Here is a 67101-nt window from a genome sequence, read left to right on the forward strand (position 1 = left end):
AGTCCTGGGAGGAGAGAAGAGAAATACTGGGTCATAAGCCAAGAATTTTCAAAATCCAATGAAGACATCAACCCACAGATTAAAGAAGCTCTCAGCAAATCTCAAGTAAAACAAATAAAAAGAAAGCCACACCCACAAACATCATAGTTAAACTACTAAAAACTAAGGATAAAAGGAAACCTTAAAAATAGTCAGAATTAAAAGACACATTACTTGAAGGAGAACAATAATAAGAATTATGATTGACTTCTCAACAAAAACTATGGAAGCAAGAGACAGCTGAGCGGCTCAGTTGGTTAAGAGTTCAACTTTTGATTTCAGCTTAGGTCATGATCTCAGGGCCACTAGGTTGAGCCCCTCTTTGGACTCTGCACTGAGTGTGGAGCCTGCTTGAGATTCCCTCTCTCTACTTCTAGCCCCCCTCTCCCCACTCCTCTGTGTGTGTGTGTGCACACGCATGCTCTCTCTCCCTCACACATATACACAAAAAATATAGAAGACAGAAAAATATGGAATAACATCCTTAAAATATTGGAAGAAAGGAACCTGCCAAACTAGAATTCTATGTCCTTCCAAAATGAGCCCCTCCCCCAAAAAAGATATTTTTGGACAAATAAATGTTGAGAGAATTTACTTCCAGTAGTACTGTATTACAAGAAATTATAACTGAAATTTTCCAGATTAAAGGAGAATGATTCCAGATGGGAATATGGAACTGCACAATGAAAGAAAAAGTAGCCAAGTAGATTAATATAACACAGTTTTTAACAGAAAAAGACTATCAACTGTTTAAAACAATAACTATGTACTGTAGGAATTATAACAAATATATATGTAAACTGTATGTCAACAATAGCATAAAGGACAGGAGGAAGGTAAATAGATTTATACAATAAAGTTCTTACATTATTCGTGAAATGGTAAAACACTAAGTCGAGGTAGGCTGTGATACATTAAAAATCCATATTGTAATCCCTAAAGTACCACCTTAAACAATGTAAACTTTTCCAGGGTGAAGATAATGTATATTTAAGTTGTATCAGGGCATTCATTTGTTGAAACTCACCACGTGAAACATTTTAGTTTATTCATTTCATTGTATGTAGAGATTATCTCAAAAGAAAATAAAAGCATTGAACAATCAGTATAATTTAAAAGCCAATAATAGGTGGGGTGCCTGGGTAGCTTAGTCCATTAGACAGCTGCCTTTGGCTCAGGTCGTGATCCCAGGGTCCTGAGATTGAGCCCCGCACTGGGCTCCCTGCTCATTGGGGAGCCTGCTTCTTCCTCTCTCTCTGCTGCTCCTCCTGCTGGTGCTCTCTCACTCACTATCTCAAATAAATATATAAAATATTTTTTAAAAAATTAAATAAAAGGCAATAGATAAAATAAGATGAAATTATACTACTACTTTGATTAATCCAAAAGAAGTCAGGATAACAGAAATAAAGAAAAATGACAGGACAATTAAAAACAAAGCATTAAGGGGATCCCTGGGTGGCGCAGCGGTTTGGCGCCTGCCTTTGGCCCAGGGAGCGATCCTGGAGACCCCGGATCGAATCCCACATCGGGCTCCCGGTGCATGGAGCCTGCTTCTTCCTCCGCCTGTGTCTCTGCCTCTCTCTCTCTCTCTCTCTCTCTGTGACTATCATAAATTAAAAAGAAAAAAAACAAAAAACAAAAAAAACAAAGCATTAAGAGGATAGGATTAAACCCACCCATAACAGTATTACACTGTAAATAGAATAAATACTCCATTTAGAAAACAGAAGTTATCAGACAACATAAAACAAGACAAAATAAGATCCGACTAAATGCTGTTCACAAGAAACACACTTTTAAAAAAAGATTTTATTTATTTTTTCATGAGAGACACAGAGAGAGGCAGAGACATAGGCAGAGGGAGAAGCAGGCTCCCCATGGGGAACCTGACGCTGGACTCGATCCCAGGACCCAGGGATCACAACCTGACCCAAAGACAGACACTCAACCACTGAGCCATCCAAATGACACACTTTAAATATAAGGGTACAGATTGTTGAAAATAAAAGGACAGAAAATAATATAACGTGAGAACATTAACCATAAAACCGCTGATGCAAATATCTTAGTATCAAACAAGGTAGACATAAATAAACAAAACAAAAAGCCTCTGGCAAAATTGATCATCAAAAAAGAGAGAAGGCTTAGGATAACATAATGGATGAAAATGTGAACATAACTTGAAATACACTAGAGATTACTTTAAATAATGAGAGAACATTAGTTAAAACTTCATGTCGCAAGGATAGACATATAGATCAATAGAATAGAATTGAGAGTCCAGGGACGCCTGGGTGGCTCGGTGGTTGAGCATCTGCCTTTGGCTCAGGGTATGATCCTGTGGTCCTGGGATCGAGTCCCACAACTGGCTCTCAGCATGGAGCCTGCTCCTCCCTCTACCTACGTCTCTGCCTCTCTCTCTGTCTTTCATGAATGAATAAATAAATAAAAATTTTTAAAAAGAATTGAGAAATAGACCCATACATTTATAGTCAATTGAGTGCCAGGAACCTTCAATGTGGAAAGAACAGTCAACAAATGGTACTGGGATTCAACAATGGATAGCCAAATGCAGAAGAATAAGTTGGTCCCCTCCCTCACACCATATACAAATATTAACTCAAAATGTGTGAAACCTAAGTGTAAAAACTAAAACTATAAAACTCAGAGAAGAAAACATAGGGGTAATTCTTGACCTTGTACTAGGCAGACGTTTTCTAAATATAACACCAACAGAACAAACAATGAAAAAATAAATTGGGCTTTATGAAAAGTGTAACTTGTAGGCTCCAAAGGATACTATCAAGGAAATGAGAAGACAAACCACCAAAATGGGAGAAATTGTTTGTAAATCATGTATCTGGAAGGGTCTAGTATCCAGAATATATAAAGAACACTTAAAACTCAAAAAGGAAAAGAAAAAGAACCAACTTTTAATATGGCCTAAGGATTTCAATAGACATCTCTCTAAAGAGGATATACAAATGACCAATAAGCATGTAAGAAGATCCTCAATGCCGATAGTCACCAGGGAAATGCAAATCTACACCACAGTGAGATACTACTTCATAACAACTGGGATGACTGTAATTAAAAAGACTGCCAATAATAAGTGTTGATGAGGATGTGGTGGTATAATGCTCCACTACACACACACACACACACACACACACACACACACACACACACACATTTCTGTGGTGGGAATGTAAATAATGCAGCCACTTTGGGAAATAATTTCAGAGTTCCTCAACAAGTTAAAGCATAGCATTACTATATGGTCCAGCAATTCCATTCCTAGACATATATCCAAGAGAATTAAAATCATATAATCACTCAGAAACTTGTTCACAAACGTTCACAGCAGCGTTACTCATAATATCTAAATGCAGAAACAACCAAATATCCATCAGCTTATAAATGGATAAACAAAATGCAGTATATCCATACAATGGAATTTCACTTGGCATTTAACAGAAGTTAAGTTTTGACATATGGTATAACACAAAGGAAGCTTGAAAACATTAAGCCAGGGGATCCCTCGGTGGCTCAGCGATTTGGCGCCTGCCTTTGGCTCAGGGCACGATCCTGCAGTCCCGTGATCAAGTCCCGCATCAGGCTCCTTGCACGGAGCCTGCTTCTCCCTCTGCCTGTGTCTCTGCCTCTCTCCCTATGTCTATCATGAATAAATAAAACCTTTAAATAAATAAAGTATTAATACTTTACTCTTAAAAAAAAAAAAAGAAAACATTAAGCCAGAGACTCCAGACACAGAAGGGAACATATGGTATGATTCCTTCTTATGAACTGTTCAGAACAGCAGTGTCCATAAGGACAGAAAACTGATTAGTGTTTGCCTGGGCTAGGACCCAGGAGGAAGACAGAGTGGCTACTAATGGGTATGGAGTTTCTTTTGGGGCTGCGAAATGTTCTGGGATTAAATGGTAGTGATGCTTGCACAGCTTGTTAATATTTTAAAGAATGCTGGTTTTTACACTTTAAAAAAGATGTTATGTTGTTTGAATTATATCCAAATCAAAAAACTTATGTCATTATATTTGAAAAATAAGACAAAGTTGATAAACTCGTGGAAAAATATAACCTACCACCAACCTGATTGAACAAAAAAATGGAAAGCCTGGATAATCTGATTATTTAAAAAATTGAAGCAGTTGTTAAAATCTTAACCCAAAGAAAATGTAAGTCTCAAATGGCTTTTGAAGTGGATTCTACAAAACTTTCAATGAACTCTTTCAGAGAATAAAATTTCATTCTAAGAGGCTAGTATACCAGTCCAAAAACAAGACAATGACAGTATGAAAAAGAAAAAATTATAAGCTTATTTCACTCATAAGTATAGATGCAAAAATTCTAAATAAAATATAAATAAATAAAATATAACAGTTATAAAAATGATAATAAACCATAACCAAGATAGGTTAGATTTCATTCTCTTTTGTAAGCAAATGAAAAAAAAATGTACACTACATCCATAGTGTACTAAAATAATTTGATAAAATTCAATACCTGTTTGTGGGAAAATGAAAAGTTTTAGTACACTATGACTAAAAGAGAACTTTTTAAAAAAATGAACAGTTCTGAATGTAATAATTAATTATAGGAGTCATCAGGTTGTTGCTATTTTTTTTAAGATTTTATTTTTTTATTCATGAGAGACACAGCAAGAGAGAGGCAGAGACACAGGCAGAAGGAGAAGCAGGCTCCATGCAGGAGCCCAATATGGGACTCGAGCCCGGGGTCTCCAGGATCACACCTTGGGCTAAAGGCAGACACTTAACTGCCAAGCCACCCAGATGTCCCAAAGAGACTTTATTTAAGCTGATAAAAGGTACTCCTAAAAACACATAAAAATCATTCTAGGTGGATGGAGCAGAGGCATTGCCTCATGGTGGGCTTGCATCGGCTCAGCCTTCAAGATCCACAGATGGGGGTTGCCCCTGAGTGTGGGGGGGGGAGCCCCTCTTTTCCTAGTCTTTTTCAGACTCAGTCCAGCAGCTGGCAGGGCCTGTGGAAATCAACAAGAACTTGCCATCAGGAAAACATGAAGAAATCCCAGAAAATTAGCAAGGGAAAAAGAAAAGAGTATACCTTAACTACCTTTCAGAGAAAGCAGAGGGACTCCTAGATCACACAGCAAAAGCAGAAGGCAGCTAATGAGAAGTCTGTGCAGATAAGAGAAAAATGCTGAGTTACTGTCTGGAAAACCTGGTGCTATTGCCAACGAGGTGTATCCTATGCTCTGTGATCAAGATTTTGTATAGTCATTACATATGTTGTAACAGATCCTTATAAAACTATTTTAAACTTTACTGCACAGCTTGTGTTGGTGTGATGTTTCAGACTCATTCTTCAAAAATAAATCACTAACCATGCATATGAAAAAAAAATCATTCTAAATGAAGAAATGTGTAGTTATACCCCTTAAAATCAGGAATAAGGTAAACATCCTCACCACCACTACTTCACCTCAACATTGTACTGCATGGTTTAGGTGATATAGACAAGAAACAAAATTAAAAGTGTAGAAAGAAAAACATAAAACTGATAAAATTGGTGGATTATACATCTATACATCAAATCCAAACTCAGCTAAATAACTAGAAATAAGAGATGATTCCTAAATTTGATAATTTCCCTGTGGTTGTATAAGAGATTGTCCTTGTTCTCAATAGATATGTGATGAATTATTTAGAGGTAAAGTTTCATTATCTTTGCAATTTGCTTTTTTTTTTTAAAAAAAGATCTTATTTATTTATTCATGAGAGACACAGAAAGAGAGGCAGATACATAGGAAGAGGGAGGAAAAGCAGGCTCCACGCAGAGAGCCTTATCCCAGGACCCCGGGATCATGCCCTGAGCCAAAGGCAGACGCTCAAACACTGAGCCACCCAGGCGTCCCCGCAATCCACTTTTGAATGATTTTGCAAAACTAGAATATATGAGTAGTAAGTAATCCCTATTATATTACATTATGTATATAAACAGAGAGGAAGAGTGTTTGCTTTAGAAGCACATATACTAAAATACACAGAGAGGAAGATAAAACAAATCTGGCAAATATCAACTAATGGGTTTAGGTGAAGGATAAATGGAAGTTCATTGTAACATTCTTGCCAGTTTTCTATAGATTTCAGGCTTTTTCAAACCAACAAGATTAATAAAAGTAACAGAAAAGTCTAGTGAGGTGATTGGATATAAGATTAATAATAAAAGTCAATTGCATTTCTTTGTATCAGCAACCAGTTAGGAACTAAAGTTTTTTTTTTTTTAATTCTAGAGTTTTAACACAAAACTGTATCACAAAACTATAAACTACTTAAGAATAAATCTAAGAACAAAAGAGTGTAAGACCTATGTAGGAAATTACAAAGCTTTTTGGAAAACATTAAAGATGACATAAATCTCAATGGAGAGACAATCCATGTTAATGGCTAGGAAGAATTAATATCTTAAAATTTTTTTTAAAAGATTTTATTTGTTTATTCACAAGAGACACAGAGAGGAAAAGACACAGTCAGAGGGAGAAGCAGGCTCCATGCAGGGAGCCCGATGTGGGACTTGAACCCAAGTCTCCAGGATCAGGCCCTGGGCTGAAGGCGGAGCTAAACCGCTGGGCCACCCGGGACTGCCCGGAAGAATTAATATCTTAAAGAGAACATTCTCCCCAAATTGATCTACAAACACAATGTAACATCAATACAATTGCCAAAAGAATTTTTTGAATTTTGGTTTTTGTGGAATTTAACAAGCTGGTATGTCATGTCAGTGGTGAAGGAGAGACTATTTAAGAAACAGAGTTTATAAAACTAGTTACCTAAATGAAGGGAAAAGAAAATTGGTTTATAACTTATCCATACATAAAAGTCATCTCCACTTGTATTAAGAAGAAACGTCAAAAGCAAAATTTATCATTTTATATTTTTTAGATAATACCTATGCCCAATATGGGGCTCAAACCCACAACCCTGAGATCAAGAGTCACATGCTCCACCAACTGAGCCAGTCATGCACTCCTCAAAAGCAAAGCTTTAAATGTTTTTATTTTTTTTTAAGATTTTATTTATTTATTCATGAGAGACACAGAGAGACAGAGACATAGACAGAGGGAGAAGCAGGCTCCCCGCAAGGAGCCCGATGTGATACTCGATCCCAGAACTCCGGGAACATGCCCTGAGCTGAATGCAGATGCTCAACCACTGAGCCACCCAGGCGTCCCTTTAAATGTTTTTAGAAGACAGTACTGTTGAAATCCTTCTGAGCTTGAAGGTAAGGAAAGATTGGTTAAGAAACAAAAAATGTTAACTTTTTAAAAAAATTTTAATTTATTTTTTTTAATTTTTTTTTATTTATTTATGATAGTCACAGAGAGAGAAAGAGAGAGAGGCAGAGACACAGGCAGAGGGAGAAGCAGGCTCCATGCACTGGGAGCCCGATGTGGGATTCGATCCCGGGTCTCCAGGATCGCGCCCTGGGCCAAAGGCAGGCGCCAAACTGCTGCGCCACCCAGGGATCCCAATTTTTTAATTTATTTAATAGAGAGAGAGCAGGGATAGGAGCAGGAACAAGCAGACTGAGCATATGGCATTGAGATCATGACCTGAGCTGAAATCAAGAGTTGGATGCTTAACTGACTGAGCCACCCAGGTGTGCTGCAAAATGCTAACTTTTTTAAAAAGATTAAGAATTTTGATAATATTAAATTAAGAACTATATTTGTCAAAACCTTAAAGAAAAAGAAAAGATGAGAATATATTTGGATTGCCTAAAACTGACAAAGACTAGATCCATGATATATAAAGAAATCCTACAAATCAATAAAAAGGAAGAAATAGCTCAATTTAAAAATAGCCAAAAGCCATGAATAAAACAGTTCATAAAAAACAAAAAACATGTGGTCCATAAATATATGAAGAAATGTTAAATATCATGGAAATACAAAGTATATATTTGTGTATATATATATATTGTATATATATAGTATATATTATATATATTGTATATATATAAAACACAATTATATATTACTATATACCTATTAGAATGTCTAAAATTAAAAAGACCGACCAATCCAAGTGTTGACAAAGATGTAGAAAAACTCAAATTTTCATATACTGCTTTGGAAAAGTATAAAATGGTTCAACTACTTTGGAAAATAGTTTGGCTTCTGCCTAAAAATGTAATCCAATGACCTAGCTATTCCATTCCTTGGTATTTACCCAAGAGAAATGAAGGTATATGTCTATACAAAGATGTGTATACAATGTTCATAGCTGCCTTATTTCTAATGGCCCCAAACGGAAAACAACCCTAATACTCATGAACAGATGAATGGATAAACAAACTGTGGTATATCCATACAATCAAATAGTCAGCAATAAAAGGAATGAACTGGATACTTCCATTAACATGAATGAGTCTCAAGTATACTGAGGGAAGAAAGCCAGATTTTAAAAGTATACCAACTATATGCTTCCACTTACATAAAATTCTAAAAAACGCAAACTAAATTATATAGAAACAGAAAGCAGCTCAGTACTTAACTGAGTATAGGGAAAGAGGAGCAGGACAGACAGGAAATATTACGAAGGGTCACAAGGAAACTTTTGGTGGTGATAGATACATTTATTATCTTCATTATGGTAATGATGTTATCACTTGAAATATGGGCAGTTTGCTGGATGTCAAGGAAAAAAGCTTGCTGTAGCTTGACTGTCAGAGAACAGAGTAATTCCTTTTAGAGAGAAAATCCCTTTTTTTTTTTTTTAAATTTTTATTTATTTATGATAGTCACACAGAGAGAGAGAGAGAGGCAGAGACACAGGCAGAGGGAGAAGCAGGCTCCATGCACCGGGAGCCCGACGTGGGATTCGATCCCGGGTCTCCAGGATCGCGCCCTGGGCCAAAGGCAGGCGCCAAACCGCTGCGCCACCCAGGGATCCCAGAAAATCCCTTTTTTAATTCAAATACCTCAAGGGGAACTTTTTTGGCTGGGAGAGATGAGCTCCCTTGGGTGGGCCTAGGGGTGGGTTAAGACTATAGAAGAGTGATTAGCTCTATGAAACAGAACAAGAGGAAATGTTCATTTTATATAAAGAGTCCAGCATTCAGAGAAGAGAAGGATATGAGAAAGAAGCCTGCAGAGGAATTGGGGAGAATCCATAACCCATGTCGTCAGCAGAGCCTATGGAGAATGACAGCCAGTGAAAAATTCTCTAGGGTGGAGACAGTCCTAGAACTTTAATATCTAATATTCATATTTAAGTTGTTTCCTATTCTCCATAATCCCCGAGCCTTTAGCTCAGTCTGCTCTAGACACTGGAGCTCATGGTATTTGGGGAATCCAATAGGAAGGGACAGTTCTGTAATCAGACAAAACAGAGACAGAGACACAGAGAAAGGCAGTAGCTACAGGAATTGTGACATCAACGAAGATGAGTAGAAGCAAACCGGAGGCAGGAATAAGAGGTGTAACTGGAAGATATAAGCCTTCCATTCAGGAATGTTGAAATTTTAGTGCAAGAGAGAGGCCTCTCTGCAGTATGTGGGATGGGGAACTGAATCGTTTTTATCTGAGTATTAAAGGAAAGAATGACTCCAGCCCGGTCGACTCTATGAAAGGCCACTCTAGACCATGCGAGCTGTCACAGAGGTGACTCAGGAGGAACCGCGCTATGGACAGTGATGTGAATGGCACCCCCTGGAAGAGCCCCTGTGCTGTTCATGTATCCTTATATTTTAGGTCAATCCCCAAACCATTCTGACGTCCTAAATTATCAATAGCCTACCTTCTCACTATTTTTCTTTCATATATATATATATATAAAACTGGAAGATTTTTAGCTTCATTTTCTCCCCAGCATCATGCCTTCCCTGGCTGGGAAGAAAGGAAGTCAGAAAGGAAGTCAACTCTTCTCCTAATCCTAACTGTCCCTCTTAGTTCACCCCAGAAAGGAGATACCAGATCCCTCTGTAGTTCCTGACGTGGCCCGAGTCCCACCCTTCCTCTGATAAAACATGGTCCACGAGGAGTTTCAACTGTGAAACAGCAAGAGAGAGAGAATACATCAAGATAGTGGAAGTGGAAGGAAGGGATTGTGAGAAATGCATTTCCCCCAGTTGCCATTCTTCACCCACCCACATGTCTGCACAGTCGGCTTGGGAGGACTTACAGGTTGATGTTCAAGGTGATCATATCAATAAGACAGGCCCCCTGGGACACCTTAGTGGCTCAGTGGTTGAGCATCTGTCTTGGGCTCAGGGCATGATCCTGGAGTCCTGGGATCAAGTCCACCATCAGGCTCCCCACAAAGAGCCTGCTTCTCCCTCTGCCTGCGTCTCTGCCTCTCTCTGTCTCTCTCATGAATAAATAAGTAAAATCTTTTAAAATATTAAAATTAAAAATAAGACAGGCTGCCTAACAGTAGCACCAATCATAATACAACTACTCACACATGTACAAGTGGCTCATAGCTTATCCCTGTGTCCACATATTTAGGTTGTGCAGTTTGCATAACCTTGTTAGGCTGTTATACTAGATCCTCCATTCTTACATGAGAGAATTGAAGTTCAGAAAGATGGAATACCACACCTGATTCTTCTGAGTCCAAACCATACTGTCTCTCTGCCATCTAAGATGCTAGCCCTAATTAAGTGCCACACATAGTAGGACATTTCGATCGTTATTAACCTAGACCCTGAGGGGGAGACTCCCAATGTGGGGAGTCCATGAACTTCTTTGGGACTTATTTTCAATCACCTCTAATTTAAATTTAGCATTTCCTTCCATTTTGAATGTGGGCAACAAACCATAGTAGTGGCAGCAGCACCTGGGATTTTGTTTTCAGGAGAAACCATGGACATCTTCATATCTGTGTTATATTATTGCAAATGTCTCAAAATACTGTTTATACTCATCAGGATTTCAGAATTACAATTGTTATTAGGTTCCTGGTGCATCTCATTACAGTGCATTAAAAAAATAAGTACACATGTTAATCACCACTTTAATAATTGTAATTCAATACCATTGATTTCCTTTGTACTCCTATGTATTTTTAGGCATTTAGAAGCATCATGAGGGGCACCTGGGTGGCAGAGTTGGTTGGGCGGCTGACTTCAGTTTTGGCTCAGGTCATGATCTTGGGGTTGTGAGATTGAGCCCCACATCAGGCTCCACACTCAGCATGGCGTCTGCTCAAGATTCTCTCTCCCTCTCCCTCTGCCCACCCTTCCACCATGCACGGTCTCTCTCTCTCTCTCTCTCTCTCTCTCTCATAAATAAATAAGTAAAGTAAATAAATAAATAAATAAATCTCTTTTAAAAAGCGGCATTATAAGAAAGAATCTATAGGTTCTGCACGATTACCAAAGGGGTTTATGGTGCATGTGTACATATATGTGCATGTATACACATGCACACACTCACTCCCACACAAGAGTTCCTGACCTAAAGGATGGTCAGGAATTGTGTTCTCCTCTTGTTCTTGTTCACCATATTGTATTGCAGGTATTTATGTGTGTTTCCTTCCTTGTTAGCATGTGAATTCTAATAAAGCAGGAGTGGTATCTTCTATTCCTTTGGATCCTCAGCCCCTAGAACAGAGCTTGGCATTCACTGAGCAATCATTTACAGAATGTCTAATGTGTATAAGGCTCAGGTCCCATTGGGGAAAGCTAAAAAATGAAAAGACTCAAAGGAGAGTAATAAATTCATTCACATACTTGTTTGAGGATTCATTCATTTATCCATTTAGAGAATTATCTAATGGCTATTCAATGCCAGCCACTGGGGTAGCCTCTGGGGAAAACAGGAAAGATAAGATCCAAGTCCTTATTCTCATAGAGCACCCATTCCAGCTAATGAGAAGAAAACAAGATTTCTGAAGACAGACAAATGGGAATGAGGTCATGTGTTCTGGAGAGTCAGAGTCATGGGGAAAATCTAGTTCTTAAATCTATCAGCTCTTTTTAACTAAGAGGTGACTGAGAGAAACTAACCACAGGGTAGAAAATATCAACTAAGATGCCCTTCCTAAGGGGAAAAGTCTGAGGTTCAGAGGAGGACAGTTTACCTTGTCGGTGTGATTGCTGGTGTTGCCTAGTAAACTATGAAGTTAGCCTTCCATGGCCCCTGGTGTTTCAGGGGCTGGCCTGTCCAAAGACAGCAAGATGGATGTATGCTCCCTCTGCAGTTCTGTTCTGATTCAAAGATTCTATGATGCTATCAATTAGTCAGAATGTGCAAGGTTGCTTAGATACCTTGGAGGTTCTTTTTCTTGTAAAAGATCAGAGCTGGGTGAACTCCTCAAACCTGCCAAACACGTGGTAAAAGACCAGGTGTGGGACAATGTGGTGGCACGACTGCCTGCATCTCTGGACCAAATCACCCATCCAGGCAGAAGGGCAAAGAGAGAGACTTCCAGCAGAACCAGGAGGAACAGGGACTGGGGGCTGGGCATGTCTTCCTGAGGAGAGATAAGGACAATAAGGTTTGGGACTAAGACAAAATCTGATAAGGGAAAATATTTCCCTGAAGAAATATAACTTCAATATAAAAAAGATAAATTTAATAAATCCATACAACATCTCCCCAGAGAAGTATAACCTTAAAATTAAAAAAAAAAAATCATTTTGCTAAATCTAGGACCCATCCACAACAGTATCTCTCTACATGCTTACAGAATGTACAAAAAACTATTTCCTAGGGAACCTCAGCTCTTCATCTGCCCCCAGCCCCAGCCAGTCCCTCTCTTAGGCTCCCTGAGCCTCCTCCATTCTGTCTGTCTAAACATCCTGCTTCAACAAATGGTGACAATTATCACAAGGAATTAAGTACATAAATCAAAATAAAATTAATCTGGGTGATCTGGGATATTATTCTTTTCACTCTGTAGCCCATGATAATGGCCTCTACTTTTTTCCAAAGAAAATTTCTTGGAACACTTCATTTTTCAATCATGCCTCCATCCAGTAAGTGTTTAATAAGAAACAGCATAGTCCTGGGTTCACTGGAGCAACACAAAAATGCATTTAACAAAGGGCTTTCAGTCTATTAGGCCAGAGGAGAAACACAGGTAAACTCTGTGACAAGGTCGGAAGTCACAGGTGGTTTGGGTTAATGGGATGGGTGGATAGAGAAAAAGAGAGGACATTCACTGGGGAAATGGTCGGGGACAGCCCAATTCCACTTAGTTCTGGAGGGGTAGAAGGCAGGCTAATGGGCATGTGGGGAGGGCTGAGTTCCAGCGACATAGAAGTCAGCTTGGAAGTCAAAAGGACCTCCAGTCAACTTTAGCTGTTCAAAAGCAAGAGCTATAGGATCATGAGGTAAATGCCTAGTCATGGAGAGTATTTGCTCAAATGAGATTTGGATAAACTGGTAAGGTATTAGAGAAGATACTCCACATATTTCCCCTTGCTGTTGGGAAGAACTTTGGCTAGAGTGATCCCTCAGAAACTTCTGTGTCCCTTAATCCACTAGCAGAGCATGAAGTCAGCAAGCAAGCCTCCCAAATGAAATATTGATACCTCATGCAAAGATTCTTAGGAAATCAAATATTTTTTATTCAATTACTGGATTTCGTATACCTAACAGTCCTTAAAACAACTATCCACAGCAGCCACACGAACCACGTGTAAAATGAAAGCAGGTGCCCCAAACAGCACCCCTCCCCATCACACACACATACTGAAAAACAAAATCTCACAGGTGCTTACATAACTCACTTTAAGCATGAAAAGATTCTTGCAGGGCTGCCTGGCAACCAACCCTTCTTCATCTTGGGGCCGATAGTCCAAAGTCTTTGTTGTCTTTTCATGTTCTAAGTCAGGGTGATGTGGTATGGACAAGTTAGAGTAGATCTCCAGTTTATTACATGAGTCTCTATCTTTCTCAAATGTGGAGTCACAAGAGAGGACCCAACCTACTACAAGCAATGGCTAAAGCATCCCAGTGGGGAGCTCAGCCAGCCAGGCCACGTGGGCAGATTGTGTATATGTTTCCAAGTCCAACAGCCACAGGACCAAAAGCCATAGAGAATGAACAGCCCAGGCCTCAACCGAACAATTTGCTAAAAGCGGAATCTCTCGGGTCCAATTGCTTTGATTTTACAAATTAGCCCATCTTTGGCCCAAATATGCCAACCAGAGATGTCATTTAATGCCCCTGAAAACCACATTGAGTAACAAAATGCTAAGAGTACCCAAGAACACGGGGTTTTCTTTCGGCCATTCAGAATGTGAAGTCAGCTAGAAGCTTGCCTGTTGGTCCCTGACCAACTCATCTGCCGGAGGAAAGGCTGGTTGGTATCCAAGGCACGTCCGGCCCAACCCCAAGGGAGTTCCTAGTTCTCCTTCTGTGCCTGCTGTAACCTCTTGGCCACAGCAGTGATCAGAGCGGCTCCCTTTCCACTCCCATCTTCTGACAGCATGAGCGTCACATCACATCGAGGTGCTAGTTCTTTCACGGTTCCCTGCAATATCCGAGAAAAGCTATAAAGAGAGAGAGAGAGAAGCATCATCACCATTTACATATGGGACTAACATATTTCTGAATGATTCCAATCTGGTTTGCTCCTTCCGGCTTGCTTCTTAAGACTCTAGAAGAGCTTCCTAAACTGCTTCCTAAATAGCTGTTTTAATTGTACCTTTTATTGAGCAACTACAAATGCCAGAGACTATACTAGGTGTTTTACATACATAATATACATACAGTCAAAGTGTAATAAACAACAGCTTAAAAACAATTATTAGTGAATCCCTTGGGTGGCTCAGTTGGCTCAGGTCATGGTCTCAAGGTCATGAGATCAAGCCCCCATCAGGCTCTGCACTCAGTACAGAGTCTGTTTGTCCCTCTCGCTCCCCCTTGGCTCATCCCCCTACTGGCTTGCTCTCTCGCTCACTCTTAAATAAATAAAATATTTTTAAAAACAAAAAAGAAATGATCATGTGGCTTTTGTGCCTTGGTCAAGTCTTGGTTTAAGAAGAAGCTTATAGGAACCACATCAAAAATAAGTTATTCCAAAGGGAAAAACAAGAAAAGACACAGTCCATTCTTTTGGATAGTCATCTGCACAAGAGCTAACGATTAAGGATTACAATAACAGGATGTTCATGTATGTGTTTCAGTATGACTGAAATTTTTATAAGCTTGTTAATATTTTTCCTCTTCACCAAAACAAAATGTTAAATATTAAATAAAAATAATAGCTTTCAAAAAATAACAATAGCTTTAATCATTGACTTTTTTGTGATGTGCCATGCACTCTATAGATACTGTTTAACTGAATCCTCATGACAACTTCTGAGGTAGGTAAGATCTTTGTCATCATTTTATAGATTTCGAACTGAGGCTCAAAGAAGGTAAGAAACTAGCCCTAGGTCTCACAGCTTCTAAGTGGTGGAGCCAGAATTCAAAGTCACATTAATCCTTCTGTCTACTGACTCTGAGCTAAGAAAGTTATAACCAGTTCATACTTGACAAATGCTCTGTGCTGTGCAAAATATTCAGTTCGCATTACTTCCCCGTGAGGTCAGGTGTGAATACATTACTAATAATCACTTGTATTCATTGCCCTGTGAGGCAGAGATTATTACTGCCTAGAGAAACATGGCTTTCAGAGAGGACGGCCAACACTCCTACATGCTGACCACTCAGAAACAGAGCCCCAAGGGCTCACATCTTATCTGTTAGATTCAATGGGATCCATATTTGGCCTTGGAGCCCTCCCATTCCCACCTCTCTGGGGCACTCACTGTGGGTGCAGCTTGTACAGGGTGCCATCCACTCCCACAGTGATCTTCAGGTATTCAAGCCCCTGGTCTTCCCTCTTCTTCTCCACGACAGCAGCCAGGCCTGCACCGTAGAGCTGGGCCGCCCGCCGGGACACAGCTCCGCACACCTCCTTCACCACAATGCTGTCCTCACATGTGCTGTCTAGGCCAAGCTGTTGCAGGATACTCCTGACCTGGAGGAGGGCTAGCCGATCGCTGCAGGCAAGCAGAGCGGGACATCAGAACCTGGGGCCCTGGAACCTGCTCAGCATGGCTCACAGTACCCCCTATCCTCAGAAGCCTTAGGAGGAAGGAGGAAAAGATGATCCAGGCAACAAGTTAGAGCAGAATGCCAAAGAAGCCAGGACTCAAGAAAGCCTGACACCCACCCCTGGAAGTCCCACCATCTTTAAAAATGAAAGTATGAGGACCGTTAGTGTTAGGCATGTACAAATTTATTATCTCACTAGAAACTATTATTAGATTTGGCAACCAACACATCAGGTGTGCATTTTCAGGAGAGGAATCTGAGGTTCAGAATGCTAGAGACTTACCCACAGACAGCAGAGAGCAGGGACCCAAGCACACGCCTTCTTACACCAAGTACCTCCACCTCCCCCACTGAGCAGGCCAGCTCTCCCTGCTCTGGCCCCATTCAACTAGAAGCCAACTTTCCTTCTATTTAGCTTCTTCTGATTTTCTGCTTTCTCTTCCCAGCTAGACTACATGCTCTTTGAGAGTAAGGCTGTATTCTCAACAGTAGCCAACATAGGGCTGTGTGCACTCAATGGGGAAGTGAATATAACAATGTACAATCAGCCCCTTAGTGAGCAGGAACCAGCCCCTGGAACCACAAGCACATGAGCACATGGCAGAGGAGCACCGGTCATGGATACAGGCTGGCCTCGAGTCTAGACACTCATCTCATGGTGAACTCTCAGGCTCTGACTCCTAAGTGAAACAATGTAAAATTATATCCCTGGCTGTCTCAGGGAATATTTAGGGAAGAAGAATGTTATCAGGGAGAAAAACTGTGGGATGTCTCTGTGGCTTAGCGGTTGGGCATCTGCCTTTGGCCCAAGGCGTGATCCCGGGTACAGGGATCAAGTCCCACATTGGGCTCCCTGCGGGGAGCCTGCTTCTCCCTCTGCCTGTGTCTCTGCCTCTCTCTGTGTGTCTCTCATGAATAAATAAAATCTTAAAAAAAAAAAAAAAGGGAGAAAAACTGAGAAATAACCTGTTGGCTAGATAGAGGATTCATCAGGTAAGTAAACAGTGGTGTAGTCAGATAATGGAATCCTTTATAGACCCTAAGATGAGTTTGCATGAGAATATTTAATGCTATGGCAAATATTCATTATGTAGTAAGTGAAAAAATAGATTATAAAACAATATGTGCCATATGATCTTGGTTTTTATTTTTGTTTTGGGGTTTTTTTTGTATTTTTTTATTGGAGTTCTATTGGTTTTTATTTTTGAATGTTTGTCTTTGTTAAGAAAAAAAATCAGAACAGAAGGAAATCTATTCAGATACTGGTAGGATTACCAGTAGTTACTACTTTCTTCTTTTTGCTTGTTTTGTTTTGTTTTGTTTTAATTTAATTCATCTCTACACCCAACATGGGGCTCAAACTCATGACCTGGAGATCAAGAGTCACATGCTCTTTGACTGAGCCAGCCTTGTGCCCCTTCCTTTTGCTTATGAATGAGTAATATTTGTATAGGACGAAAAAAAAAGTGGATTTTTTTTCAGTGTGTAAGATAATAAAACCTGAAATTCCTTCCACAGTCTATCCTGTCACAGTTTACCTAGTTCTTACACATACATTGCCTTAGTTGACCCTGGGGTTGATCACTAGGGTTAAGCAGTAGACCATTTATCTTCTATAAGGAAAGAAATTGTTGTCCATAGAGGTAAAGCAACTTGCCTCAAGCATAAGCCATCTTAAACTCAAGCTCGGAGACTGTAAATCCAGTATTCCCCCCGGCAATCCCTGTTGAATCCATTGGACAATGTGCTTTGAAATGGGACACAGTCAGCATAGCACTTACCATTCCCAACTGGCACTACATTGGATATGATTTTCTTTTTATTCCATAAAGTTTAAAAATAAATAAGATACCTAGAAACAGGAAATCAAAGCATCCAAAGCAGATATCTTTTGTGTAGCAGAAGTAAAGACTTCTGGAGGCATATAGGTTCTGCTAACTTTCTCTTGTCCAAAAACATCCTCCTTTGTATTCAGCGGGGAAAAAAAGCAAGGCAAACATGGTCAATCTGCTCATCTCTCATACATGAGGAAGAAACCATTTGCTTTGCCCCCACAGCAAAAGAGGATCCCTCTGGTCATCAAATGTGATGATTATTAAATTACACTTTTGAATCCAATGGGTTGAAGCCAGACAAAAAAAAAGGATGCTGGATATTTGCTTATCAACCCTTCAAAAACACAAAATTGCTGCTGCTGCTACTGAATCTATCACCATCTCCTTAGACAGCAAGATCTACTCTGCAAAAGTCCATCTGATTTCTCTCATTAAATACACTGCTTTCGGTTTTAAAGAGTTTTCCTTTTTTCTCAAAGTGATTTCTGGCTCCTGGCATCAAGCCATAGAGACCAGTAAAATTAAATGAATGAATGCAAATTGACAGAAATTCCAAATACAAAGTCTCTGATAGGAACCAGTGCTGGTAGGAAAAGCAGTGAAACTGACACATTTGTGGTGATGGAAACTGGAACTATCTTTTTAAAAGAGTGTCCATAGGGAAATGCTTCTACTTCTAAGGAAATAATTTGTGAGATGCAAAGGAAAACACAAAAAGAATAATTATGGTGTTACTGAGAATTGCAGAAATTCATAAATTATAAGCTAGACATCTTATACTAACGGGAAAGTTTAGCAAATTACAGTATAGCAATATAACATAACATTACACAGCCATTTAAAATGATAATGCTACCAAAGAGTCGAGATGGGTAAATTTCTCTTTCTAGAAGTATTCCAGCTAAAAAATGCAGGAGTGTTAGCATTAACCTGGCATTGTTTTACAATCACAGATGGAGGCAATGAGCATCAATGACTGCTAACATCATAAAAGACAGACAGTTCAATGCCACCTATGAAATATTCTTGTCCAAACTTCAACACTGAATCTAACCAGGCATCTGGGTCTTCCTCTGAGTTTGCAAGAAATACAAGGGAGAGGAAAATGCTAAATGCTATAACCAGCAAAATCTAGAACACAGGAAACTTCTAGGATAAAATGACAGTTTCTTCATCAAATGTATCCCAAAGGGCAACAAGAGGAGAAGTCTATACATTAAAAGAGATTTTTAAAAGACATATCACCAAATGCGTGGAATGGACCTTGTTTGGATATTGTTACAAACAAATGAACTGTAAAAAACATATTTTTAGGCAATCTGGAAAATAGAAACACTGGCAGGATATTTTGAGATTAAGGTTTATCATTAACTATTTTAGGTGTGGTGATGAAAATATGTTCATTTTTTATTGTTTTTGAGGATTTTTTGGGGTTTTTTTTCAAATTTTTATTTAAATTCTAGTTAACATATAGTGTAATAATATTGGTTTCAGGAGTAGAGGGTTATTTTTTTTAAAGAAATAATACTTTAGCAATACAACTTAAAATATTTATAGATACACTGACACAAAATGTGAGATTTGTTTCAAATTAATCCAATTTGGGGGTGGGGAAAGCAGGAGTATATTGACGGACCGAGTTTGGCCACAAGTTGACCATTGTTGAAGGTGGTGATGCAAACGTTAGATTCATTTTACCATTCCCTCTACTCCTATATATGCTTAAGAAAAAAAAAAAACCTCGGAATTGTAACTGAAAATTATCATGTTCAAACACTAAATAAACAATATGCAGAATGATATGTGTGGTATGATTGCAATTATGAAAATATGTTTACACACATTTAAAAACTTGAAAGGGAATATACAAAAATCGAAACAACTATATTTAATCCTGAGCTTATGGGTTATTTTTTAAGAGAGTTTTCTTTCATATTACGGACACATCATCTTTTTAGGAACAAAGAAGGATCATTTTTTAGCCTCAGCTAACTGCTTTGTAACACTTTAGGCACCTGAGGGCCCAGGAACACAGCTGGCCCTTTGGCTGTGTGCTGTGGTCCTGATGCAGCTAGAGAGACAGAGCAACTCTAGGAGGAAACCCTTTACCCAGTCAGGTCCTTTACTGGTTTTATTTCTAAATCTCAAGTCTGCTGCTGGACCCCCACTTTACAGCAGCACATCCCAATCAGGGCCTCCCACACTGAGCTGGTGAACTTGATCACACATCACCTTTCAATCTGAGACAGGAATTTGGTTTCAAAGATGCCCCTGGTCCGGAGACGCTCTGAAATCTGCCCACGGAAGAGAAGACCCTGCTTGGTCAGGTCAATCAGGATCTGCCGCACAATTTCCCCCAGATACATCCCGCTGGTCATCTTCTCATATCTGTTTAGAGAACAGAGATAAGATCGGTAACAGTAGGAAAATCAACACTGGTAAGTGGTTTACCAAAGGACCATGGGTCTGGGTATGGAAGGTATGCCACCGGCATCCAACAACAACCTGGTTTGGAGTGGTTCAGAGTGGGCAGTAGACCTAGAGAAATGCAATGCAGAGGTCTACATGAAGTGAGAAAGCCAGTCTTTGGAGCCCTGTTGACCAGGAAGAAGCTAGGTCCCAGAAATGCCCCATACTAGCTGTAGGAACAAACATTGTAAGCCATCATCTATAAAACAGGGAGCAAAATCCTGACCCCACAAAAGTATTGGGATGCCAGCATCTAGTACACAGCAGGCACTAAGTGAAATCAAGTCCCTTTCTAGGTTCCAAAGCCAGTTCTCCTTGTCTTTGTGTTATAAATCTCGTTGACTAGATTCTCCTTGGCTTTGTATTTGAAGAAATCTGTTCCATTTGAGATTCTGCTCCATGAAATAATATACTTACACTGCACACACCAGGGGTTCTTTAAAAATTTGGAAGGAAGCCAAGCCACCCTTTCTACCAGGTTATGAGCTCTATGAGGGAAGGATCAAGAGGAAAAGGGGCTTTGTAACCAACAGGTACTGACCAGGCACTCTGCATAGGCCTGTATGACAGTGTCAGTAACAATGACAAGTTGGACTGCCACTGCCTTCAGGGTCAAGTGGAAGCTGTGCCTGAGACTTGTGTACTGGACTTTTATTTGCTTCACTGCTCAGGACCTCCTCAGTCTAAGGAACCAACACTCAGGCAATGGTGACAGCAAAGCAGATTCAAATGGGCTGCCCCCATTAAACTCTCACTCTAAAAATGTGAGCCTCCAGTGGATTCAGATACAAAAGTAAGTCAGAAGACACTTGCCCTTGGAGAAGAGCCATGATTACTTGAATGTCCCAACTTGGGATTCAGAGATAAGGTTCCTTCTTTTTGGAGCAACCCCTGGTTCAGCTGGGCTTCCCACAACTCACCTTCCTGCCATCCACAAAGACTAGTGCCAGGGCAGCCCAGATCCTGGAGACTCAGGATCGAGTCCCACGTCAGGCTCCCTGCATGGAACCTGCTTCTCCCTCTGTCTGTGTGTCTCTGCGCCTCTCTCTCTCTCTCTCTCTCTCTCTCTCTGTGTGTGTGTGTGTGTGTGTGTGTGTCTCATGAATAAATAAGTAAAATCTTAAAAAAAAAAAAAAAGACTAGTGCCAAAGGAAGACCAAGGACTATTAAGGCTGGTCCTGGCCTTGCCCGAGTATCTTCCTGAACAGGGTACTCGGGTTCAGTTATCAAGCATCTGTGGCCTACATATCTCATTACATTTCCTATCTGTTTAACTTCTGCACTGGGATGTCATCATCATGATAAATCTATGTTTTCATTTTATTTTATGTATTGAGACATTGAGTTTCATTGTGACAAAGTCCATATACCCTGAGACTAAAACATTTATAATCTAGTCCTTTATAGAAAAAGTTTGACAACACCTGCTGTCACAGATGGGCCTGGTTTCATTATCAATTCCTAGCATGCTATCCCTTTCTCTTTTACTCAAGAAGCTAGATGAGAACACAAGTGAAAATGTACTCAATTTTTTAAAAAAGAATCATTCATTGTTTTCACTATTTTTAATATGGCTAGACATTGGAATCTACCTCCCAAGTGATTGTAACCCATGGTGGGATATGACATCATGATTGAGAACCAGTACTCCCATCCATCACCTGCTGCCAGTTCCCCACCCCCTGGTAGCTAGCTTTGGAAAGGCTGAGGATCTTGATTTCTAAACTGGATCTAGCAGAAGCCCATCATGAGAGGACTCACTAAGTCAGTGTGCCCCTGTTCTGTGACACTTGGCCCACAGTGAATGGACTTTGGGACAGTCTCTGAATCACTTCCAAAGCCACCAGTAGATCTTATGGTACCTTATGGTAATCAGAAAAAAGCACCCCTTCTTTCTCCTTGCTGGAAACTTGTCCTATATTTTGCTTTTGTTCCAATAAGACACTTCACTGACCTCCGATGAAGAGTTGTAATAAAAATACAAAGCTATAGCATCTTTGAGGCAAATATAGTATCCCCCACCCCGGTCTGATAAAGTCATACACTGCACAATCTACATTAATATACACATCCACCCTCCTCACCTCTGTTTGCCAGGGTTCAAGGACCCCTCATCCACCTTCTCATCATATTGGGTCCGGATGTCATCTATGCAGCCATTATCTCCAAATCCTCCCCACTCGGTGTTAATGCACATCTTCCCTTCGTCCCCTTCCACCAGTTCGATGTTCCTCATCTCTTCCATATAGCACATGTTGCTGCCTGTTCCTAAAAGAAATCATAAAAGGACTTTAGTCTTCAAAAGATATCACCAGGTCCTAAAGAGGCAGAGTAGTGCTGGAGAGGAACTTAGGCTTGGAGTCAGATACGACTGGCTGTAAATTCCAGCTTTAACTAGGTGACTATAGAGACAAGTATCTCATCTTTAACTAGGTGACTATAAAGACAAGTATCTCATCTTTAACTAGGTGACTGACTATAGAGACAAGTATCTCATCTTTAGAGGTCCAATTTCTTCATCTGTAAAAAGGAAATAATACCTGCCTTATAGATTTGTTAAAAAGAAAACAATGATATGATGTTCACAAGATCCCTCCACCTAGCAAATGGTGCCTGAGAAAACACCATTCTCCTCCTCCTCACCACCATCGCATTACATCATCATCACATCATCATCCTCATCATTTACTATTAGGCTATAGGTACACAAAGTGAGCTCCCAAGTAGTCACAGCAGCCCGAGCTAAAAGGGATCATGAGGAATTATCCAGCCTCGGGAGAAGTAAACATTGGCGTCCATAGGCCACCTACTTTGTCCTTTGCCCCGACCTTATCTCAGAACTATCCTTGGTACAGCAGTGCAGACACCTATTATATTCAAACAAGTCTCACCCCCTTGCCTTCCTAATTCTCGCCTGACCTCTCCCACAGATGAGGAAACTCAAATCTAGACAAAGTAACCTGTCCATAGTCATAAAATGGGTAAGACTTACAGTGAGATGAAACTTCTTAGCTGGCATTGGAGGCATCTCACTATATCCCCATCTCCTTGTTCTACCCACTGCTCACCTTCAGGAAGCCTAGACAGACAGCTAGAACAATTTTTCCAGGTTCTGTCATTACTAACTTGTGCCGGTCACTTGGAATGCCTATTGTCTCCATCTTTACCTGTTCAAATCCCATCCATCCCCTCATCAATGAGAGAGTCAACTCCCTGAAATCCACTCTTGCCCTTAATCACTGCCAGACTTCTCCCAAAGCCCCCTCAAATGGCTAAATCATGTGTCAGGCCACTCCCTTCTCTTCTAGGTTCTTTCCAACTCTTCCCCATCATGTGCACCCATGGCCAGAAGAGGTCTGCTAACAGAGGAGGTATACACTGGAGCTGCATGAAAATCAGACCCAAGCCAACAGTGGTCTCTTTCTACCCTGGATAATCTGCCCCTAATTTGGAAATCTCCTCTTTCTATGTCATTCTCCTTCCTCAACAAAAGGACAACATTGGCTTAGGACCCTTAAGGAGAAAGATATTAAGTAAACATTTAGAAATTAGGAGACCTGAAATCCTAATCTTTTTTTTTTTTTCTGAAATCATAATCTTAACTTCAATCTCTGTCTTGGATAAAGTTGGCTTTAGAGCCTCTGTGTAATGGAAAAATGTTCCACCCAACCCCTCCCCCACCCCCAGTCCTGCACTATGTTAAAAGGAAACCACCAAAAGATCAGATGAGAGCAGTCTAATGGGACATGCCTGACCTCTTACCTGCAATCAGGCCTATCTCACAATTAGGATCTTCATGGCCACAGGTCATCATGGTCCCCACTGTATCATTCACAACTGCAACTATGTCTAAGTCAAACTCCTGCAAAGGAAGCAGCCATGCCAAATAGGCTCAGGAGGGGCATATCAACCCAAAGTGCATGGAGGCCAGAGTCATGGGGCTGGGCACAGGATGTCAGAGCAAAGGGGCCTGGGAGAAGGGGCAAGGTCAGGCATGAGCCTCAACACCATAACATACATTTCTCCTCTTGATGGCTTCCCTGAGCATGTCCACCACATCTTCCCCTTCACAATCAGTGGCCTTGAAGCCTTTGGTCCACTCAATGAGTGTTCCCTGCAAGAAAGAAGGAGAAATTCATTTGAGCAATAATTTGCCAGGACCACTACCCAACCTCATCATCAAATAGTCTGTGTCAGTAGCTAGTCAAATGTATGTGCTTTCGACTGCTCCATCTCTGCAGCCCTAACACTGGGCCCAGAGGTATCACAGAGCATGATGCCCAGACAAGGTCTGTTGCTGAGTGGAATAACTATAGCAATTCATATTCATCAAGGGTCAGCTTGTGTTCCCTGGCCATGACTGCACAGAACAAAAGCCTGGATCACAGTCAATCTATGTCTAATTCAGCCAAGGACAGATTAAGATGTGATTAAAGATAAGAGCTACAAAATGTTCATCAAAGCATGGTTCCACAGTGAAAAACTAGAGGCATCCTATCGTTCCAATATCATAGATCTATTATCTTGTGTATCAATATAGGTAATGTTAAACAGTCATAAAAAATCATGCTGTAAGAGAACATTGAATATTAGAGAAAGATGTTCACCATACACTGTAAAGTGAACATATATTAAACAAATGTAGATGGCGAATTACACTATTATTCTTTTAAAAACACGCACGCATGTACATGCACATATACATACTCATATCTAGAAAAGGTCTGGAACAATGCCCGCACCAAGAAGTTGGCAGTGGTCCTCTCTAGGTACAAGATTAAGGGTGCCTTCTGGTCTTTTCTTTTTGTGTGCCCATATTTTCTAGTTTTCCTAAAGTTAGCATGTATAATTTTTATATCAAGAAAAAGTATTTTTCATTTTTAAAAGAAAGACCAAGATGACACTATTGGCCAGATAGAGGAGTTAATCCAGTCTCAGACTCCACAGTCTAGAGCTGGGGTGAGGGGAGGGCAGGTCAAGCTGGTGCATGTAGGCCAGGAGAGCTCCTGGGATAGGTAGGAAAGGGGGCTAGCGGCTCCGGCAGCAGTGCCTCCACCCCCGTGGGCTAGATGGCCATCTCACCCTGAGGCCCTCAGCCCTGGTCTGCCTCTTTCTCTCCACAGTCCTTGGGAAGTTCAGGTCCCTTGTTCTTTCCCTGGTGGATAGATGTAGAACACTAGAGATTCTCCCCTAGTTGAAAAGTCTTTTCTTCTTAGTTGCAATTACACAAAAATCATATTTTTTAAGTCTTTTTTCTCCCTAGCCCTCAATGGCTTTGCTCCCAGCTGTCCACTTGTCTCCCCATCCCTCTCAACTGTGTATCCATGAACCTGTCAGAACTTCTGGGAGAGGTCTAGAGACCCAGTGTCCTGGGTCAGGAAGAGCAGCTGTGCCTTGGTGCTCATTGATCATTGGGGACTGTGGACAGCTGTATGTGGCTGCCTTCCCAAATGGTGTATTAATTTTTAATGGCAGCACTCATATAATGTGTAGCCCTTATAAAAAATTAAACTGTTACTGATAAGGGCCAAGTGCCTTTTAACTTCCCATTCCCCCAACTTGAGAGGTAACCTCTACTATCAGGCTAATATGATTCCCTCCAGACCTTTGTCTCTCCATTTACATATATTTTTAAATAAATAAATTTACACAGTGTATAGATGACTGTGATTTGGTTTCCCCACTTAATAACATATTTTCTAGACCTTTCCAGGTCAGTTAATACGGATCTGCCACAATCTTCCCCTGAGCAGAATAGTCCTCAAATATAATTGCATAGAAATAAAAAATACCTATGAAATATAAGTACTATTTTTATCCTCATTTTTCAAATGAGGAGACCAAGGTCCAGAGCTGTTAAATAATTTGTCCACGATCACCAAGTGAGTAAGTGGAGAAGCCAAGATTCAGTGTGCTTCGAACCCATGCTCTTAACTACTGTGCTCACTCTGTGGCCTCCCAATCAACTAGGCAATGTCTGTGAAGCACTTGGAATAGTGTCCAGCACCAAGCAAGCATGTGCCTGGTAAACGCAAATCAAGTAATTAATTCCACATGATTTCTATGCCAGAGTTTCTTTAGTCATCCTCCACTGCCATGTGAATGATTTTTAATGTTTCATTATTAAAAAGGGCTGCCATAGTGAACATATTTTTCACTCCTGCTTGGCACATGTTTGAGAAATGGAATCTTGAGAAATGGATCTTCTGGCTCTTAGCATTCTGACACATTTAATTTTAAGAGAGCTAGCCGTATTACCAGACTTGTGATCCCCTCTCTCCCCATTCTCTGAATAATTAGGGTGGGGAAGGACTGCTGTCATGTATGTTTCCATGGTGTTCTCAGAGCCCTGAAGAAATCTGTTCCAGTTCTGTACCAACCCATCAGATGAGACTCATGTGGCTCAATTTTCTCATAGGAAAAATGAAATGGGATAGAAAAGAGTGTGTTACATATAATAAGAATATTATTTATTGATTTTTTTGTTTTAATTATATATGTAGGTGTACTGTGTATTTTAGCCAAAATGGTTCAATGACACAGGTTCTGGGTCCTGGTCTCCCCAAGGGCAAAGTGAAAGAGCCTGCGCTCTCAGGCCTGTGTCCTACACTAGAACCCTCCAATGCTATTTATAGATGTGGCATCGTGGACAACTAACTTAACTTCTCTGTGCCTCTGTTTTTCTTAACTACAATGTGGCAATTAAAAATAGTGTACACACATACAATGAGCTATTATTCAGTCTTTAAAAGGAAGGAAATTCTGACACGTGTTACAATATGGACGAACCTTAAGGACATTATGCTAAGTGGAATAAGCCAGTCACAAATGGACAAATACTGTATGATTCCGGTTAGGTAGGGGAACCCAAAATAGTAAAATTCATAGAGCTGGAAAGTAGATGTTGGGGGGGATATCAGGGGTAGGGAGATGGGCAAATGCAAGTTACTATTCATGGGTATAGAGTTTCAGTTTGGGAAGATAAAAATGTTTGGAAGATGGATAGTGGTGATGGTTTCATGATGATGAGAGTGTACTTAGTGTCATAGAACTGTACACTTAAAAATGGTTAAAGTAATAGCCAATTTATGTTCTTTCTATTTTACCATAATTTTAAAAATGGTTAAAAGTAAAACAATACAAAAATAGTATGTACATCATGGGGACATCAAGTGGATTAGAAGAAATCTTAACAAATCTTTGGTGCCGTTCTTATTATCGTTAGCTCTCTGGTTGACTTTTTGTGTTGACCATAGTTTTCCCTATAAATTAAAAAGTGGTGTTCTGGGGGCCCTTGGGTGGCTCAGTTGGTGAAGCATCTGCCTTCAGCTCAGGTCATGATCACAGGGTCCTGGGATGGAGCCCTGCATTGGGCTCCCTGCTCAGCCAGAAACCCCCTCTCCCTCTGCCTGCCACTCCCCCTGCTCATGCTCTCTCTCGCTCTCGCTCTCTCACTCTCACTCTCTCTCTAAAAATAAATAAAATATATTTTTAAAAAGTGGTGTTTTGCTTTTAGTGATGTTCTGTTCCCGCCCTGTAAACCTGATTGTCAGAGAGAGTGTGTGTGCTCCATTCTCCACAAGCTGGTGAATGGTCTTTTTATCCAAGAATTCCAAGGAAGACTTTGTGATATGTGTTTCTAAATTATTATGAAGGGCTTATTCAAATTATTATCCATGATGGTCTTCAATGTCAACTAAGTAAGTGTTCATTTGTTCATGTGATATATTTGTTGTCTGATTCCTTCTGACGCACCAGTAAGCTTTCTCTCAAGAGTAACAGCCTGCCACCTATTGTGTTTCCCTGTTTGCACTGGCCCCATGGGAAGACACAGGCATTACTGCTGCCTAAGAGCTTTAACTGGCTTTTCTGGTCGTTACCTCTTTATATGTCTCCATAACGTGATTGAATCTCTCGTTTAACAGGACTCTTGTGCACGTGTCCCTTTATTATATACGGCTCAAAATCTTTTGTGAATCCAAAAAATAACAATGAAAATGGAACATAATAAATAGATAATATTAAATGGTTCAAATTCTTGATTACATTTTCCCAACTGCCCTGAACCTGAGACCCATAAATAAGGAAATAAACAGTGACCCAGAGGTACCATGAGATTCCTCTGCTGGAGGAAGGAAGCACATCAGGCTTTCTGGAAGCCTGCTGGGCTGTCTTACCTTGTCAATGCTCGTCTGCCTGCAGGGAAATGAGAATGTGAAGCCCAAAGGCAGTTGGACTCCCTTGAGGCCCATGTAGTCCAGGAAGTCAGCGATGCACTGCACGATGTGGTCAAATAGCTGCGGGGAAACAGTGGTAGTCATACCTGGCCAGCAGTGATACAGGGTGGCAGGCTGGCTCCCCCAGGCACAGAACTCCCCAGCCCACCATGTACCTCCTCACCGGTGCCCTGCATGATCTCCAAGGGGATGGCAAAGATCTTGTTGTACATTCGCACCGACCTCCGTCCACTTCTGATCTTTACCAGGAGGACCCGGAAGTTGGTTCCCCCCAGATCCAGGGCAAGGAACTTTCCTTTCTCTGTGGTGGAGAAAGTGGGAGCTGCGTTCCACCAGCATGCACAGAACAGGGACTCATATGGAAGAATTGATAGGAAAGAGGAGCACAGAGGGTTGGGAGAAGAATCAAGGCTCAGAAATGTCAGGGGCAGAAAGCAAGAGCCAAGCCCCAGGAGAAGAGAGGCAGGGAAGTAGACAGGAGACAAGCAGACAAGTCCAAGTATCCAGATGGCAGCTCCAGGGGACAAACCCGGGTCTTCTGTCTGCCAATAGTGTGAGGTACATGCCATGTTCTCAACCACACAGACACACACGGGTGACATCACTTAGGTATTCTTCTACTGCCTGGGATCAACCAAGATGAATAGAATTCATCTTCTACCCCACGCCCCCTCCCTCCATTATAGACATGAATCCAGGGCTTTTAAAACTAAAACCCTAACTTATTGGAGGTGTCTTGGTGGGAGCTCTGTGTACGGCCCACCTGTGCCATCTGGCATCCCGCAGACGTAGGTGGGCAGCATCTTGACTGTGGCCATGAGGTGGGTGTCCCTTTTTAGTCCATACTCGAACTCCCTCCGCATCTTGCCCTGCACATCCGTAAGCTGTTCTCGAGTCAGCTGGAACAAAGCCAGCACCTTGTCAATCTGCTTCCTTTGGGCTTGTACCCGGGAGGCCACCGCTGTCACCATGGCAGCTCCCTTGGTGCTGCCACTCTCTGACAAGAGGAAGCGGACGTCACAGTTCGGAACCAGCCTCCTTACCACCTTGTGCAGGCGTTTGGGATATCTGAAGGCAGGGGCAATGGCAAAATAGATAACAGTCATAAAGGCCCAGGCCTGGCTAACGGAAACAGACACAGGGGTAACAGTGGGATGGGGGTTCTGGGGAACCTTGCTGGGCTGGGTTCACCCTTCTGGTTGCTGGATGGTGGGAGGGCAGGGGGGTGACTGAGGGTAGGGACTAGGGCAGTGAGGGTAGCAGAAAGGACTCTTGGAGGCTCAAAGAGGTAGCTATTTGATCACTAATATTTCACTCAGTAGGGCATGTCCATTCATAATGTATTGGCTGAGCATCGTCTGCATCCAAAGGGGAAGGGTCCTTTCTACAGCTCTTTCCAGTGTGTACCTCCCTGGCTTAAAATACCACCTCTATTAGCCAGAGGGGCTCTCACACTCCGTCCTTCTGGGAAATCTTCATTTCCTTGTATTTTCCTACCAGTATCCTTCCTGAGAACTTGGCAACCTCTGCCATTTGGATTTTTCCCCATGTAACTAAATGTATTTTACTTTCCCATCTTACCACATAGTAGGTAATAATAAACAGATAGATGGATGGGTAGATGGACAGGTGGCTAAATATGTGGATGGATGCCCTTCTAGTCAGGCAACTGGGTTTAGCAGAATATTTCTTTAAGAATGATCCCCCCAAAGCAACCTAGCCAGCTAGATGAATACAATCTCTCTTTCCCCTATAAGCTCAGAACTAAGAGGAGATGGTTGGTCCCAGCAACACAGAGAAAGCAGCATAGCTTGGAGAGATGACTGGGTCTCTGTTCCAGAAAGCCTTATTAGTGGGGGGTGTGGGCTGGCAGGCAGCACTCACTGAGGGTGTATCTTGTAGAGTGTGCCGTCCATGCCCACTGTGGTCCGGAGCCGCTCCAGCTTCTTGTTCTCCCGGAGGCGTGTCAGGATGGCTGCCAGGGCTGCTGCACAGAGATTGGCTGAACGGAAAGAGACGATGGTGCAGACATGCTGGACCGCAATGCAGTCAGCCTCCGAAGGCTCCAAGCCCAGGTCTGTCAGGATCTCTCTTGTATTGGCAAGGCCTTCTTTATACCTGGCCAGGGGACAGGAATGAGAGGACCACATTTCTCCATCCCATGGAAGTCCCCTCAGAGAACCATTTTCTCACCTCTCAGGATTGTGAAAATAAATAAACTGGCACATAGTAATATAATAATGATAACCATATCAACAATGATCATAGCAGCCACCATTTATCAAGCACTCACTATGTGCCAGGCACTTGTCTAAAGCTTTGAGAGGCATAGAGAGGGCTACTTGTCCACAGTCACATAGCTAGTAATTACAAGGGTCAGGATTTGAATTTAGGCAGTTAGATCACAAAACCCATCCTTTTAACCACCCTGTTCTCTTCTGCCTTTCAAAGAAACTCAGTCCCTGCCATGCTCTGCACAAACAGACTCTAGGAGTCTGATGCCACTCTGTAAAGCTCAGAATCTAAACTGATTACAAAGCTCAGGGCAACACCTGGGTTTCTAAGCCAGAGGAATAGGACCCCAAGTAGACTGGAGCCAGCTGCCTTTACCAGCCATCTCTCCACTGCAGAGACCTCTGTGTGGGGCCTCAATCACTAAAGCCAAGGCCAATTCCCAACAATACCAGATAGAGAAGGCTCTTGCTATAGTAGGAATTCTTAACTTAGATTCCATGCATGGGTTTAATGGGTCTGAGGATGCCCTAATATTGTAAGCAAAATGGAGTACAAATGTGCATTTTTGTAGTAAAAGGTCCAGAACTTGATTGAATTTGATCCTCAAAGAAGTTTGTGACTCTAAAAAAAAGTTTTAAGTTACCATTTTGGGGGAGGAGGAATACAGCAAAATAGAAGAAAGGAACAGACCACCAACCGCAGATTCCCTGGCTGATGAAACCGACAAGAAGCCACATCTGAGTTACAGTAGGCATTGCTAACTCACCTAAAGCTAGGCCCAGGTCTGAAGCTGTCTTGGTGAATATCTGGATGGACCTGCCCTTTTGCCGTGCAACTACCATGAGCATACCACGCCTTGGCTACCCACCCTAACCCTCTGCAGAGTCAAGGGGAAAGGCACCCAGCCAGCAGCTTACTTTTCCATGGCAGCCACATGCCGTGTTTCAATCTTGCCCTTAGTGTGGAGAGCAGAGGATTTCTTGCCACCAAACAGGAGACCTGCCTTGGCCATCTTCAGCAATACAATCCTGACAAGTTCACCCAGGTACAGGCCACTGATCATCTTCTCAAACCTATGATTTGGTGAATAGATCAGTAGTAGTTATGGTCTTGGTTATGTAGCACCCTTTCTCAATACCCATGAACCACAGCCCATAGTCAGGACCATCAGTAATGGAAGGGCCACTCCATGGGTCAGATGGTCTCAGTCCCCATCCCAGCTTTTGGATAGGATACCTTTGGGAGCTCACTTATCCTCTCTGGGCTGCACTCCCCTCACCTATAAAAGGAGTGAACTACACTAGAGGGAGACCTAAGATTCTTTCCTGCTCATAAAGTGATTTAGTCCAAGAATCTTTATCGCAAATCACCGCTGGCCGTGGGAGGGGTACCATTCTCATATTAGGCATAAGGAATCTCGACTTCAGTGACTTCAGGTGATCCCAAGATTACCAACCACGGCATGACAAATCCAAATTTCAGATGCTTCAACTCTCACACAATGCTTCTGTCCAAGAGAGAAGGATGCTGTGTCTGGGCAATGGGCTTGGATAGTCCCAGAGAGGTTCGATAATAGTATAAATGAAATATCCCACCAGGCTACCTACACCTTGACTTATAATCTGCATCTGACAAGCACCTACTAATTGTTTCCCAGGTAAATAAGTAAATATGATTTTTATTCTCCAAATATAATAAGGCACAAAATCAAGGATAGCCTGTTTTCTAATTAGCTTTATCTGTTCCATTATAAAATGTCATAGAATGCTGCAGAAACAGAAGACAGCCAAAAGAAATCCAGGTTGGATTTGGAGGAATGTAATTCATTTTTTAAGTGAAATGGAGAGAATGAGGGTGAAAAAGTCCAAAAAAATGGTCTTTCTTGGGCCATGACTGCTCTGTGTCACCTGCCTGGTGAGCAGGTATATCCAAAGCAGAAATTTGCTTTCCGGGTATGCAGTGCTAATGTTTGAATGGTTTCTAGGAGGTATTTTAAATATTTACTCACCAGAGTTTCTTGGAAAAATGGCCAGGACTAGAAAAATGCATGATGAGCCTGAAACATCTTAGTGTGCCAGAAAATAAGAAAGTACTGAGAGTGATTGGAACACATCGAAAAGACACAGGGACCAGCTCAAAGGGGCTTCCATTGGCCAAATGTGAAAATATTTGAGCATCAAAATAAATAACGATAGGAATAAATGATACCCATTAAATAACAGAAAGAATCCATGAGTTCATATTAGGATAAAGAGATAAATGGAGGAGATAGAAAAGCCGAGATTTAGAGTAGAATTACAAAACTAATAAACATGATGGATTTAGAATTCCATCAAGGATGCTAAAAATAGAGTGAAAGTTTAATGAGAAAGGGGATATTTACATAGTCTCAAAGTATCTCTTTACCAGATACATATTCATTATAGAAAGAATAATAACAACCTTCTGGGAGAGAAGCCTGTTGTACAGCCCCTTAGCCAAGAGATCTGAGATAGCTTCACAAGGAATGGAACAAACATTGAGTGCTTCCAGATATGATGCACTGAAAAGGACACACATCCCTTCTGTGATAGTCCTGTCAAAAACGCACACCAGAATCTAATCATGAGGAAACATCAGACAATTGAGGGACATTCTGTGAAATAAATGGCTTGTATCTTCAAGCTCATGAAAAACAAACAGATATTTCAGAGGATATCCAAGTTAAAAGAGGCTAAAGAGAAAGGCCACAAAATATAATGTATGATCCTGAACTGGAACCTAGACCAGGACCATTGTTTTTTCTCTTTTTATAAAGGACATTAATGGGGCAGCTAATGAATCTTGAATAAGTTCTGTAAATTAAATATTGGAACTGATTAAGTGTTAATTTCCTAATTTTGATAATTATCCTTTGGTTTTGTAATAGAATATACTCTCTTGATTGCAGATAATACACTTTCAAGTATTTAGGAGTGAAAGGATATTATAATTGCAATTGCAGTCTCAAATGATTCAGAAAAGTTACTTCATTCAGATATTTTGTGTATATGTGCATATATATATATATTATACACACAAAAACAGAGAGAGAGTATTAGTAATCTGAGTTAGGGAATCTGGGTGAAGGGGGAATTTATGCCATTTTTGTAACTTTTCTGTAAGCCTGAAATTATTTAATTTTTTTAAATGCCTTTTCATTCAACAAACACTTAATGAGCTGCAAAAATGTGTAAGATACTATGCACAGAAAGGAAAGAAAAAATCCGACTTGTGCTCTGGGAGCTCAGCACGTAGGCAGAGCTGAGGCACTCTCAACAGTTACTCTATTGTGGAATGAGTGTGAATGTGGAATGAGAGCCAAGAAAGACTCCCTAAGACCTAAGCTGGGAAGGCATGGCCCCAGGTGTTGTAATTAGACCTCCAAGAAAGCAGGGTGTCAGGGGAGCACTGAAAACACAAAAGAGGGACTTGCCTGAGTCCTGCTCCCTTGGGCTGCACTGGTTTAGTTCTATGGTCACTCGTCCGAATGCACCAAGAGGGCAGGACCGGAGCCACCTGGTTCACAGCTGTATGTCCCCTACCTCTGGACATGTTCCAGAAATATGGACTGAACTGGAATAGTTAGGGTTATGACTTAGGGGAGATCACTCCATGTTCTTGCCTTCACTTTTGCTGGGGTCCTCAGAAATTCCTTGTGATGAGTAACTAGTCACAACTAGAAAGTCTCCCAGGTTCAAAGTGTACCTAAGTGACTGGGTATTTACTGATGCCGATGCCCAGGTTACAGCACAAGGGGACTCACAGTTGCTTCCCAGGGTTGAGAGAGCCGAGGTCTATCTCCCGGTCGAACTCGGTACGGATATCTTCCAGAGTCCCATCATCCCCAAAGGCCCCCCACTCCGTGTTGATGCACATTCTCCCCTCGTCACCTTCCACCAGGTCAACGTTGCTCATGTCCTCCATGTAACACGCATTGGTGCCAGTACCTGAACAGGGGATCAGAGCAAATAGGCACAGACTGAAAGGCTCCCAGCTGGGCAAAGACAGAGAGAACTCTTAACTGCCTGAGAGTCCTCTGAATGTACCACAAAGTGCTTTTGATCCACTTCCTGGGCCTGGTTCTCACTGAGGGAAGCAGCTTTGGCAAGCCTGGGAGTTCATGAGGAATAAAGCTGACATATCGAGTCTACACTTCTCAGATGTTAATGGTTTGCTGTCATGAATGAGGTGGATTGTGAAGAAGTCCCTCATGAATATGCATGAAAGCTGACAAAGCACATTTACAAAGAGGATGAGTTAACCTAATCTTGTAAATTTAAAAAAAAAAATTACCAACCCACAATATTTTTTTAATCCTTTCCCTAAGCAACTTAGCCTCTTCTCTACTTGATACTAAAAATATTCTTTATTCATGGCCTGCCACAAATTATTCCTAGCATAAGCTACATCCTTATCTTTGACAATGATTAGCTATCACATAAGAAACATTCCATTATTCAAACAAAGAATCACCCCAAGGAAATGCCTCAAACACTAGAATATTAGGGGAGTGGCTATAAAAGGGCACAGTATGTTTGGGATCTACCAGGATGATGGAAATGTTCTACCATTGGATTGTGGTTATGGTTAGGAAACTCTACATTTACTAAAAATCATTGGATTGTACACCTTAAATAACAGGGTTTTTATGGCTCAAAGCTGCTTAAAAATTATTTTTGTAAAGTATCTTCCCCTGTCTAACACTCTGGTCAACAGGATTTTAAAGTCAACACGAGAAATAAAAAATAAGAGAAGCAGAATATAATGCAATACCTGGAAAAAGCTTTTCTGAGAAAAGTATGGACACAATTTAGGTGTGGCAGCCAATCTGTAGTTTACCAGACACAGCTGCTGATACACAGTGGACGGTGGCTAGAAACCAAGACTGGCAAGCACCTATCCCATTCTGAGCCGTGGAGCTCCAGAAATGGGGAGGCAGATCAAACCCCTCAGGTGTAAAGATCCTGCCCTTTGGGAAAGTCCAGCTGAGGAGAAGCATTGGAAATTACAAAAAAAGGCAATTCAGAAAGCTCTCCCCAATTGGGGGAAGGGAATGGGAAGGTGGTAGGATCTATTCAAGAACAACCAACAAATCCAATCCACTAGGCTTTATCATCCCCCACACTGCCTTCTCAGGACACCTCTGGCCAACCCCCCTCCCAGCTCAGGTGTTAAGAACCACCCACCAGACACTGCCCCTGTGCAGCAACATCCCTGATCTAGGCTCCCACCATGTCCTTCCTGCACAGGGCAATGGCCTCTTGGCTGGTCACCTTGCTTCTATTCTTGCCCCCAGTAGTCAATTCTCTTTGTCTGACACAGCCGCCAAAATGAGTTGCTTAAAAATGCACACCCCATTTATCCATCCCCCACCCAAAGTCCTCAAAGGCCTTCCTGCCTGCCTCCCCTCGGGATAAAAGCCAAAGACCTTACAATGACTGTGTCCTGTGTCCTACACAAGCTGCCCAGTCCTGTCCATCCTCTCTGACCTGAATAGCCCACTCCTCTAACCTGAATAGCTCACTTTGGCTCAGCCACCGTTCAGATTCTTAGGGCTCCTCAAGCATCCCAGACTCAATCCCACCTTAGAGGCCATAGGTCCCCTCTTTCCTTTGCCAGGGCTTTTCTTCCTCTCCATCTCCCTTTTGCTCCCTCCTCCTCCTCCCTTAGATCTTTGCTCAGATGTCACCATCAGAGACCTGCCGCCACCACCCCACCACTCTCACTCTCAGTCACATCACCCTGCTTCACTCTTGCCATCACACCAACCATGACCTAGAGTTAAGATTACTCATTTGGACCTTCCAGGCCTTTCATCTACCTACCCACCAAAAGCTGCATGAATACAGGAACCTCTAGGTATTGACTCCACTGAAAACCCAATGCAGAGCAAAGGCCCAGCACACAAGAGGCATGCAGTAAATGCTTGTCAAATGAATGTATTCATTTTCCATGTCCCTATGTTACTTCTCATAAACACAAAGTGCCAATACCCTCTCAGAGAATTTACTCAGTTTGCTAAAACTAAGCCGCACACTAGCCCCTTTTCCCAACCTAGAAAATCAAGTGAAACTGAATTACCAATGATGACACCAACTTCACAGTAGGGATCATCATAGGCGCAGGTCATCATGGTTCCCACAGTGTCATTGACCAAGGTCAGGATGTCCACGTCTATGTCCTGTTGGAACACAAATCTCAGAAGGCATCAGTGGGCAGGAAGGGGGCATCATCCCTTTATCCTTCCCCACAGAGGAAGCAAAAGCAGTGAAGATGATGAGACAATCACTAGATCCTGCCTGCCAGGCCTGCCTGAAAGAGACAGGGCCTCTGGCAAGTTCAGGCGTCTAGAAGAGAGAAAAGGCAGTTGGGAACTGAAGAGTGGAACTCATGCTCCTGCCTTATGGGTGGAGGCCTCTGTGCAATGGAAATATGAGGGACAGACTACCAGGAATCCAGTTTTTATTTGATACACCCCTAAGGAAAGGATGCTTATCCTGGGAGCAAAGTCCTCCCTTGCCCATGGGGACAGTTTAACCAGCTTCAGCCAAGTCCTCTCCATGGACAGCACCAGGGATTTCTCAAGTTGACAAGTCAACTTGGATTATTACCCCAGGGTAATATGGTTCCCCAAGGTTTGGGGGAGCATTCTAAAATAAAATGAAACAATAAAAGAAAAACACAGGATATAAAAGATTATGATTGCATCTTTAAAGAGAAAAAAGACTAAAAGGGTATCCCTCAAAATATTCCTCTTGCTGTCAGGATAACAAATAGTTTGGGTTTAGTTGTGTACTTTTCAGCCAGTAAGGAGCATGTTTTGGTTTTTCAGTATAGATTATTATAAAATGTATTCAATGAATAGCGATAACCCATGAATATTAGAGTGGAAAATAGGAGAGACAGTCAGGTTATAAAGAAAGTGATCTTTTAAGCTCAGAGGGGAGAGGCAATGAGAGCATTATAGATGCATGGGGTCTAACCAAACCCCTCTGAGGGGGGCTGTGGCAGCTGGGGAGAGCCCAGGGAAGCAGGGGACCATACTTTAACAGCAACTAGAACAAGTTCCACATAACCAAGGCTCACCAATGGGTTTATCCAGATTGGTCACAATTGGTCACATTTATATTACAGTGAGACCTTCCCCAAGATCAATTCCCTCTCTGATTCTCCTTCCAGAGCAGGCACAGTAGGAGACCCCACATCGAGAGAAAGGAGCTAGGACTAGGGGAGATCCCACACTGAGGCGAATCCCTCACCTTGTGTTTTTTCATGGCTTTGGTCAGACAACTCACTACATCTGTATCTTGAACTCCCCGTGCCTTAAACTTCTTGGTCCATGAAAGCAGAATACCCTGGGGGAAGATTTCAGAGCCAGTTAAAGTGAAGAAGGCCCTCAGTTCTGAAAATGAGTGGCAGAAAATTCATGCGTAAAGAGTATCCCCATGGGCTTCTCTTCTTGAAGCTGAATCACCCCCATTTCTTTCCACATTCCTTCAGAGGCTTTTTCTAACCATATAAACATCTTTATTTCATCTGAGCAGTTTGAAACAGTATATATGGTGGCAGAAAGAACAATTGTTGAGGACTTGGCCTCACAAGACATTAGTCAAGTCACTTAATCTCAAGCCTCAGTTTACTCATCTGTGAAAGAAAGAAACCTCGTTTCCCTGCCTCTGTCACAGGAAATGCTCTGATGGAAATACCTGGCCTGTGGTAGATACACATTATGTGTGCAGAATGTATGAATTGCCAGGTCCACAAAACAGAACTAATGTGGTGTTACCTGGCAGGACTCCCTTGAGAACTTAATTTCAACTTAGAAAAATGGTTCTCTATTTGCATAAAATTGGTGTTTCCTGGGACACCTGGCTGGCTCAGTCAGTAGAGCGTGTGACTCTCAATCTGGGGGTCATGAGTTCGAGTCCAACACTGGGTGTAGAGATTACTTAAAAATAAAATATCTTTAAAAAATGTTTTTTAAAAACTTTGTGTTTCCCAAGAGTTTTGTAAAATAGCAAATAATCATAGATTGTTTCAGAATGGAAGAGAATTTTGGAATTAAGAGATTTGTCCAAGGCCACACAGTCAAAAGTAGCTGAGTCCAAACTCTCAAACTCCCCAACCACACCCTCCCAATCCTCTGAGATTTACAGAGGAAGGAAACTGTTCTAGATCTCACAATGAGTGAAGGACAGAGTCCATCTGGAAAGCAATGGTCTGACTCCTGACCAGTGACTAGGGTTCTTTCCCTGCACCACAGCGCCGCCTAGTGCCAGATCTCCCTAATTTCTGTCTTCATAGGTCATGAGGACATCCCTGCTCCATGGGAAAGAGGAGTAAGAGACTGTAGGGTGGCATCCCCCAAAAGGGTGGTACAGACAATGTGCGACCTACTGGGGGCAGAGTGTATGGGAGGAATGGAGAATAAATGCTTGTGACATATAGTTAAGTGGAAGATTTAAAACTACATGCAATTATATTTTTTAAAACTATGCATACAACATGACATCATTTATTTAATATAGACATGACTAGAAGGAAACCAACAGGGATGCCTGGGTGGCTCAGTGGTTGAGCGTCTGCCTTTGGCCCAGGGCGTGATCCTGGAGTCCCGGAATTGAATCTCACATCAGGCTTTCCGCATGGAGCCTGCTTCTCCTCCCTCTGTCTATGTCTCTGCCTCTCTCTCTCTCTCTCTCTCTCTCTGTCTCTGTCTCTGTGTGTGTGTGTGTTTCTCATGAATAAATAAATAAAATCTTAAAAAAAAAAAGAAAAGAAAACCAACAATTCAAGTAGTGGGTTTCTCTAAAGGTTGAGATTAGGGGTGTCTCTGTTTTCTTTAAACTTTTCAATCCTACTCTCCTCTCTCTCTCTCTCTCTCTTTTTAAAAAAGATTTTATTTATTTATTTGACAGAGAGCATAAGCAGGAAGAGCAGCAGAGGGAAAGGGTGAAGCAGGCTCCCCACTGAGTAGAGAGCGTGACATGGGGCTGGATCCCAGGACCCTGAGATCTTGACCCAAGCTGAAGGCAGACTCTTAACCATCTGAGCCACTTAGGCGCCCCTTTTTTTCTTTTCTATATTGAAATGTTTTACTATTTTACCACCAGAAACACACACATAAGCAAAGATATTTCTCTTTGGCTAAAACTTTTCTGTTCCCTCATTTAAAAGCAACGAAAAAGGGGCACCTGCGGGCTTAGTCATTGAGCATCTGCCTTCGGCTTAGGTCATGATCTCCAGATCCTGGGATTGAGCCCCAAATCAGGCTTCCTGCTCAGCAGGGAATCTGCTTCTCCCTCCCCCTGCTCATGCTCTCTCTTTCTCCCCATCTAAAATAAATAAATAAAATATTTTTTAAAAATTAAAAAATAAAAATAAACGACAACAACAAAACAAAACAACTATCGTAAAGTAACCTCCCCTCTTAATGCCGCTATTATTTTCTTTACTCATTTTTTAGTTTCACAAAGAAGCCTCCTGAGCCACCCCTCCTCAGGAAGCGCTCCCCTTTCTGCCATCTCCTGAGCTCAGATGACTTCTCAGCCTCCACCTTCTCCAAGAGCCCCGATTTTGTGTCACAAACCTAAGTCTGCAGCAGAGCCATAATGAAACAGCTATGCCCACACTTAGTCCTTATTACTAGTGCACTTACTGTAGCTGAGGGTTTTCTACTTAACTTTAGACTCCACTGAAAGGCAGTTTTGGGGGAAAATTTATAAAATACAAGTAATTCCGGGCGGCCCGGGGAAGGGGCTGGGGTGGGTGGGGGGGTAGGCGGTTGCTCAGCGGTTTAGTACCGCCTTCAGCCTAGAGCCTGATCCTGAAGACCTGATATCAAGTCCCATGTCAGGCTCCCTGCATGGAGCCTACTTCTCCATCTGCCTGTGTCTCTGCCTCTGTGTGTGTGTCTCATTAATAAATAAATAAAATCTTAAAAAACAAATACAAGTAATTCCACTAGACTTTGATGAGAAAAAGCATTTTTTCCTTCCTCGATGTAATCAAGCACTCTTCCCTAGTTTAAATGTTTCCCTGAAAATCCTTATTGGAAAATGGCACAAAATGGGTCAAAACGTTTCCAGGAACTTGCTGGTATTTTAAACAAAGTTCTAGAGCTATATCTTTCTGGAAAGGCAGTGCAGGTGGGACCTTATGAACTTGGGCTTAGCCACTCTTGGATGTGTGTCTGTGTGGCCTTGGACAAGTCCCTTAATATCTTTGAGCTGCAGTTTTTCTCAAATATGAAGTGTAAATAATCATGTCTACTTCATATGATTGCTTGGGGATTTTAATGGGATATAATACACATAAAGAGTGTATTATCAGCACAGTGCAAGATACACTGCCAAAATCTGAGGTACAGTACTGTCGTTATTATTATTATTATTATTATTATTACTACTACTACTACTACTACTACTACGTAAAGATGCTGGTAGGGATTTGGCTTAGAAAAATGCCAAAATCCTAGATAAACAAAATGCATTCACCCCCTAGTTGTCAAGAAAATATGCAAGTTTGTTTCTCAAACTCAAATGAACTCCAACAGAGCTTGAGAAGTCTCTTCCTTCTTCCTGAGGTTTCCATTTCTGAGCTCAGATAAGAGGTGTTTAATTACTTGGTGAAACAGATCTTGATTTTGGGGGCCTGATTCCCCACAACTGCTCCTCCTACTATCTTTACAGATTCCATGACCTCTGCTCCTCCAGCCAGCAAAGATGATGACACCTCATAGCTCAACTCCACTTGGCCTCTTCTAACATTTTCTGAAAACTTCTTCATATCAATTTTTTCTAATCTTTTTTTTTTATAAAATAATAAAAATGTGAACCTCAGCCTATCCCCTGTCTAGAGAGATCATAGCAAGTTCTCCCTCAATGGAATCAAGTAAATGATTGATTATACTTTTTAATTGTCTGATAGTTAATAATCACCTATAAAATACAAGACATCATGCTATAGACCCTGTAATTAGAGAAGAAGAATATAAAACAGTGCCTGCCCTCCAGAAACATCTGTTAAGTCAGGGGACAAGATACAAAAGCACCAAGAGACCAGTGACATAGGGACAATCATTGTGGTGACCCTGCAACTGTGCCCAGGCACAATTTGGGGCACATGGCAGAGGTCTGGTCTAAGTTTCCCCTCAGCCCAGCAAGTAGCTTTTGTAGTCGCTGTTTTGCAGATGGGAAAACAAGGAGCTCAATAAGTTAAGTAACTTATGCAGGGGAACACAGCTTGTTCTGAGCCATGATTCAAAGACAAGTCTGTGGGACATGAGAACCCATTCCTTGTCCACTCCTCCCCACTGAGAAGTGGCCCATCCCAGCAATAGCAAACATATGCCAGGGCAGTCCATAATGTCAAGGTGCTCCATGAATTGACTTGTCAGCTGTGTGTCATGACGGCATGTATAGGAGGAGATCATGGGCCATCACCCCAGACAGCTGGAGACTGGGGATACCTGACTCCTGACCGTGTCCCTCTAACCCCAGAAAGCTCATTGTCCTTTTCTATGGTCCCTTATTTATTCTCACAGATTTACAGAAGATTCAGCTTGACTTCTCCCTGTTTATCAGTTGAACATATGAGGCACACAGAGATGAGACCCCAGCTGGATAGTGGCACAGCTGAGATTGTACGTCCCAGATACGGTGTCTGCTCAACAACATTGTCACTCCAGTGACCCTACCTGCATCCTCCTCCTAAGGGCTCACTAGGCAGGTGAGACTCTCTGAGCCTTCCTGTTCTTATTCTAGTCAGCTTTGTCAGTGGTCAGTGGCACTAGGTGTGGTCCCCAGACCACCAGCATCCACATCTGTCACCTGGGAAACTGTTAGAAATGCAAATATAAGGCTGCAAGGATTAAGAAACTCCAGAGTGGGGCCCAGCAATCTGTGTCTAACAAGCCCTCCAGGGGATTCTCACGCAACCAAGCCTGAGAACTAAAAGTAAAATTTGTTGCCTGTGCTGTGCCCATGTCATGTGCAAAACCAAGGCTGCTGCATTTACAATTTCTTTGTCTCACATTTCCACCTCACTGTTCAAAAAGAAAAAAAAAGTCCTCTCCTGTTTCCAGCCTGACTCCTGAACATGCCCACATTCTCCAGCCCCAAACCCCAAATCCTGCACAGCTTCTTCCCTCCCTGGCATGAACCTTACCTCTTCCAATTTAGTTTGTCTGCATGGAAAAGAAAAGGTTAGGCCGAGGGGAAATTTCTTATGCTTCAACCCTCTCGTCTTCATGAAATCTGCCAGACAGTCAGCTATGTAGTCAAACAGCTACACAGAAGAGAAAGCACAGGACACTGGGCTAAGGCATGGTCACTTATAAACTTGATTCCAAGCCCACCCCTCACCCCCCGCTGCTTCATAGAGCCCCTGCCCCAATACCTCTGAGCCATTCCCTCGGATAATTTCATTGGGTGTTGGGTAGAACTGACTCTCCATCTGGACGTTTCTTTTCCCCTCTTCAGAGACTTGGACCTTTAAGACACGAAACTTGGACCCTCCAAGATCCAGAGAAAGAAATTCCCCATTTTCTATTAAAAAACAAGCAAAAGTTATCATTTTTTGAAGGTCTGTTATATGGCAAGCTCAGCCTTAGAAGTTGGACATGTAATAAATGCCACTAAGTCTCACAAGCACCCCATGGGTTAGGTGTCATTATACCCACTTGCTGAGATTTTAGAAGTGAGCCCTCCCAGCAAGGGGCAAAGCTGGGGTGTGACCCAAATCTGCCTGGCTCTGGAGTCTGGGCTCTGCTCACTGGTCCATGCTGTAGGGCATAAACGTGAAGAAGGCAAATATACACCCACTTCAGGCAGGCAGTATTAGAAATGGGACTTGAGGGCAGCCTGGATGGCTCAGCGGCTTAGTGCTGCCTTCAGTCCAGGGTGTGATCCTGGACTCGATCCAGGATCGAGTCCCACGTTGGGCTCCCTGCATGGAGCCTGCTTCTCCCTCTGCCTGTGTCTCTGCCTCTCTCTCTCTCTCTCTCTCTCTCTGTGTGTCTCTCATGAATAAATAAATAAAATCTTAAAAAAAAAAAAAAAAAAAAGAAAGAAAGAAACGGGACTTGAGGGTAGAGCCTCATCCAGCATGCCACAACCAGAGCAAGGAAGTGGATACTCCAAGTGTGGTCAAAGTCCTGATAGGGCAGGAGGAAGAGGCAGGGAGGTGTGCAGGAAAGGGAAACCAGCCCCCATACAAGCCTCAGTCTCGTGGGCAGAGGGAATATATTCTGGGAGGTTAAAACAGACAGGGACCAAATGATAGCCCTTACAGGACCAAGTATCTTCATATTTTGGGCCAGACTCAGCCCAGCACAAGAGAGATGCTATTAATAAAAAGATGGATATGATGCATAGTTAGTGCAAAGCAGCCCACTTGGGTGACTTCAACTCAGGATCCAGGGAGAATTCCTGCCATGACCCGCCAGTGTCCTGCATCAGCCACAGATAGAGGACAAGAATGCAAGTGTGCAAACTCATGAACCCACAAGACTTTGTGCAGAATTGCCTGGCCTGAAAAGTAGGGACACCTTCATGATATACACCCAAAGCACATGTAAGTGAACCATGACCACAAACCTGGTCACTCAAGTGGCCTTGTTTTGTGCCATGTGACCAAACATACAGCTGCATGGAGATAAGGCACCAGCAAGCCATTCAGATTTATTCCTTGTGAAATAAGACAGTGAGGAATTGTTAGTTTGTGGTAAAGACTGAAGTGAAAGCCTCCCCCAGCCCAGAGCAGCTGGGTAGCCAAGGTGTTCACATGTGTGTAGGCTGAAACCACAGAAAACTCCAGTCCTATGGCCTGAGCGTACCACAGTGCCTGCCTTCGGATTCCCACGAGATCCTGTGGGATCCCCTTTTTGCTTTCCCTGTCCTTACACTACAGTCTTCCTTTCTTGACCTGACTCACCTGGGTTCTCTGTTCCTGACAATCAGACAGCTAGGCACAGGCCCGCCTGAGCAGTGCTCTGCAAACTTTAATGTGCATGTGAATCTCCCAAGAATTTTAACATGCAGATTGTGATTCAGTGGAGGCAGGGTCTGAGATTTGGGTGTTTGGGGGTGTTGGTTTTTTTTTTTTTATTTAAGTAATCCCTATACCCAGCATGGGGCTGGAACTCATGACCCCAAGATCAAGAGTTGGGTGTTCTTCTAATCCAGCCAGCCAGGCGCCCCAGAGACTTTGTATTTCTAAACAAGTTCCCAGGTACTGTGGCTGCAGGTCTGTGGACCACAGTCAGATAGCATAGGCTTAGTCATTTACAGAGCCAGCCAGCTGGCTGTTTTGTTTTAATGGAGATTATCTGGAAAGATAGGAAAGTTTCTTATCTTCCTAGATCTGCCCCCAAAGAAGCCTGATGGAGCCATTTATTATTTGGAAAGGGAATCCAGGAAAAAAAAAAAAAGAAGAAAGGAAAGAAAGGAAAGGAAGGAAGGAAGGAAAAAGAAAGGAAAGAAAGGAAAGAAAGGAAAGAAAAGAAAGAAAAGAAAAGAAAAGAAAGAAAAGAAAAGAAAAGAAAAGAAAAGAAAAGAAAGAAAGAAAGAAAGAAAGAAAGAAAGAAAGAAAAAGAAAGAAAGAATGAATGAATGAATCCAGGGACCTAATACTGTGCAACTTTTGTTAGCATTCATCACATACCAAACAAGAGATGCTTTCATAGATGTTATCTTGTTGAGTAAGAAATAGGGTAGATACACAATCCCTGTACTAACATTTACTGAGCATGCACTCTGTGCCAAATAATATGCCAGGTGCTAGGGAAGAACAGGGAGCGGTATCTAAATCAAAACAGGAGTCAACACCCCAGAAGAGGTGGAAGAGAACTGAGGGCAGAAGAATGAGAGAGAGAGAATGAGAGAGAGAGAGAGAGAAGCAACCAGCCAGAGCAGGTCCCAGGAAGAGCTCACATAGGAAGGGCGGCAGGGTCTGCTTTGGAGGAAGGCGGGACACTAGCAGGTAGTCTCAGGATAAACTAGGAAGGGTTTGAAAAACTGCCCCACCCCAAAGAGCTTGAGCTTTATCCAGAAGGTAAGGGGGAGTCACAGAAAGGTTTTAAGCACGGGAGTGCCAAGCTCTGGTTGAGATTTGGGGAACATGCCTCTGGTGCCAGTCAGGATGGATGAGAGGATTTTCATAAAAGAGGAGGTTCCTGTACTGCAATTCAGATCAGAGGTGATCTGCAAACCCTAGTGTAGTGTAGCACGGATTCATTCTTTCCTCTGGCTGCCAGGGGCCCTTAACAGTGTGTAGTCACCTGGCTTCACCAGTGACTCAAGACGTGATTTCCTGGAAGCCACCTGGCGTGATCCCTTCTGTGACTTTGACCCTAGAGAAAGGACTCACTGGACCCTCAGGGAGGGAGGACCTGCCTAGGAGAGGCAATAGCCACAGACGGGCTGTCAGGATCTCTACAGCAATCATTATCACAACCTTCCATCATGGGGATGTAACATACAACATGGTGATAATAGTTAAGAATAACACATTGCATATTTTAAAACTGCTAAGACGACAGATCTTAAAAATTCTCAGAAGAAAAAAGGAATTTGTAACTATGTATGTTGCCAAATGTCACTGTGGTGATCATTTCGTGATATATATACAAATATCAAATCATGTTGGACACCTGAAACTGTTATGTCAGTTGTTATGACTGTTATGTCAGTATGTTAAACTGTTATGTCAGTCAGATATAGTATATATCCATAAAAATATTTTTTAATCAAAAAAGGTAACAATCTGCCTCTGTAGATAATCTCCCTGTGAACTTTCACTTTCCCTTGCTTCTGGGGACACACTTCTGCAGGAGGAGCCAAAGCATAGGAAGCTAGGAGGACATCACCCGGGTGCCCCCCTGGGCACACCCATGACTCAGGTGCTTACTCTGAATGGCCCTGGATGACCAATCAAGGACCACAGTCCCTCCAGCACTCTCATAGAGCAGCGTCTGGAACTCAGCAGATTTCAAAGCAGGACTGTCTCTCTCAAAAGCTTATGTCCCTCCTGGGTGGCACATAGCCTACCATGTCACTCACCCACCAATGAGGGAAGAGGCTTCCCCCATGACAGTTCCTGAGGACCTCTTAAATGGCAGAAGCTACTTTGACCCAGTTATTGGCTCAGAGGGCCCCAGAACCTGGCTAATCCAAAGTCTCTGAGAGGTCCCCAAACTTCAGCCCCTACTATTTCAAGGACCCCAAAGCCCCCTCTGGAGCTTGGCCAGAGCACTCGACCCTGACATTGGTCCTCAGTGCTCTCTCATCTGACCTGAGCAAAACCTCAGGGTTTTTGTTTTTTGTTTTTTGTTTTTAAGATTTTATTTATTTATTCTGAATGATGCAGAGAGAGGCAGAGACATAGGCAGAGGGAGAAGCAGGCTCCTCAGGAGCCTGATATGGGACTCAATCCAGGGACTCTAAGATCACGCCCTGACCTGAAGGCAAACACTCAACCACTGAGCCACCCAGGCGTCCTAACACCTCAGTGTTCTTATGGGGTTATGTGAGACAGTGAGTTCCTAACACCCCTGACCACAGAAGGTGGCTGGTAGACATCAGTTCCTGTCCTTCCTATGGCTCTGCCCAGAGGCTGAGAATGGAGGCATTGGATGGAAACTCATGGATTCCTTCTGAAGGTCTCTAGGCTGTGGTCAGTGAAGTAATAGTTCCCCAAAGATATCCATATCCTAATCCCCGGATCTATGAATATGTTACATGGCAAGCGAAAAATAAGTTACAGATGGAATTAAAATTGCTCATCAATTGACCTTGAGGTTAGGAGATTCTCCTGGATTATTTGGGTATGCCTAATGTAATCACAAGGTCTTTAAATGTGAAAGAAGGAAGCAGAAGGGTCAGAGTCAGAGAGAGATTTAAAGATGCTATCTGGTTGGTTTGGAGATGAGCCAAGGAATACAAGTGACCTCTGGAAGCTGGAAAATGCAAGGAAAAAGATTTTATTCTACCTTAGACTTCCAGAAGAATGCAGGCCAGCTGACACCTTGATTATAGACACATTTCAAACTTCTGACCTTCAGAGATGTAAGGGAGTAAATGTGCATGGTTTTAAGGTGCTAAGTGGGGCAGTCCTGGTGGCACAGTGGTTTGGCGCCACCCGCAGCCTGGGGTGTGATCCTGGAGACCCAGGATTGAGTCCCGCGTTGGGCTTCCTGTGTGGAGCCTGCTTCTCCCTCTGCCTCTCTCTTCGCTCTCTCTGAATGAATAAATAAATAAATCTTTAAGGTGCTAAGTGGTAACTTAAGTGTGGTATCTTATTACAGCAACAATAGAAAGCAAATACAGAGGCCAACTCTCTTGTTTTGCAGATACAGAAACTAAAGCTAAATATTTTGCTTTAGGTCACTGAGAAATATCAGGGCTGGGCTCCTAGAGCCCAAGTTTCTTGAATTATCATTTACTCTTCCTTCCACTACATCATGTTGTCTTTCCTTTCTTACTACCTTGGGCCTAGAATCTAGATACTTAGGCATGAAATACCATTCATTATCCATTCAACAAATATTTCAGGTCCTAGTATGCATCAGGCACCATGCTAGGTGCTCAGAACACTCTGGTGAAGAAGACACAGACCCTGCCCTTAGGGAGCATTGGGCCAGTAGGGAAATTCAGGCATGGCAGGGTAATAGGAAAAATACCTAACCCAGCATGGGATGGAGACAACCTCTACCCTGAGACTGAAAAGCTAAGTTGGTGTTCAGGAGGGGAAGAATGTTGGGATGCTCCAGCAAGTGAATAAACAAAATGTGTGGGGCCAAGGTGAGCAGAGAAAAGGCAGGGTACGTTTGAACTTTGGTTCAAAACTTCTGGTATTGAATAGACTGAAGCATAGGGAGCTGGGGAGGAATGTGCACAGAGGACTAAAGAGAGGTAAACCAGGGTACAGGAGCAAACTTGAAATACTCATCAGCCAAGAAGAAACCAGTGGGATCAGGTCCCTGGCAACCCCTAGCCCCACTCACCTGAGCCATCTGGAATGGCCCTGACAAAGGTGGGCAGCATCTTCACAGAGGCTGTGGGGTTGGTATCCTTCCCCAGACCCTTCTGCATTTCAGCCTGGAAGCGAGCCATGATGTCCAAAAGGGTCTCATCGGAGAGCCGCATGTGATACAGGAACCTGTCCACCTGGAACAGATGCCGGGGTGACCACAGCTGCCTGCTAGGGAAGCTGATCCTCCAGTCAGGGCTGTTAATTCCCACACTCATCGTAAAGCTATTTTTCTGACCCTGGGGACAGCTTCATGATGTGGAATCCTAAAGGTTCCTTGCCTGACCCCTCACCAAGCTAGATAGAGACAAGGTGGGAGGTTGGAAGGGTAGAATGGAATGGAAGGCTGGGAGGGGAGGTAGGAATTTATTCCCCTGAAGGGCAAGCTGTGAAGAAGAAAAGATTCTCCCATTTTTCTGATGGGACAATAGAGGGGCAAAAGCTACAAAGGATTCAGGGTTTCTAATTCCCAGTTCAGGGCCACGGTCCCATTGCCTCTCCACTGCAAAAGACTAGCTTAAACATTAAATTCCTAAGCATAGAACCTTTCTTTTCCAGCGATGACAATACATATCCAAGCTTGTTTCCCTTTGTTTATGGGCTGCTAGGAAGCTCAGAGCTAAATTCAGTTCCAATTGCAATCTGTAAATTCTAGTTCTTTACATTTTCATTCTGTTTTTAACTGAAGTTGTTTGAATTAAGATGAAATTTAATTTTTAAAGCCAGCTCAAATTGCTGCTGGAAATGGGTGAATGGCACTCAAGTAACCAGGCAGCTGGGGCAAAGGACCATTACCCTAATGGAGGGAAGGTATAAAAATCACGATGGCTATGCTCAGTCCACTTGAAGGTAGTTTGTCCTATCAGAAATGGCAGAACAGCTTCCACCTCGTGCTAAAGCTAATCTTTTGGGAGTTGCAGCCTGGATTCCAAGGGCTCATTGGAATGGTTATTGATGGGGCAAGAGCGGGGAGTGTGGCATAGGTGCCCTGTGTTTGCCGCTTCTGCTTTATACACATACTGAGCAGCCTCTCTACCCATCTTGGTCACAAGGAGACTTGATCCCAGCACATTCCTGGAGGAATCACTCTCCCACACTTCTCTCTAAAGCTAAGAATATCTGTTGAAGTCTACAAAGTGCTCTCACAAACATGACCTCATTTAATCTCCCTGACATTGCTTTGAGGCAGCCAGGTAAGGCCAGAATTTTTTTGCTTCTAATTGAGAGGTGAGGACCCCAAAGCTCAGAGCCATGGCGCAGCAGTGGGAGAGCTCTAGGTGAGTGGTGCACTGGAACTAGAATGCAGGCTCCATACCCCGCACCTCACAGCCTGGCTTTGTGTCACAGTTCTGTGCAGGATGCAGGAGCCTAACAGGGACATTACACCCAAAGTAATGGGGCCACACGACCTTTATCATAGCCATCAGCCAGGCCTAGTGAGCAGGGAATCCCTCCCGTGCAACCTGGGGCCAATCGGAGACCCAAGCCAATGAAATGGCTCATGGTTCCAGGGACTCAGGAGCCAGCAAGAGGCCAGAAAACTATCAGAGAGCCATTAACAACAACAACAAAAAGGACCACTGGGCTTTCAGTGTACTTAAGGAGATAGGATGGAACCAGGTCATGCTTCATTAAGGGCTTCCTGTTCACACTATGTCTGTTTATGACTAATTGGTTGGCACAGCCACAGACATGGAGAAAACTGATGGAAGGGATGTGATCCAAAGTAATTAGGGCTTGGGGAAGGCTGGGATGAACTACTCAGGAAATTTGCTCCTTTTTCATCCCAAAGCCTCTGAAATATGCCCCCCAAACCTACTGCTCATTTTCTCTCAGCCCCAGAGTATAGGGAATGTCTCCAGCATCCCCATAGTGTCATCATGGTTTTGAGGTCCTGCTGGGGTCATTTGCCAGTGGCAGTTTAACAGTCATTCAGGACTTTGGGTTCCTGCACCTGCTGTTTCAGTAAGTTAGAGTCATGACAGAAAGAATATTAACTTAGCAACAGTTCTTGTTTATTCTCTGTACCTCCTACAGGTCCTGGTACAGTAGCTAGAAGGGAAGAATGAAACATAGGTTGGGGCAAAAGAAAAGCTCTATTTTAAATCCAAACAGGTAATCTGGGGCCTGGGTAGCCAGGCACATTCTTTGCAGGCACTAAAGGAGGGTGTGTTGGAATTGCAGAAAACCAAGTACAATTTTGAAAAGATTCTGAAACCATAAGACGAGATATCTTCTAAACAAAAGAGGCTATGAACAGCGCATCTAACATAGGAAGAGCAAATTCAAAGATGTAAGCTCAGACCTGTAGAATGACAGAATGTGGCAGCCGGAAATGAACCGCTCTGTCCAAAGGTCCTATATGAATTGAGGGTCATAAAAGGGTTCACCTCTTTGACCCAGTGATTTCAGTTCTGGGAATCTAGCCTTATAATCATCCCAAAGATGGAGAACATTAAACACATTCCTATGTTTTTCAAAGCAATATCTTAATTGCTAAAAAGTGTTTTTGAGGTGATGCCTGGGTGGCTCAGCAATTGAGCATCTGCCTTTGGCTTAGGGCGTGATCCCAGGGTCTGGGATTGTCCCGCATCAGGCTCCTTACAGGGAACCTGTTTCTCCCTCTGCCTATGTCTCTGCCTCTCTCTCTCTCTCTCTCTCTCTCTCTGTCTCTCATGAATAAATAAATAAAATCATTTTTTTTAAAAAAGTGTTTTTGAAAGTAGCCTAGTTATGATGAGCACTGGGTATTGTATGTAAATGATGACTCATTGAATTCTACTCCTGAAACCAATATTGCACTGTTAGCTTAACTAACTAGAATTTAAATAAAAATTTGGGGTGGGGGAGAAGTACCCAAAAGTCCAACAAGAGGAAAAAGGTTGAATTATAGTATACCCAACTTGACTAGAAGATTAGAAGATGTCAGAATGGTAATTATGAAGAAATTAGACAAATGTACATCAGTGGTTACAATATAACAATAAGTGAAAGAAACAAGATTCAGAATTATAAGTATAATTGCAAAAAAATACTATAAAGGCTTCCCCAGGGCAGATCTGACAGTGTTTGTGAGGGGGGTGGGACTAAAGGTAACATTTCAAAATAAATAAATAAATAAATAAATAAAGGTAACATTTCCCCTTTTTGTAAAGCTGACTTACTCAACTGTAAAAAGTACACCCTGAAAACCTAGCCAGTCCTTCTCTTATGAGTGAACAATCTGCAGGTCAATGACCAGACTCAGCCCAACATTATCAATAGGTCAAATAATGTCAATATATTGAATTGGAAAAGAAGCTACCAGAGTGGCTTCTCCTTTCTTTTCCTTTCCTCCCTCCCTCCTTCCTTCCTTCTTTATTTTATTTTCTCTTTGTTTTAATGTTGGTATAGGGAGATTTTAAAACATTGGTCCAGGGTCTGAATAGTAACCCTTACAAGCAAAGTATAGCCCAGGGTCTTGACAACCCTGGAGGCAGGAAGTACAGAAACTAAGGAGGGGACAGCTACCTGACCCTGGAGAAAGGGCCTGTGCCTTTTGACCAGGTGTGTTTTCACCACATGGAAGAGTACATGGACCTGTGTTCTCAGAACCCATGATTCATCCAGCAACCCATAAACCAGATGCCCATCCTATCTCAGGCACCTGTTGCTTGAAGTGGCTACCAGTGCTCCTGACTATCCTGACTCAGCTCACTCTTCAGCTTTCTTGAAGGAGAGAGGGGAGGGCCAACTTCAGGCCTTGACAAAGGCTGACCATCCTCCCAGAGGACCTGGAACAAATCAGTGGAGGCAGCATAACCTCCCTCCTAAGCCTGTGACTGAGCTGGTAGACAAACACATTTCCCTGATTCTAGAATGTAAAAAAAGGTTAATCACCACCAAGGGGCCCAAGAACATGAAACTAATTCGCAGAACCAAAGGTAAAGTTTCCAAAGATTGCCCCCTGGAGGTTTAGAGAGACACCACCGCAGGTTTCCTCTTTACTAAGCAAGTAATAATGGAAAGTGAATCCTTCAGCAGTGCGGTGTAGGATTTTTCTACCTCCTTAAGAAGCCGGTAGAGAACTCCATGAATCGAATCACTATATGAAATTTAAGACAGCTTCAATCAGATTGATTTGCCATATTTTAAGATTTGCTATAACTTCTAACCCAAATCTTTGATGAATAGAATTTAGTGAAGGCTTACCCCACCAAGCACAAGAGGGCTGTTAAGGGGCCATGCTTTTTCTCTCTAAAGCCAGGAGGCATCATGGCACAATGGAAAGAATGCTAGGGAAGTCATAGACGTGGGTTTAATCCTCACTCCACCTGAAATACTTGGGTGACCTTGGCTAAGTCGGCTTGCTGAGATGACTTCTATTATCTGTTAACTGAAAGACACTGGCAGCTGCCACTGGCAGCTAGCATGGCAGGCTGAGCTCACTCCAGGCTGCCAAGGGACAATGCTAATGGGCTCCAGTTGAGCCGTGGCAACTGTTAAGTGGCCTACCTTGGAACAAATTTTGTGGAGACGTTTCTTGAGCAAAGTGACAAAATAATGCACGCCATTAACAGCCTATCATCGGCAAACAGCATGTGCCAATAATAAATATTTCAATTATTGTGCATTAAAACCCACACCCTTACTTCCCATGCTAAATTCTTTCATGCATACGAAGAATCATGTGAATTACTTTAAAAGTTCTCAAAATTTCTCTCCCCTCCTTTGTAGCCTTTTGCCCCAAACTCCCCTTATATCAAACACAATCATCTTCCACCTTTCTGAAGACTTTCTCCTCATCCCCTCCCATCCCCTATCTACCAGGATAGTGCCAAGTGAAATGCAAGGCTCAGGACAATATGTAATGTTGGGGGGGGGGGGGGGACGACGACGACGACTCACTTCCTCTCCCCACTGCATGAGCTCTTTACTGGTCCTGTGCTCCCTGTGTCTTTTCTCATAAGCTTTCTTAAATCCTTTTGGATGTAAGCACAGTATCAGTTAGTTCTACCAGTGAAGAATGAATCGGTGCTCTCTCAGCTCTGTGAGTCCTTACCTTCTTGATCTGATCCTCCTTCAGTTTGCTGAAGTAAAATGCCATCAAGTGTACTGCAAACATTTTTTCCAAGTCTGGCTTCTCTGGAGATGGGCAGAGATTTCCGTGCAGTGTTTACTCCCTCGTCTCTGGAGAGCTGCCCACTTCCAGTTCAGGCTGGAGGCCTCCGGGAACTAGGTGCTACAGATTAAATACTTCCAGGCTGCTTAGGGTTCAATGATTAAACTTTGCCCCCTCTCTCCGGTCCCTCCCTCCAGCATACACTTGATTGTCTAATAGGAGGCTTGGGATGGTAGCTGAGGGCTGGTGGAGGGGTGGCAGGGGATGGGTTGCTTGACTCTGAAAATTGAGTGCCACAAAATCTCGTTGCTAAGCAACACTCTCAAGCCAGCGCTCCACCAAGCCCACTCAGCCAAGGAAAATCTTCTGAGAAGTTGGGCGTTAAACAAAGCCAACTTTCAACCAGCTGAGCTGCTCTGCAAGTGCCTGGTCTCAGCCTTTTCTCTTGAGTCCTTTTCTTCTCAGCCCAGGGATATAACTCCTGACTCCCTGCCCCTCTGCAGCACTGTCTTAATTAAGACTAAACACTGCCCTGCTCAGGGAGACTTCAAGAATGTTGGGGCAAATCCCTCCCTTTGTGACAGAGCAGATCTCTTGCTTAATAGCCTGTGGTAATGAAAAAGAGCTGATAAAAATTTATCTATTCACAATGATAAGCCGGCAAACCTTGACTGTACAGGTGGTGACCCAGGAAAAAATATCCATGAGAGAAGATGAATTGAAGTCACGGGTGCTCACCAGAAAGCTGCCACTGTAGAGAAAAACTGAAGTCTGAAGTCACAGACAGGAAATGTCTCATATCACAAAGATACGTGGTTTACTCACTCATCTCACTCATCATACCTGATGTGAGGACCCAGAAAAGGGCTGATATGTGAGTACAGTGGACCTTGGACTCTTCCCACAGTCATTGGTCAGCTAACAAAATCAATAACAATAATGGTGTTAACAAGAGTAGCTAGCAAGGATTGGAGCACTTATGGTTCCCATTTCATAGATGGGGAAACTGAGGCCCTAAAAGGGTAAGTGACTTACTCAAAATCACAAAGCCTATAAATGGTACAATGAGGAATCAAACCCAGAACTTTCATTCCAGGGCCCAGCTCATAACCAATATGCCATATTGCCTCCCTTCTTCCTCTGTGCAGTAATCAACTGAAAACTATTAATAGCACAGCTTTCTGTTGGGTACTGTCAAGATTTCCCATTACTCAGATAGCTAAATACAGAGATATCATTCCAACAGGGTCTTCTCAGTGAGGGGAAATAACAAATGAAGGAATTCCTAACCATAACTTCCCAAATATTAACCACAGGCTTCCTAAAATTTAGCAACAGACCAGATATTAACACAGGTTTGCTGAACACCCCAATGTTTCTTACTCCTACATAGCACCTGCTCTTCAATACAAGGGAAGAAACGTGTCTTCCCTGTTGTCTTAGCAGACTCAGCTTTATTTGCTTTTCTACTGCACAGTCTCATGAATCAAATGATTACCAAGCACTTGCCTAGTGAAAGAACCTCCATCTGTTGCCTCTTCAGAAGCTACCAATTCTCCAGCCCGAGCTCTTTACCCGTCCACCATATGTATGGGCCACTGGAAGTCCAGTGTAAGCATGGCGTTTGATTAAAATTACTCTAGATACTGTCCTCAGCCTGATATAAAACTGTCTCCTGATTGAGAAACCCTATCCTTTCCAGCCTGTTTACCCCGCAGACTATGAACTTTCTTTTAGCTCCTTTACTTTGTCTATTATACAAACAAACACAGGTTAACCTTCAGTTGCTCAAACTATTCAGTTCCCCAAACCATGTGGAATTGTTGGTATTCTGACACAGACATGCTAGGCCCGGGTCCATACAGGCTGTGGATAACACTGTGGGGCAGGTCACCTGCCCAAGAGGGGTAACAATACTTGTCTTAATTCCTCCATTTAAAAAGTAACCTTTGAGATGCAGTATGGCACCAACTGCCATTGATTTATTCACCCTTGGGATAAGAGACTACAATGGCCAGTGGACAAAAAGACCCAAAGCCATAATCAAAGGTCTCTACAATCTCATGGCTACTGTGTGCACCAGATAGGCAGTCTTTGGAATTTTAATCAGGCAGATGATATCAGAGGATGTTCATCTGTTACATCATTCTGTTTCTAATGTCGGCACATCAGTATCTCCATTCCAGGTCTGAGTAAGCCAACTAAACTGAGCTTAACAATTACAAGGATCATATACATTTATAGAATAAAAACAATCTGATTATTCCAGTCCAATCCTTGGAATTTTTCACTCTTAGTAAATTTCTATATAGTCATTCAAGGATAAATGGGTGCAAGTCTTATAAGCACTTAGATTTTAAGATAATTCATTTGAGAGTTGGCACTGCTGTAATTTTGGTTAAAGGATCTTACCAATCTGACTTAAACCTCCCATGTAAGAAGGAAAACTCTCTCACTTCTGTACACATCTCTATTTCCATAAAACTCTCTCCTAAAGATAGTATCTGCTTTCTTTCAAGTACTGAGCATGGTAGGAGGACTAGAAGTTTAATGGAATTTATCCATTTATTTAGTAAATACTTGTATAGTGTATACTAAGAGTTTTACAATATTAATTCCCAGAGCAACTATCATTTTCATTCTCTCCAACTTACAGGTAGATAAACTGAGGCATGGGGGCCAATTGGAACATAGAAGAATAAATATTTGAATGTGGGTAGTATGGCTTCAGAGTCCATGCTTAACCACTGTGTTATACAGACTCTCACTAACCTGGAAAGAAAGCATAGGGAAATGTGGGACCCAAGAAAAGCCACCCAAAGCCCATGCCCTGGGATCCCACTTTGGCTCCACCCTCACTGAAGACAAATGCTCCAGGCTCCTACCTGTAAAGGGCTCATGGCTACCCCAGTGGTCATTTTGAGAATAAAAGTAAATGAGATCACATAAGAGAATCTATGTGGTCCATGATGGGCACATTAAAAGCATTTCTTTGATCTAAGCCTTCACCTGGCTAGGGACCCCTTAAGATTGCCCTTTCATTTCATCCCATTTGGTCCCTTAGAATAAAAAAATACACACAGCCCTTTCAGTGCATTCAGTGAAACAACCAGAAACCATTAGAAGGTACCAGTTCCATTTATTGGAATTACTGGAATGATTAGGAATTTTATAAATGTTCTATTCCTGTTACCAAAGAAAATACATCTTGGGGCAAAGGAGGAACAAGAAAACAAAATAGATCTTGAATTCTGTTCCATATTCTTTTTCATGATAAATCCAAAATTAAGGTGTCCAAAATATAAATCAGTCTAACCTGTTGACATGCCACTTGCTGCAAAAGAATAAGAGTGTGTGAGAGAACAAATTTCCATACAAGAAAGTCAATGTAGAAATTTCCAAACCCTGACAACAGTTACAGTTACTATGGTGTCTCTATGGGAGCAACCACAAATGAAGCAGAAATGTTAACTTCAGCAAGTTTCAAAAGAATGCTACTGATCATTTTTTATAGGTTTATTCCTGCCCAAGAGAGGATTGGGAATGCCCATGAAGAAATTATTTGCACACGATTATTTTAATCACAACTACATAAAGAGCTGTATTTGCAAGATACATATCAAGAAGAAACTAGTCATACAAGATAATGCAATTCCTGTGGCTTTGAACATTTTTTAGAGTAGTGGCAATCTCAATTGCACAAAATAGTAACCTTCTAAAAGCAAACAAGACTTCTGGTTAAACATGGAGTAAACCCACAAGGAAAAGAGAAATGAACAGTGGTTAATAAGAAATCTTAACATAATTTTGGAAGACAGAAAGCTGACAGAGACTAGCTTAGCAGAGGAAACACTGAGGCATAAGTGACTGCAAGACCATGATTTTGTTGAGAAAAGAGCAATGGCATTTTAAACTTTAAAAATGCTCAGGAACTGGAGGCCCTGATACTTTAGAAGAGCAAGAGGCAAGACATAGAACCAAAAATGGGACATGAGCTAAAAGTCTATATAAAAAAGCAGGCATCATATGTGCTCCTCCACCCAGAGCAATGGGAGACCAGCCAACCATCAGCCCTACTAGAGAATGGATTTTTATTCTCTGGAGAGACTGAACCCCAAAGCCTCTGAAACCCTCTGAGTAATGAGATCCCAAACCATTTTTTTTTTCTGTCCAGGTTATACCAGCAGACATCTATCTGTATACATCCTTTTCTCCTTCACTGGGAGGAATTGGGAGACCCAGTTTTTCCTCGGTAAATGGAACTAGATGTGGAAAAAGTAAAACTATAGAGACAGTAAGCAGATCAGTGGCTGTCAGGGTTTGAAGAAGAGGATTAAATAAGTGAAGCATGGGGGAGTTTTCAGGGCAGGGAAACTTCTGCATGATGCTGATATAATGCAATACATCTGTCAAAACCCACAGAACTTTACAGCACAAGGAATGAATTTGATGTATGTGAATTTACGAAAATATTTAGATCATGGATGCAATGCAGACTGACAAAAGAATCTAACTGCATTACAAATGATGAGAGACAGTCTTCCTGAGGGAGAGAAGATGCTGACCTCAGTCTATCTGGAAGTGAGTGGAATGAGTGGAGTCGATTATCCAAGTAATCGGGGCTTGGAGAAGGGTGAGATGTACTATACATACAGGAACTAAACTTGCTCCTTTTTCACCCTAAAGCCCCTGAGACATGCCCCCAAACTTACTGCTCATTTTCATTCAGCCCCAGAGTCAAAATAACGTCTCTATCACCCCCCATAGTGTCATCTTTCCCATAGAAGTCATGGTTTTGAGGCCCTGCTGGTGTCATTTGACTGCGACAGTGTAACAGTCATTCAAGACTTTGGGTTCCTGTTCCTGCTGTTTTAGTAAGTTAGAGTCATGACAGAAAGAATGTCAACCTGGCAACCATTTCTTTTTTTTTTTTTTTTTTAAGATTTTATTTATTTATTCATGAGAGACACAGAGAGAGGCAGAGACATAGGCAGAAGGAGAAGCAGGCTCCCTGCGGTCTCAACTACTGAACCACCCAGGTGCCCAACAGTTTCTTGTTTATTCTCTGTACTTCCTACAGGTCCTGGTACAGTAGCTAGAAAAGGACAGTGCTGTACACTAGTTGCTAAAGCTGTTTCCTCCAGGAGCACAGCTTGACTATTCTGAAACCACTGCCCATGGATACTGGAATTGGATCATTAAGTTAATGGAAGGAGGATGGCAGGAAGTGGTTTTCTCTGTAGTAGTGGGAAATTACTAACAAGCAAGGAGAGAAGGCTACCATGATCCATGTTACTGGATTATAGTTGAGGACATCAGTATAAACTCATAATTACCTTAGCATAGATACACATGGACAAATACATACACGGATATATAAATATTTGTAGATAAACATATGTATGTGAGTTAGTATATCCATCCAGTAAAAGACCATAGAAGCAATGATAGCAATAACAAGCACATCTGGTACCTGGATCTTAGTTTCTAATGTCATTCTATAAACACAGGCATGCATGCACATGTGCGCACAATGCACACAAACACACACACACAAAGGGACCTGGGTTTTTTGGGAAAATGTCTGATTTCTAGACAGAGTATACACAAAATGAGCCTGGAGCATCTTGTAGTGCCAGAAAATAAGTAAATGCTTAAAAAAAAATGAAAAGGAAAGGAAAGTTAGAGACATGTCAATGGGATACAAGGACATAAGGAACCAACCAAAAGATCTGAAAATAACCAAAGTTAGGACAATTTAAGCAAAAAGAGTAAGTATTATTCGATTATAACCCAAAGGGTAAAATAAATATCCATTGATCCATACTGATATAAAGAAATAATTGAATAAATAAGTAATGGGGAGAAAAAAATTAATTTCCCATACAGAAGAATTCCAAGTAATTTAGTAGGAAATCCCCCCTCAAGGATGTGGAACATATCGCCCCCCTCCTGAAGTGCGGGCTGCACAGTAACTTCCTTCCAAAGAATACAATATGGAAGGGGGGAAGGGAGTAACTGAGAAACCTGCTAAACTCTACCTCAGTCAGATAATCAAGGTCGACATCATCTCATCAGGGATGTCACGTTGATAGTACATGCCTTTGATATGATATGATCAGAATAGCACTTTACCTCCACTTTACCCCCCAAGCCCCAAAATTCCAGTCTAATCATAAGAAAAATATCAGACAAATCCCAAATGAGGGACATTCTACAGAATATGTGATTAGTATTCACTTCAAACGCTGTTGAAGTCATCAAAAGCAAGAAAAGTCTGAGAAATTGTTACAGCCAAGAGGAGCCAAGGAAACAGTATAGTTAAATGTAACAATGTATCCTGGATGGGATCCTGGTGCAGGAAAAGGACATTACCTTAAGAATTAAGGAAATCTAAACAATTTGTGGACTTTAGTTAATAATAATGTAATCTATATTGGTTCATTAATTATAATAAATGTAGCACAATAATGTAAGATGTTTACAACAAGAGGGACTGGGTATGGAGTATAGGAGAACTCTGTACTATCTCTGCAACTCTTCTGTACATCTAAAACTATTCTAAATTTTTTAAGTTTATTTTTTTTGAACCCTATAGATGCTGGTATTTGGAGAATACACTTAAAAAGCTAGCTAATAATAAAATAAAATTAAATTTAAAAAAGCTAGCTAATAACCCAATAGCCAAAGCAATCCTGAGAAAGAACAGGTATCGTAATTCCTGATTTCAAGGTATATTACAAAGCTATACTAATCAAAACAGTATGGTACGAGCATAAAAATAGGCAGATAGATCAGTGGAAAAACAGGATAGAGAACCCACACATAAACCCCCACATATATAGTCAACTAATTTTTGACAAGGGTGTCAAGAACACACAACAGGAAAAGGATGGTCTCTTTTGTAAATGATGCTGGGAAAACTGGATGTCCACATGCGACCCCAAACAGACACCACTCACAAAAGTAACTCAAAATGATCAAAGATTTAACTGTAAGACCTGGGGACACCTGGGTGGCAGAGTCAGGTGAGTACTTGACTCTTGGTTTCGGCTCAGGTCTTGATCTCACGGTCCTGGGATCGAGCCTTGTGTCCATCCAGCTCTGTGCTCAGTGCAGTCTGCTTGAGATCCTCTCTCTCCCTCTGCCTCTGGCCCTCCCCTCCACTCATGCTCTCTCTCTAGAATGAATGAATGAATGAACGAACGTAAGGCCCGAAATCATGAATGAATAACCTGAAATAATAAAACTCACAGAAGAAAACACAAGGAAAACAATCCTTGACATTGGTCTAGGCAAAGATTTCTTAGATAAGTCACCAAAAGCACAGACAACAAAACCAAAAATAAACAAGTGGGACTACACCAAACTAAAGACCTTCTGCACAGCAAAGGAAACAATCAATAAATTGAAAAAACAATCTACGTATGAACACTGCAGCATTACTCACAATAGCTAAGATATGTAAATAATCTGAGTGTCTATCAACAGATGAATGGATCAAGAACATGGAAAATCAGGGTGCCTAGGTGGCAGCTCAGGTCTTGATCTCAGGGTCATTAGTTCAGGCCCCACGGTAGCCTCCATGTAAAATTTAAAAACTTTTTTTTCATTTTTAAAAAAGATTTTATTTATTTAGCCATGAGAAACACAGAGAGAGGCAGAGACACAGGCAGAGGGAGAAGCTGGTTCCCTGCAGGGAGTCTGCTTCTCTTTCTCTCTCTCACTCCACCCCTCCCCCCTGCTTGAGCTCTTTCAAATAAAGTCTTTAAAAGAATTTTAAAAAAACAGTACTATATTATAAACTTCAAAGTTACTAAGATACTAAATCTTAACTGTTCTCAATACAAAAAAGAAATGATAAATATGTGACATGATAAAGTTATTCAGCTAATGTTACTGTAGTAACCATATCGTAATATATAAACATATCAAACCAACACAACTTGTACAACTTAAACTTATACAATGTTATATGTCAATTATTTCTTAACTTAAAAATGCCAGCTTCTGATCCAATCAACCAGCATCAAAACCCAGAAGTTAATAAGCCCTATCCATGTCAACAGAGCTTCCCAGTAGCTTCATTCCTCACTTTTAAGTATGAACATAGCCAAAGATTACTAGACACTCAAGAAAAGTTACCAAGAGTAAAGGCAGAAATCAAACCAAACAAGAATATATATATGTACATATATATATTTTTATATACATGTGTATATATATATATTTTTATATACATGTGTATATATATACATATATATTTTTTATATATGTGTGTATATATATACATATATATATATATATATAGGAAATAGAAGAAAATTTTTTAAAAATCTAAAGTATCTTTAGGGAAATAAAATACTGCATCCAAGAAACAAAATAACTAAAAACAATGGAACTTGGTGGGGAGGGAGGAAGTATATGACACTTTAAAAAAATTCAGTACTCCTAGCAAGAGTTTTAAGTTCAAAGAGAAAAATTTAACTTTGGGCTAGTTAGAAAAATTCATAACTGATAAAAAGCTTATATGACTCTATGAGGAATTTCCTAGTAAGACTTTCTGGGAATGATATAAAGACATACTTTCTGACACATTTTCCAATATTTTTTATTTTGATGGTATTTAAACATCTATATTCTCTGGTTACATTTTATAGCATTCTTAAATTAGCTTACAGCAGTTTAAATTCAGCTAATTAGATAATGGCCTCTAAGAAATACTATACCTAGGTTGTCAGTAAATATAATAATGTGTATATATATATACATTGTAAACTTTGCTGTAACAATACAAGATATGATGTATTTATTACATTAGTAAGGGAAGAAAGCATTAGCCTAGGAAAATCCGTGAGATAAGCTTTAACATCAGGGCAAGATTTAGTTAAAAGAATATGTAAAAATACATGAATTCTAATACTATTAAAAATTAATAACAGCAGGCAGAGTTGGCAATTCGGTTGGAAATCTTTTATATGAATTTGGTATACATATCTGAGTAGTCACGGTATATGGACCAGGTGGTGATGAAATTAAATCACTGTGTAGAATGTAGAAGACCAGATCATGGGAGGTTTTCTTCCATCATCTCTCAAGGTACAGATTCTACGCTTCTAATGGCAAAAGTCTCCACAAAACACCCAGCACTGAAAGCATCTACTTTCTTAGAACTCAGGATCATCAGCTATTAGAATAACAACATTCTCACATGAAGCAACAAAATTCTTATCTTCTTTTTCCCTCAACACCCCAACATACTCTTTATTCTTCAGAATTCTGTGACTCAAAAGTGTATCTAAATCTATTCTCAGATAAAGACATTATGTCATTTATTGTTACTCCTCTTAATAATGAGCTCCAAGAAACAAACACTATGATAAACTAAGATTTCGAGAGGTTAGAAAATAAAGTTAGAGAAATGACCTGTGAAGTAGTACAAACGTCATGAACATAATTTCTAAATACCAATTTAACAACAATAACCCAAAAAAAGGAAAAAGGAAAAAAAGAAGCAACAGCTGTATCAAAAAGGAAATGGAGAGAATGAGTTGATTTAAGGGGAGATTTAAGAAAGCTAAATCCTCACCTGAAAACAGGAAATCAGTAGCTAAGTTCTTAAAATAACTCAGGAAATAATAGGAGAGGCATATTATGTAGTGTCAATGAAGTAAGTACTAGAAGAAATAGAATACAGTTTAAAGTACTTGCCTCTGGCTTTTAAGCTGTGTGTGTGTGTGCGCGCGCGTGCGCATGTGTGTATAGTACTTTGACAAAAAAATTTTTAAAAGTAGTTTAAGCTTATTTAACTTATGTATACAGATTAAAGTTAATATGCAGAAGTGTGGCTTAAAGTTTTTTTTTTCAAAAAAAGCTTTCTTTTGAATTTATATCATGCATTTCTTTTGAATTTGAATTTATTATACTTTAAATACTTATATGCAAAGGGAATTTTATAGATAAAACGTGATCCACATCCACCTATTTATCAGGTTTTTTGTTTTGTTTTTAAAGAGAGAGAGTGCAAAAAAAAAAAAAAAAAGAGAGAGAGTGCGAGTGAGTAGAGGGAAAAAATCTTTTTTTTTTTTTTTTTTTTTTGAGGGAAAGAATCTTAAGCAGACTCTGTGCTAAGCATGGAGCCCAATGCAGGGCTTAACCTCACAACCCTGAGATCATGACCTGAGCCAAAATCATGAGTCAGACACCTAACTGACTGAGCCACCCAGGCGCCCCTATTTACATTTTAAAAGGACTAACAAGTGCTATGCATGTTAAGAAGATGAAAATGCAGCTGTTAAAACAACAGGCAATTTGTGAACATTACAAATTACTTAAGGAATTAAAAACTATATATATATATGTATATAATAGACACATACATATGTACGTACATACCTACATGTCTTGGCCTGATTACAAGTACTTGAGATTTTCCAGCAGGGATTATCAATTTCACTGCAATTTACAGGTATGTCAATTGGCAGTTCAAAGTAGTCACTAAGGTTACAAGCCTTTCCCAGACTTCTAGAAGAACCAGGGACTTTTAAGGACACTGAATGGATAGGGAGCACATGGTATCAAATTTTAGGGTAGATAGTAAAAATGTAGCCTTGAAGGACCAAGTTTAAGATCACATCCTCTACCCAAATTTACCAAAAGTAGTTCTTGAAATGTCTTCTAAGCCCAATCTTATTTCAAGTTTGTTGTTGTTCTCTAGCATTTTTGCCCATAAAGACAACTGTTACTTATCTCTGTCTGAAACTGTTTCCCTATGTTAAGTGACAGGCTTTTAGATAACCGTGATAATTCAGAAGTCTGTTTAAAAATGTTGCTATTTCTGCTCGTTTATATATTTTATGGCTTTGAAATAGAGCAAGAAAATAGCCTGATTCATTTATCCATTTGCCAGGTTCTTAACAAACCATAACTTTTCATTATATCCTAATAGGTTTGAGTCAGAAACACCTAGAATGACTGCATAATAACTACAGACTCCTGGTTCTAAGTTATAAGAAACTCTGGTGTTTTGATCGTTTTGTATGTTTTGTGAGTCACAATAAGTCATTTTTTCAAAGCCCCCAATTCCACTTTGCAGGTTTATACTAGTCCACAAATACAACATACAAAGCATTATAAGGCATAGGTTATTAATCCTAACCAGTTATGTTACTGTTCACAATTTATTAAATTACCTAGCTCTGTTCTGCTATAACTCAGGTGGGCATCTGAGCCTCATGTTGATGTACAGCTGAATCCACAGTAATCCGAGGAGGGCTTTCATGCAAGTACTTCAAAACCTGCTAGAAAGCTACAAGGAAAAACAAAACAGTCATGTTTTAGAATCACTGAAAACATGACCTTATTGGAAGGGAGACCAGGCTGTTTGGTTGGCGACAAGTAAACACACTGCAGAGAATTACTCAGGGCCATTCCAATTACATTTTTCCTTTTTGCTGCACCTGATATCATCTTTCTTCAGTCTCTTCTGCCTAACCATAAAGCTCTCCCTCCCCTACAAAGAAGAGAAGGGTTAGAGGGTAAACAATATTACTCTCCTTAATTCAGTGTTCAAGTAGCCCTTCCCTTACAATAGCCCCTAACCCCGCTTCATCTGAGGCTTCATTAACATTTACCTGGCCTACGTTTGCAAGTGTCTTGCCTGTCTTCTCGGACTTACCAACGTGGCCCCCAACCTGAAGTGGGAGAATCACAACACTCCAAGTTACGTACGTTACCACTTCAATACAATGAGATCACATCCATTATCCAGGTCAATTCGTGAGTGTTTCTTGAGACCATCTAGGCAAGAATGGACTAGGTCTACTATAGTATAAATCACAGAAGAAAGCAAATTCAAGAAGGTGAAGTTGCTTAAACGCAGAATATCAAAAGAAATATGTCCTAGGCATTTCACTCCTGTTTACCCACAAGCAAGGGAGAAATATAGTCAGTGCCACCTGTTTAGACTTTATTTCCATGTAAGCAAAGGATGGAAGAATAAAGATTGCCATCTCAATTACTTTTTAATTTATTCATTTCAGACACAGAGAGAAAAAGAGCAGGAGCAGGGGAGACAGGCAGAGGGAGAAGGAGAAGCAGACTCTGCTGAGCAGAGAGCCCAATCCAGGACCCACAAATCATGACTTGAGCCAAAGGCAGAAGCTTAACCATCTGAGCCATCCAGGTGCCCCTTGCCATCTCAACTAAATGAAATATCTTCTGAACTCTGTACTGAAGAAAAAGCCAGAAAGAGAGGACTAGCTTGGCAAAACTTGGCTGTTCCTTGACCCAATTTCAACCAAATCAGGTCTAATCCCTAGCCTGAAGTCAGTCTCAATTTACAAATTAAGAAATTAGCTCAGCTCCTGAAACAACCTAAGAGCTCAATTCACAGTGAACCCAAACATTCAGGTTCACTTACAAAACACTTCTTGTATACCAAATCCTGTGCTAAACAGGATCTCATCATACTTAACCTACTGGATAATTCCAAGTACGTATATATTATTGTCCATGCAGAGACCAAGCACCAGAGACAGCAAGGTCTCTGAGCTTAGCAGTGATGAGCAAAACTGTACCCTGATCTGTACAACTCCAAAGCCTTGTCATTCTTTTCCCTTATTCTATTTCTGGCATTTCTCTGAAATTACATCCATTCATTTCATACTGATTGTTGCCTCTACTGTATTTCGGTATAGCAGTGAACTACATAGACAACAGTCTCTGCGCTCACAGAATTGACATCATTTATTAACTTAACTCCAGTTTGCTCCATATCAAAATATAATCTCCATGAGCACAGAAACATTATGTCTTGCTTCCTGCATAATTCCAGCACCAAGAACAGCCTCTGGTACATGGGTACAATAGACAGCAATGTGATTCAAAAATCTCTATGGGGCTCCTGGGTGGCTCAGTTGGTTGAACAACCAACTCTTGGCTTCAGCTCAGGTCATGATCTCAGGGTCGTGAGATTAAGCCCTGCATCAGGCTCTGCACTCAATGGAGAGTCTGCTTGAGATTCTCTCTCCCTCTCCCTCTCCCCTTCCCCACACTCACTCACACTAA

General features: G+C 41.6%; 1 protein-coding gene across 1 annotated transcript; it reads right to left on the minus strand.

Moving 5' to 3' along the window:
• Window positions 1-13611: 13611 nt before the first annotated feature.
• On the minus strand, window positions 13612-54130 carry HKDC1 (hexokinase domain containing 1). Its single transcript, XM_041747121.1, has 18 exons — window positions 53974-54130; window positions 48907-49069; window positions 43302-43450; window positions 43071-43190; window positions 38162-38257; window positions 36984-37083; window positions 34666-34849; window positions 31799-31954; window positions 30531-30764; window positions 29410-29714; window positions 28802-28947; window positions 28587-28706; window positions 24428-24523; window positions 24172-24271; window positions 22494-22677; window positions 20173-20328; window positions 15817-16050; window positions 13612-14553 (listed from the first exon to the last, which is right to left on the minus strand). The coding sequence occupies exons 1-18, from the start codon at window positions 54034-54036 to the stop codon at window positions 14406-14408; spliced, it is 2754 nt and encodes a 917-aa protein (XP_041603055.1). The 5' UTR covers window positions 54037-54130; the 3' UTR covers window positions 13612-14405.
• Between the last annotated feature and the right edge of the window lie 12971 nt (window positions 54131-67101).

Source organism: Vulpes lagopus, chromosome 3 (assembly GCF_018345385.1).
Source record: "Vulpes lagopus strain Blue_001 chromosome 3, ASM1834538v1, whole genome shotgun sequence".
Taxonomy (NCBI): domain Eukaryota; kingdom Metazoa; phylum Chordata; class Mammalia; order Carnivora; family Canidae; genus Vulpes; species Vulpes lagopus.

Bases quoted from the DNA above. Each gene is read 5' to 3' on its own strand.
- HKDC1 (XM_041747121.1), bottom strand. From the start codon at position 54,036: ATGTTTGCAGTACACTTGATGGCATTTTACTTCAGCAAACTGAAGGAG. The intron at 34,850-36,983 runs GTAATTCAGTTT...TCCCCTGTTCAG, and splicing joins TGAAGTTGGTGTCATCATTG to GTACTGGCACCAATGCGTGT. The intron at 24,524-28,586 runs GTAAGACAGCCC...TCTTTCTTGCAG, and splicing joins GGCAGACGAGCATTGACAAG to GGAACACTCATTGAGTGGAC.